Source organism: Prosopis cineraria, unplaced genomic scaffold, assembly GCF_029017545.1.
Source record: "Prosopis cineraria cultivar Desert tree isolate PC_DT_omini unplaced genomic scaffold, ASM2901754v1 PC3, whole genome shotgun sequence".
In the NCBI taxonomy this organism is placed as follows: domain Eukaryota; kingdom Viridiplantae; phylum Streptophyta; class Magnoliopsida; order Fabales; family Fabaceae; genus Prosopis; species Prosopis cineraria.
The window spans coordinates 22,927,152-22,999,240 of record NW_026555334.1 but is presented as its reverse complement, the minus strand read 5'-3'; the positions used below and the strand labels follow the sequence as shown (position 1 = coordinate 22,999,240).

The 72,089-nt window shown below is 32.2% G+C and overlaps 2 protein-coding genes across 2 annotated transcripts; both read right to left on the bottom strand.

Annotated features, from left to right (window-relative positions):
- Nucleotides 1-4,839: 4,839 nt before the first annotated feature.
- LOC129304615 (outer envelope pore protein 37, chloroplastic) lies at nt 4,840-9,031 on the bottom strand. Its single transcript, XM_054944337.1, has 6 exons — nt 8,433-9,031; nt 7,799-7,888; nt 6,921-7,091; nt 6,647-6,741; nt 5,436-5,556; nt 4,840-5,167 (listed from the first exon to the last, which is right to left on the bottom strand). Exons 1-6 carry the CDS (start codon nt 8,817-8,819, stop codon nt 5,036-5,038), a joined length of 996 nt encoding a protein of 331 aa, XP_054800312.1. The 5' UTR covers nt 8,820-9,031; the 3' UTR covers nt 4,840-5,035.
- Nucleotides 9,032-28,004: 18,973 nt separating this feature from the next.
- Nucleotides 28,005-57,938, bottom strand: LOC129305947 (phototropin-2). The gene is made up of 23 exons (XM_054946184.1): nt 57,628-57,938; nt 56,350-57,010; nt 55,917-56,099; nt 52,596-52,687; nt 52,270-52,522; nt 51,874-52,090; nt 50,888-50,958; nt 50,058-50,164; nt 49,879-49,928; nt 49,663-49,767; nt 49,003-49,062; nt 48,043-48,132; nt 47,271-47,347; nt 46,578-46,662; nt 43,108-43,188; nt 42,148-42,251; nt 36,639-36,688; nt 31,287-31,393; nt 30,375-30,491; nt 29,447-29,498; nt 28,898-29,010; nt 28,584-28,724; nt 28,005-28,397 (listed from the first exon to the last, which is right to left on the bottom strand). Exons 2-23 carry the CDS (start codon nt 56,964-56,966, stop codon nt 28,281-28,283), a joined length of 2,889 nt encoding a protein of 962 aa, XP_054802159.1. The 5' UTR covers nt 56,967-57,010; nt 57,628-57,938; the 3' UTR covers nt 28,005-28,280.
- Nucleotides 57,939-72,089: the final 14,151 nt, after the last annotated feature.

Sequence of the window (72,089 nt, the reverse complement as noted above, 5' to 3'; positions counted from 1 at the left end):
ATATTTAAACATAAAAAAATAAATTAAAATATTTTATGTTAATCATTATAATTATACATTAATTATTTTTTGTTAATATAAATTATAAAGGATGATTTAAAAAATGTGCAATAAATACTTATTACAATATATAATTTTATTTATATAAAAAATAAATAAAAAGTAATAGTTTCTCTTACAAATAGGAATGAAACAGTAAATGTTTGTTGCCCAATGTCTCAATTATAAGCAAGTTATAAATAACTTTTGTTAAATTATAAATGCACAAAATTTAAAATTTAAAAGTATTTTATAAATTTTATTAATTATCTTAATAATAAATTCTGTCTTAGAGATTTAAGTGTAATTTTTCTTTTTTTTTCAGAGAGTTTGAAAAGGTATTTTTAGTTTATTTTTCAAAAAATTGGCCAAAAAAAAGTGTTTTTTAAAAAGTTTTTTATTTCTGTTTAAAAAAGAGTATTTTTTAGTTTACCAAGTGTTTTTTGAGGAGCAAACGCATCTAAAAAAAATTAAACAAAGTACATTAAATTAAATAACTATGAATAGCACATTAATTTATGATGCTTTAAATTCCTTCAAGCTTATTATGCGGAGTATAAATGAATAGCACATTAAATAACTATGAACAATACTTGTAAAAAAAAAAATAGGTAAGCTAGTCTTTAAAACTTGAAATAGTTCGGAATTTGGCTTGGATTCAAAATTTCATAGGTATCCCTCGATAATTTGGTTGTGAGTATGGAGATCTTCATATATTTCAATTTCATCATCAAGATGCTTTTACACAATCTTTTATGGGAAATTTTAATAAACTTTTATTTGATTTAAGAGGAGGAAAGGAGAATAAAAAATAAATTAAAAATTTTATTTTTAATAAATTTAATTTGATTTTTATTTTTTACTTTGAAAAAAAAAACTGTTACATTATAATTTATTAAAGTTTTATTTTAAGAATATGAACTTATATTAATAAAAAAATTGAAGAACAAATACATTAATATTATATTTTATTAGTGAATCTAATGAAAAATACTAAAATTTTATGCATTAAAAAAATTATATATTAATTTTTGTAAGGTCATGAAACTTATTTTATTATAAGAAAGAGATAAAGAAAGATAATATATAATCTTTTAACATTAAATGCAGTTTAGAATTCTTAAAATAAATGTTTAAATTACTCTTAAACATTTTATCTCTCTTATCCTCTCCAAAAATCCTCAAGTTGAAGGAGAGGGTTAAGAAAGGAGTCCCCTCTAATTATTAAACCAAATAAAGGGCTTTCATCTTCTCTCTTTATTAGATACTAATCAAATAAGGGAACGGCAGCAAGTTCTCCCCCCCCTCCTCTCTCCCTTTTCAAAAACTTCCAACCAAACACATTAATAACATTTAACTTGATATTTTTTAAATGTTCAAATGTTATATTTCTGTGTCTTTGTATATAAACAAAAGACTCAATGACTTGTTGAACTTTTCTCTTTTTTCTTACCATTCTATGATTTACTTTTATTTGTAACACTTTTTTATTATTAATATTATTATTTAACCTTTTTACCAAAAAAAAAGAATTTGGAATTTTAATTCAAAGTTAAATGACAAATTAACTTTTAAACTATAGATTTAGAAACGTTTGAGGCTAAAATTTATTTTTGGTATAATATTTTCCTTTAACATTTTAAAATGGTATAATGTAATTCCTACAATTATTAAAAAATTAACTTTAATTATTAGTTAATAAAATCATAGGAAATGACCCAAGAAAATTGTGTTTGTCTTTTTCTACAATTTTTTGTAACCAATTTTTGTAATTTTTTGGGCTCCTGTTTCTAAATTTTGAGTTTTTTTTATAATTTTTTTATCTTTTTAAAATTTTTTATTTTTTTGGACAACTAGTGATTGAAATTAATTTTTATTAATGATAGAGGCGACATTGTATGATTTTCAAAAATTAAAGAGGAATATTGCACTTAAAATAAATTTAGAATCTTAAATATTCCTGAATTTATAATTCATGAATCAATTTATCATTTAACCCTTTAATATAATATCTTTACTTTTGATCTTATTTTCCTCTCTTCATTTTTATGCAAACATTGTTTACAATAATTATAGCCTCTTTTTGACCGAGAAAAAATATAGCCTCTTCGACCCTTCTTCACCTAATCAATTTTTTCCAGTAGTAATAATAATTTCATTTTATTTAATAACTTGTGGGATTGATCCAGCTCGACCAACATGTTCTTTGATTAAAAGTTTGTTTAAAATACAGGATAATTAGCATGTGGACGTTGCAGTCATAAGACCCTTGGTCAACGGGGGATGTATTGTGTAGTATTATAAAAAATAAAAAAGAAAACATGATCTCTTATCTCTATAATTTTATTAAGTTTTGTTTTTAGTTTTTATAGCTTTTCAGAAAAGCGTTTTCAATCCTTAAAAAAACTAAAAACACTGAAAAATTTGAAAATTATAAGGATTTGAAAAACAAAAGCCATCCATTCTTTCTAAAATTATAGGGATTAAAAATATTAAAAAAATATAAAGATTAAAAATAAAATTCAATAAAATTATAGTGGCTAATAATTATGTTTATAAACATATTTGAATGCATTATCAATATCATATACTTGCTTTGCATATAATCAGTGGCAGAGCTACATACACTCATGGGGGGCATATGCACCCTCTCAACTTGGATGAAGTTACAAATGAGAAGTAGATATTTTATTATTTTATTTTTTCTAGCCACAAAATTTTGAATCCCTTAAAATTTAGGCCCCTTTTTTGTGAATGTTTTAACTTAAGCCTAGTTATGAATTTACTAAGTTCAAAACTCTAATGTGACTTTTAGAAAAGAATATTCTTATTTATTTAATTTTTTTAAATCTCTAGTTAATTATTATATATTTTTATATATAAATAATATCATAAATTAGTGATTTATATGAAAGGAAATATTTTTAATAGCATTTGAAAATGAGTAAGGGACAATTATAAAATATATGATTATTTTAAAAAATATTAAATAATTATTTTTAAAATTAATTTGCACCCCTGATATAGAGTCATGGCTCCGCCATTGCATATAATTGAAAGTATACTGCAATCTGCAAGCAAGACACTTCTAATGCGTGTTACGTGTCTAAAACAGTTCAATTTTTTAATGCTATAAAAATGTGATTTATTTTTTCAAAGTTTGCTCGTATTTGTAACTAACACCCACAATCTCATTCACATAATTACTCAATGCATATTAAGCAATATATGGATAAAAATGAAAAGCTTTTTTCTTAAAACAATAAAATATTCTACATTTTTTTTATAAACAATATTCTACATTTTAGACTGACAATAAAATATTCTACATTTTGGACTGACAATAACTTGTAAAAAGTATCATGGACGGGAGGAAGTATGTAACATGCATATTTGGGACAATTGCTCAAAAATCCCATTTCAGCAAATTTACTTCTCTAAGGTATCGAGAATTTGCTTAAGGACTTAGGTCCTTTAGAAGAATAAATATTGATAGTTATATTACCAAAATATACTTGCTTAATCTTTTGTGAATGTATCAACAAATGTTTATCTAATTAGTAAAAATTTAATTCATAACTCATAAAGTTGTAGGGTCAAATTTTACTATCGGTGTGAAAACATTGTTAATGAGTAATTTTTAAGTGCTTTTTAAGTTTAGAGACATACCTTAATTTTGGCTAGCCTCCACAACCTAACCCATTTAAACTTTTTGGTGTAAAAACAAAAATCTTTTAGGAATGTACATTTTTTAGAATATCCAATTGTGTTTTTATGAAAAAATAAAGTTATATTCGGATATCCATGATCATTATCATAAATAAAAAAGAAATTTTTAAAATATCTAGTTACATTTTCATGAAAATTAAAGATATATTTGAATATGTATAATTGATATCATGAAAAATGTTCTCCCATAATATACAAAACACTCTCCTATGTATTTAAATTTCTTCCATATATGCAAGAATGATATTGCTAGATGCAAAATACTGTTATGATGCATATTTCATTGAGTGTAATAAATATTTCATGAAACATAATTTTCTTTTGTTATATGCAAATATCTCCTGTCATGTGCATTTTCTTTATCCTTATGAAGATCCTTCTATGATATGCAATATTTTCCTATCAAGTGCAAACCTGTACCACAAGATTACATATATCCTCGAGTGTAATTCAAATGCAAATACCTTTTGTTGGTGCACGTTTTCTTCCAAAAATAAATATTAACTTTAAGGACCTTTCCCAAATATTGACACCCAAAAACGTCAACCATTTCTTTTTCTATTTCATTAAAAGCATTTAAGTCATTTATCGTTCTCAAATATCTACACCAAAGGACCTTAATCTTTCCATGAATTCTAAGTACCTTAGAGCATTTGCTGGCGAGGAATATTTGAACAATTTTTCCTCAATATTTTGTTATAAGATTCTATAGTATATATGAATATGGACGTAGGGATGGGTCCCCTGCCTGCCAGCCCAGTCATCCTGGTTCAGTTTCAATCATTTTGGGCCGACCCCAAAACCTCATCCTAGCACGCAAAAGTAAACATTAAGAAACAAAATAGTTAAAAGTTAAAGACCAACACGCCTAACCCTTTTTTTGGGGAAAACACAAATAAAGACAAACATCACTGCATATAGTGATTTCTTTCAAAAAAAAAAAAAAATCTTGCTTCCACAAATGGATGCATGGGAATGAGTGAGCCCATGAAAATGGATATCTAAACTAACTGAAAGTAGTTGAAGCATTCAGCATTGGGTGAGGAAGATGGCTCAAGCAGCGTAGGAACATAATTCAACAAGTATAATTTTTTTCTGATGAATTAGCTGAATGGAGGAGAGTTATCAACAGATCAACGTCACTCCTGTGTAAATCCACGTCACGCTTTTGTATCTAACAACTTATGACAATAAGGAAACTGCAACGAAGGTAAGGTACTGATTTAAGAGGCCTGTACAAAAGAAGCTGGAAAATTTGCTAGTGAACTCATATGTCCCATCTCTTTTTCACCCGAAACATTAAAGCTGAGGATTTTATGTCGTCTTGAGGCACTTGGAGCATGAACTGAACTTTCATCTTCATAGGGGCTGTTTTAGCCTTGCCAGTTTCTTGCCCAACCTGAATAGAGTTAAAATGTCCATTCAGATACTCAGCTGAAAGCACACCTTTTTTTTTTTTTTTTTTGGTGCAGCTCAACTATACAGACAAGTTTTTAACATCTTTTTAGTTAATTTGAACTCAACTGGATCCAAACATTGGATCCTTAAGCTCTGGAGACGATAGTTACCATATTTGTTTTTCTATCAAATATGGTAACATCGATGATAGTCTTGGTAACTAGAACGGCAGAGAGAGAGAGAGAGAGAGAGAGAGAGAGAGAGCATACCCAAAGAGAAGCCCAGCCAAGGCGAACCTCTGAATCATAACCAGCTTTAAATTTGAAGTCTTGGCCGTAAGTGCGCTTGTAGACTGCACTCCAGTAGTTGGAATCAAAGTTGTACCAGTAACTATCCAAGAAAATATGTTACAAGTTGACGTGGAAGGTGAAACAAACTTAAAAATTTGGGAGTCAAATGCCAAGCAACCAAAAGTTCAAATTGCACTATAACCTTTTAAATTTAAGCACTTAGCATGACAAAAATTACTCTAGTTTCCTTTGTTCTAATCTTGGTACTGGTTGAGTTTTGACTGTTAAAGATGTCTTGAAACAATCATTTTCATACCTCTTCACCTACAAATCTTTTTATACCACTTACTTGAAACAATTATAACATGTTTCAAATCACACATAAGAGTATTTCAGGAAGGTCAAACATAGCAGCTTCAAAAGCTTAGAAGAAACCATGTCTATAGTTGATCAATCGTCAGTTAATTTAATCTTAAGAACTATTTTGCATGCTAATCAATAACATTGATCATGAGATACTCAAAACGTTAAGTAATCTCAGCATCCAGATTGCTAAATCCAAAATCACTTCTAGAAAGCACTTCCACAAGAAAACCAATGTCAAATTGAATTTTTGCGAATATAATTCTCAGAAAGCAACAAAAAATGAAAAACACTTTTGTTTTCAATCATCTCTCTTGCCATTCATACTGGCCAACCACACAATTACACTGTACATGGCAAAAGCAAGGCATCCTCTCACACATTGCCTTGAAGTTGTCCAACATGCTAAGGTGTTTATGTCATATCTAAGCATACCCAATAACAAAAAATTATAATCACGTATCGGACTTTTCAATATCTAAACATTTTAATTAAGAATAAATTTGAGTTGGCTTGACCAATAAAAGCTATTGCTAGACCAAGTTAGACGGACTTGGATGGCATAAAACAACATGCTGACCAGTATATGGTAAAAAAATTTATCACCAAAAATACTTTATTATATATTTGAGCTCTCCCTTCTAGACGAGAGGCAACTTGTGCTTGGACTTATCTATTTCATCAAAATGGCTAAGCTACTTGGTTTAGGGCAGCCACAAGCTTATGTACCTTCATCTTCTTATCACTTTTAGATGTGTGACTTCTTTTAAGGTTTATCACCAACAAAAACCAATAAGAATGATGAATTGCAAAGAGGGCGTTCTAACCTTAGCTTGTTTGAAGGACCAAAACGGCGTTTAAATGCAAATGACAGAGCATTCGAAGGTAGAGACAAGCTTGGAATAAATGACATTTGTTCATCCTGCATTTGTTTGAAAAATTTGAAACCGATTCAATAGAATGTCAAATAAACTGGCTCACCTTGACAAATAATGGACCAAAAGGCAGGCATCTAACACAATAGATAGCCTAGACCAGAAGGTTAAAAGGAGAAATTGGAAAGATAGTGAAGAGTGCAAGCAGTATCTTCAGAAAAGGCACCTTGTAAGAGTATCTTAAGTTCATCTCTTCATCCTTGTATTGGGCAGTGCCGGTTCCATTCAAAAGTTGTGCTTTAACAATTCCATTCACAGACAGCAATCGCTTGAATTCCTCCTGTTCTTCCTCCTGTAGTGAAATTTCACCGACAGGAAATCTAAAGGTTGCTTTTGGCTGCAGATTAAGAAAATAGGGTGAAAATTATCTCAAAATTGTCAACTTATAAACTATGGCAAGGTAGATCAGTATTGTCACCTATCCATGTTCAGAAAAATGAAGGTATTTATTAAGTTTTGTGGCAAATAGCATGTGAAAGGACATAAATACTGAATCAGACAAGTGCATCACTGCTGCCCCTAACCTTAAAAAAATTTTAACGGGAAGAACTGATAAAAGAATATATGAAGATGAAATGAACTAGAGATATTAAAACCAATATCGGGCCTTTACTTGATTGCTTGAACTTTTAGGATGAAGTGATCCTTGACATAGTATCAAGGCCTCTAGACTATGTGCACAAAAGTCCAATCCTTGTCACCTTGAACTCTCAATTATAGTTAAGTCTCAACACAGGTGTGGTGCGCATGTGCTTTTGCAGTTTGCAAACACTCCACATTTCAAGCCTAAGGGGCCTTAATGTGATGGTGCAGGTTATAGATATCAACAAAACATAAAGTTATTGGCCTTCACTTAATAGCAAGCTTCTTGAGAAGTGGCTCTTGACAAGATCGAACACATGCTAACATAAGAAATAAAGCTGAACCAGCAAAAAAGCTTCAGAGTTGGTTGGCTTTGGTTTATTACTCATAATAGTATAAATACAAAGGCCCAAATCTGAAAGTTATAACTTTATAGGGAGATATCAACATGATTATACACACCAATCCAACAGTTGGAACTGCAGTTGACAATTCGAGCGCATAGCCAGGATCTGCCAAATCTGCAACCATTGTAACCTCTCCTTGTTGAGCCTTAACAAAGGACAACAAATTGGTTAAAAAGAGAAAGCACATATGTTTACAACAGGTAATTGAAATTTCTCAATACACGATTAAAATGCTAGTTTTTTCAGTCTTCAACCATGTAGCATATCGTAAAAGGGCTACCATTGATACCTTCAAAATACAAGATGTACTCTTCGAAGTAATATAGTGAAACACACGCGAAGATCACAATGATTTACAGTGTTAAGGACGGATAACCATCCCTGCCCCCCAAAAAACAAAACTCTTCTCCCTCAATAAAAAAAAGGGCAGACAATAGAAATGCTCAGGCATATAAAATCCGGAGTCATTCGAAGTCTTCAATTCGTTAGTTCTTAAAGTAACGTTGCTAAATTTACAACAAGAATGGAAAGTACTGATAGCCTCAGCAAGTAATTTTCTTCAAAAATATTGGTAGTGATAAACACGTAGAGACATGGTATCGAAAGAAAATCTTTGAAACCCAAAATAACCAAAATGAGAGAAACTAAAATTTTCATATTTTTCAGGAGAGATTTCACGATGCTGGTACCTTGACATCATGAGCAGCTTTGAGGTGCAATTTGGGACCAATGTCAAAGGAACTCTTGACGAGAGCATTCTGGTCTTCAAGGTCATAGTGGATACTCAAGTGCTTGGAAACGAAACTCAGCTGGGGTTCGGAGACATCGCCTTTGCTGCTATTTTGAAACGAAAGCTTAAACTTGGCAAGGCTATCGAAGAATTTGCAGGAGATCTTGTGGAAGAAGACAGTGCTTTCACTGTCGAACTCAGTGGTCACTCTAAGGGTCGGTCTTTTGGGAAATGGGAAGATAAAACCGTTATTAGACGGCGCGGGTGGAGGAGCAGGATCTGCTGCCGTAGGGGAGGGTGGCAGGGCCATGTGATTAGGGCTTCGAAGAGCTAACTCCATATCCATCGTTGAAACGTTATCTGAGGTAGCTGTGGACTGTGGTAGGAGGAGGAGCGTGGGAAAATATAAACGTTTGGAAAGTTTGGGGACTCTTTTTGCATTTCACACAAATTTGCTGATTCTGCACTATAGATGCCCGAAACCTCCCGGCTCTGGATTTGAAATTGAATAATAATGAATAGTGAATACAGCAAAAAGCAAGGGTTCGCCCCAAACCTCTCGGTTCTGGATTTGAAATTGAATAATAATGAACAGTGAATACATCAAAAAGCAAGGGTTCGGTACGCGCTATAGGAGGGTTATTAATGATTGAGTAAGGATTATTTCTATTTTTAAATTATATTCCCGATTTTAAATTATAAAATATTTTTGAACGAATTTTTTTATTTTAAAATATAAAATACTTTAAATAATTAATATTTTATTAAATATATCAATTTTAATATTATTTTTTTATAATTAATTTTTATCTTTTTAATATATTAAATAATGGGTATTTTTGAAAGTTTATAGTTTTATTTTAAAAAGATAAGGTTATTAAATGTATTTAATGAGATTTATTAGTATTTAAAATTCTTTTTAAAAGTATCTTATAATTTGAGATAGAGAAACTACATGAGATATTACAAATGTTTCTAAACTTAATTATAAGTTTTAACTTTAAAAATTTTTTTTATCATTATCCTAACGTTAAAAACACTTAACATCCATTAGTTATAAATAAATTCCACTATTTTTTAATATTTTTTTATCAAATTAAGGGTCATTTTTGCCTCTCAATTCAACTAATGGTGAAAAAATGGCAGGGTGATGAGGAAAGAAATTTTTAAAGTTAAGAGATAAAATTGACTCATAATTAAATTTCAAGGCATTTGTCATTTTTTGTATACAATTTAGAGACAAAAATGACTCTTAACTTTTTTAATACTAAGACTATGTTAATATGCTTGGTCAATAAAATTTGCATATTTGAAATTAAAAATTGACATATTTGTTAGTTTTTAAATAAGCTTGATCAATTGACATGATCTGATCTCTCATGATAAGATTTTTTATCCCCCTAACAATGTCAAAGAGGGGATGGATTTGAGAGTATTATTTTGAATAAGGCGGATGCCTTCAATTGAGTTGTAATATACATTGATTTGTGTACATTTTTGTTTGACAAAGATTAAACCCTTTAAGAACGTTCATTGACTTTGTTGTACTCGAAAAATACGACGGGGACGACGCGCGAGAATGAAAGTTTTAGCCTTCAAGGTGAGAACTGGCTGAAACGGAAGTCACCACCAAAATTTTGAGAAAAATCTTGGGAAACTAAATAAAGGAAGTAAAGATGGTCTGCAAAATCAGAAAATAGGTTTGGGATTCGATTGAGTGTGAGAAAGGTGTTAGCACCCCACAACACCCGTTCGTGAAAACGGTTACTTGAAGTTTGTTGTGTAAAATTAATATAGTTTTAAAGTTATTTTAATTATTCCTTTCTTATTCATGTGTTTGATAAAAATGATAATAATTACGTGAAAAATATTTATTTATTTATAAGGGAGGACTTGAATCAGAATCATTCTTTGAGACCTATGCATCCTATGATGGGAATCAAAGTCCACGTAATTCAGACTTATAAATTGTTGGTGAAAATATTTTTTGAAGAGAAATTAGTTAAAAATAATTAACCATTTTGTAAATAAATTAATTTTCTGAAATTTGATATATGTGTTTTATATTGCAAAAAAGTAATTTAATTTTAATTATTTTTTCAATTTTGAAATTCTGAAATAAGAAAAGAAAAGAGTTTAAAATTATTGTTTTTACGGTTTATGATTGAAAATTTAACCGTTATACCTTCAGAACCTTATTGGTTCATACAGTAATGTAGTTGTTTTAAATATCTAAGGAAATTTTGCAATCTTACACGATAAAAGAATTTAATAACTTAATTTATTTATTTATTTATATTCTTATTTATATTTTTAAGTATTAATAATAATTTTTTGAGCATGTATGTGCATATACACTTTTTCAAAAAAATCTTAATTATCATACCTGTAAAGTCTCATTAACTTACACGGTAATATGATTATCTTAAATATATGTGGAGATTCCAAAATCTCATGTGATAAAAGAATTAAATTTATTTAAATATATTTTTTTAAGTATTAATAATATATTTTAAGTGTATATATACATATTTACATTTTTTAAATACTCTTAATCTCATACCTGCAAAGCCTTATTGACTTATACAGTAATACGATTATCCTAAATATCTGCAGAAATTTCAAAATCTCACACAATAAAGGATTAAATAATATACACTTAAGTACATTTTTAATTTAATCAATTTAATATAATATATATATATATTTATTTATTTATTTAAAAAACATAATCGTTATATCTGTAAAGTCTTATTAACTTATACGATAATACAATTATTTTAGAAACCTACAGAGATTTAAAAATCTCACATGACTAAAAGATATAATCAGTAAATGTGATTACAATTTAAATACATTAATTTGATTAATTAATTTTTCTAAATTGTACATTATATCATTATTTACAAAAATTATTTATTTATTATAGAAATTCAGAATCATTATATCTGTGAGGACTTATTATCTCACACGATGATATGATTAATTTAACTCTTTACAAAGATTCTTAAAATCTCACATGAGACTTAAATAAATTATTAATTTGAATTATAAAAAGAGAGTTAACTTTAATGATGGGCCTTTGAAACCCATATTAACATATAAGTTTTACTCTCACATCTGCAAAACCTTATTAATCTACACAATATAAAATTATCTTAAATATTTACAAAGATTCAAAGTCTCACACAATAAAAGGATTAAATAATATTCACTTTAAATATATTTTAATGTGTAATTATACAACATATATTCTCAAATATAGAAATCTTAATTGTTATACTTATTAATCCTTATTGACTCACACAGTAGTACAATTATCCTAAAGGTCTACAGAGTTTCAAAAATCTCATGTGATCAAAAGATCTAATTAGACAATATAATTATAATTTAAATTTATTAATTTAATTAATTAAAATAAAAAATATTTATTATTTTATTTACAAAAATTCATTTATTTATTTACCATATAAATTGAGAATCACAATATTTGTAAGGATATATTATCCTACACGATGATGTGATTAATTCAAGTCTCTACGAAAATTCTTAAAATCTCACATGAGATTTAAATATTTATTATAAAAAGAGAATTAATTTTAATAACGAGCCTTTAGAACCCATATAAATACATATAAGATTGATCTTCATACCTGTGAAATCTTATTGATTTACACGGTATGAGATCATTTTAAATTTAAATACTTATGGAGACGCTTGAAATCTCACACTACAGATAAACCATGAATATATATATATATATATATATATATCTTTTGATTTTAATACTTTAGCCTCTTATAACGAAATCATGACAATATATGGAAATAGAAAGCACCATGAGGTATATGTATGTTATTAGCCACGATTATCAATATGCATGAACAAACTACCACAAATGAACAAAGATTAATATAAAATCAAACCATGTTATCACACATTGCATTTTTTTAAAACAGTAATTATAAAAATTACAAGGCAATTTGAGAATCAACGATGCAAAACTAAATGTACATAAATTAGACACATTGGATATCTTATAATACAAACCATCAGAAGTCTATTTTGCAAACACAAACATCATAAGATGAAGAAATTAGTAGGCAAACTTAGTGATTAATTCTCAAATGTTAAGAATCTCAAATTTTGAATAGAAGTATGTTCTTGAACCATTAAGAGATGCAAGATTACACGAAATATTTTATAAATAACTAATCAAGGATTCATACAAACTTATGGCTATTATAAAATTTTAAAAAGAAAAGAGAAAAGAAGAATAATATTATTTAAGCCGTAACCTTTATCTGCAACCTTTAACATGGATTATGCTTTCGATAAGCTCTTCCTCCAAGCTGTCAGTCCTCTCTCTTTTCCTTCTACGTTCATCTCTTTTGTTTTGGTCCCCTCTTATCTCAAACAAGATCACCTTTGCACCTCACGCAAGACGTCCCACGCACCCTCTTGCACAGGTTCGGCCTTGAATGCATGCTCACAGCCCTCCTTAATCTATGTTCTACTTCAGCTTTCTATTCTCGTCCTTCACTGCCATGGCATGGTGGACTTCGTCTTCCTCCACTTGCTCTTCCCTTTCGAATCTCTCTTCTTCTTGTTTTTTTTTTGTTTTGAAATCTTCATCCTCGTTCCCAGCTCTCTTGTTCTCGGTCTTTCTTGTTCTCAGTCTCTCCCTCGCTCTCGGTCCCTGTTCAGACTTCCCTCTCTCGGTCTCTCCCTCGCTCTCGGTCTCTGTTCAGACTTCCCTCTCTCGGTCTCTCCCTCGCTCTCAGTGCTTGTTCAGACTTCCCTCTCTCGGTCTCTCCCTCGCTCTCACTGCCACGTCTGTGCCTCTGCTCTCCTCCTCTTTTCCAAAATCTCCTCCTTCGCTTAGACTCCAACCTCTTTTCTTTTGTTCGTTCTCGCCTCTAGGAGCAAAAATCAGGTCCTCTCCTTTTTCTTTCGGTCAGCCCTCTTTGTCGCTGAAGCCACCATCTTTTTCTCTTTTGTGCATGTCTGGCTGTGCTCTTTTGCTTTTGTTCTCTCCTTTCTCTTTTTTCGTCTGTGCTGTGTGCTGCACCTGTGCTCTATTTTTTCTTTTTTTTTTCTGCAATGTGCATCTCCGTGTTTTCTTCGGCATGTACCTCTGGTCTTCTGTTATGCGTTTGCTGCTCTACTCTGTCTGCTGGGTGCATGCATGCGTCTTTGGTTCTGTTTCTTTTCTTCTGCTGGCTGAAAGTGTATGTGTGTGCGTATTCTACTCTTTGCTTCTTCGTACGCGATTGTTTGCTCTCTCTCTGTGCGTTTCCATCTGCTGCGTCAGTGCTGTGTTTCTGCTATGCGTGTGTTTTGCGTCTACTGTGCTTGTGTTTCGTGTCTGCTGAAAGCAAAGAAAAGAGAAAAAAGGGTTGCAGCGTTTCACTATCCCTTTTATTTATTTTTTTATTTTAATTCTTTTGCTTCTTTTTTTTCGTTAATCTAATTTCTGAAATATAATTGAATGAGTTAACTCTCAAATATTAATTCTCAGTATTTTTAAATAGTTGAAATAATTTAAAAATTTTTTTAAAGATTTAAACAAAATTATATATTTTTTTAATTTTGTTAGATTATTATTATTTTAAAACATAATCTTAAAAAGGATTAAATTTTATTTTTATATTTTTATTTTTTTGATTATTTTTAATGAACTAAAAGAAATAAGATCCTAACCAACAAAAGATTATCTAAGTTAAAATAAAATTAAACCTATTAATTAAATATTTTTTTATTTTAAAAATATAATCCTAAAAAGGATTAAATTTCATTTTTGTATTTTTATATTTTTTTGGTTGAATTTATTATCATTTTTATTAAATTTAAAAAATACTCAAATAAAATACAGTGTTCACAGACTCTATTGAATTGCTAGTTAAAATTGGAAGAATTTATTGAATCCTTTTATCCAACTTTTGTTTGAATCATGAATGAAACCATTATAAATAGTAGCTCCACCTGAACTAATGGAGCTATCTACATCAAGCCTGACCTAACTTGCAAGCAAGACTAAATATTTTGCTTTTAAATTAAGAACATTGATGATACTTGGCATATTAATAAGGATTATGTGTCATTTTTATTCTTAAACTATACACAAAAGGTTATAAATATCTCTAAATTTTAATATGGGTCAATTTTGTCCCTTAACATTAAAGATTTTCTTTGTCATTGCCTCATCATTAGTTGACTATTAATGGGGCTCACATTATATTTTTTTAATATTTTTATTATAAAATATTTGGGTTGAGGGGCAAAAAATGACCCTTTGAATATAAGACGAGGAGCAAAAATGAATCTTAAATTGATAAAAAATATTAAAAAATAGTGAAACCCACTTATAACTAACTGTTAAATATTTTTAACATCAAAGTGATAAAGTTGAGGGACAAAATTGATCCATAATTGAGTTTAAAAATATTTATGACCTTTTATATATAGTTCAGAGATAAAAATGATCATTAACCTTATTAATAGGTTAACGTCATATTTGATGGAGTCATAGTTAGAATAGAGTTTTTTACATTTATCTTTTCAAAATTCAAATATCTCAAAACTTAAGGAAAAAATCTCTACCAACAAAATTTCAAGAACATGCTTATGGAAACCAAGCATTCTTTCTAGGAATTTTCAAAAGTCAAAAGTCATTTGCGTAATTTTTTTTTATAATCCATTTGTATAATTTTTTTCACTTAATAGTCTATTTCGTAGTGTTTTTTTTTTTAAATTCATTTGCTAAAAGATTATTAGGGTTATTTTTTAAAAGTTATTTTTGATTTTTGAACAACTTTCAGTTAATTTCTAATAGTAAAAGTTAGCATGTGTTACTTTTTAAATAACTTTCAATATAATAAATTAATTTTTTTTAAAAATATATCTAAATATAAATTTCATTACAATAACTAATTTTTGTAATTGGAGTTTTTACAAACAGGATTTCGACAAATTAAAAACCAAACACATCCTAACTTTTTGATGTAATAAAATGTCTTTACAATTTTTTTTAAATGTACAAAATTCTACTCACTCTTATCAAACATAAGAGAATTTGCTAAAATTTTATGTTATTGAATATAAGAATGAAAAATTAATGCAATTAATGATTAAATTGTTATGAAAAATTGGATATTGGCAACTACTTTAAATCGTGTATTGCTGATGTCCCCTGCAACACCTAGAGTTTGTCACAATTTTTCATTTTAAAATTCTTTAATATTGCCAAAAGAAAAAATCTTTCATATTTTTAATGTCCCATGCAATCATGGGATGTCTCTAGTTTATTAATATATATTTTGTGCTTGTACTGATATTGGGTATGCTAATCAATGCAAAGTCGGTTTACCTTTCATTTTGTGTCGGGCAATGGAATTTGCAATTAGTTAGTAACTGTATGACTGCAGAGTCTATCTCCTTTATAAAAAATATGCTTATCCCCTTGCATACGTCAACTGATTCTGTGATAAAAAATGTTCCCCAAATCCCTTATGTCCGATCTGTCATAAGCAGGGTGAAACTATGTCATTTCAACAGGATTAAGTGAACATGACAGAATATAAGATAATATCACAATAGAAACAAGAAACATAAGAGAAGGGAAAGCCACAGAGTTGCAGAAACAAGAAACTCCAGAATCACAATGACTATGTCCAGAGGGAAGAGATACGTGAGGTCGGAGAGAGGTTTCACAAAATTCATCCTCACCCCTTCTTCAAAGTCCAAGGTAGTTGCCCCATTAATGCTCTTTTCATAGTCCAACCCCACATTAAGTTGGTCTATGCCATGACAAAGACAAACTATTGAACATGGGTTGCTTCTATGTGATTGGACTAGGAAGATTTGATTTGGTTGCCCTTTTTCATTCACCATTGAACCTTTGCAGATATCATCTTTCAGAAACTAGTGCTGTTAATATTTGTTAGAAGATAGTCCTTTGGATGACTATGAGAGAGCTTACATTGCTTGCTTATGCTGGAATATATGGAAGACAAGGTTGGCATCTGTTTTTAATGCTTTTGAATTGAATCTTGTCACGTTGATAAGCACTTCTAATGCAGTTGTAGCTGAGTACTGGAAAGTAAATTACAAAGCTGAATCTTTGGCCTCTCTGCCTGCTGCTCACTGTAATAGATGAATCCCTCCTGATGAGAATCATGTAAAAATGAATTGTGATGGTTCTTTTACACCCCACACTGGTCATGCTGCCATCGGTCTTATTTGTAGAAATATGAAGGGCCAATTCATTAAGGAATGGCATGGACATGTTGATGCAAACTGAAGTTTCATGGCTGAGTTGCTAGCTCTTCAAAGGGCCATTCTCACAGCTGTTGACTTTCAAAAACAAATAGTAATAGTTGAATATGATTGCTTAGAACTTTATCTTGCTGTCATCAAGAAAGATCTTTTTCTTATTGCCATTGATCATGTCGCAGCTTGTTGGAAGATTTATTTGCTACTGTTGAGTCATGTCCTTTTATTTCTTTCTTGTTTGTTAAATGGGAAGGAGTTAGCAGCCTCTTCTCTGAATGAAGGAAGTGAAATCCTTTAGTTGGGTGCTTCACCCTCCGCTCCCTGTGTCTGCTATTATTTCCAGAGACTCATCAAGTGTTCTTATTGGCTCTCCGCAGCCTGTAATCAACAGAGACAATGAAGGTATTGGCTAAAAATTTTCTTACTTGTCACGTTTCCTTTTTGCTGTTCTTAGGTCTTTGCCTTGTGTGGCTTATGACCTTTTTTTTTTCTTCTCTTGACTCTTTTTCTCATGTACTTTTCCCAATTCATCCATGAATTTCCTCTGTTGGTAAAAACAAATGAATCTCTATTAGAGGAGATTTTTGAATATGATAATAAAATAATGGTATATTGTATTGTTAAAAATACATTTCCTCATCACTGGAGGTGTGATATTTTCATTGAAATTGTCCTCTTTTAAAAAAATCTAAGATGGAATTACCAATTTATTTGAATTTTCAAAGAAGTTAATTAGGTTGTTGACTTCACGATTAAAACTTTATTATTAATTTTCTTATAAAGTACTTGTTTGTAATTTTATGGATTCTTTTCTATAATTTTTTATGTCCTTTTATGTAATTTTTTGAATAAACTAACGGTTAAAATTAATTTATTTAATGACAAGGTGCCTAATACATCACTTTCAAATGTTGAAGGAAAATATTGTATCACATATAAATTTAAAACATTAAATACTTTTAAGTAAATAGTTAAGGAGCAAAAATATTTTTTAATCCTTATGAAAAAGATTGTGCCCAATCGATTGGATTCTGAGACCTCCAAGCCCTTTGAAGTTTCTGTTGGAGTTTGATCATGCTAGATATGATAGTTATGATTAAATGTTTTTTTTTTCTTCTAGTTTTATTTTAGTTCTGTTGTTAGCTTTTATTTATAATTTATACTCTGGACTTTTAAGGTCGTTTTATTTTCTATTTTTTTTTTCAAGTAAAAGAGAAAATTGATTTTTAAACTTATTTTTTGTGTAATATTTTTTAACTTTAAAAATTGTGTAATTTAACTCCTACCATTAGCAAAAATTAATAATTTTTTTCATTAATTAATCAAAAAATAATTAAAAAAGGCTTAAAAATTACAAAAAAAAAGGGATCAATTATCTAAATGAAAGTTACTAGATGCTCATGAAAGTTACTCTTCTTGGATATCGGTATTCGGAACTTAGCCGATGGGAAGAATAGAAGGATCCCATTTCTTTCTTTTTTAATCTGGATCTCCTTCATAGCATTTCATGTTCTATTGTTCCTTTATTAGTCCAGCCAATTAATCAGTCATTGCCATCTATAGTAAGATGAATCAACTCTCCTCAATGAGAAAACTAGGAAAGTAGGCTTATGCAAACACACAAGGTGCTAGAAAGAGGTTTCTATTAGATAATTTGTCTTTTTTTGGGTAATTTTTAAAATTATTTTCTGTTATTTTTCATTCAACTAATGATTAAATTTAATTTTTATTAATAATAAGAGTCAGATTGTACCATTTTTAAAAATTAAAAAAAATATTATATTAAAAATAAATTTAAGGTAATGGATGTTTCTAAACGTATTGGAGGTAATTCCATGTCAAAATATTGATAGTTTTTTTTTTCACTAAATAATTATTTTCACTGGTAAGATTAAAAAGCTAGCCCAACCCTCAACTCAATCTGACCATGTAATTAGATATGGTCCATATGCCCAATCCAAAAAGAATTTTTAAAAAAATATTTAAAATATGAACAAAAGTTATGTCCACTTAAGAAATATAATTAACATATTTTTTATAGACAATTAACATAATTTTTATTCCATACAGTTCAAAATAATGTATAAAAATCATGAAATAAATACAATATTGACAAATGTCATCATACATGACCGTGCAAGCGTATGCAGCAATGGATGAGAATAATAAAATAAGTGCAAAAGTTGATAAATCCCCCCAGACACACGCAAAATCTATCATTAATTTATAGAAAATAATGCAATAAAAATTAATTAAATAAACGCAATAGTTGACGAATTCTAATTGATTTATAGAAGCCATGATTCCCCTTATATTCGCCAATTGCCTGAGAACATGTCCTTTGTTTCGGCACAATTTTTCTTGATTTGTGAGCGTCATTCTTGAGGGGCCATTCTAATCTACAATGTTTAATCTACAATTTTTCTCAATTTTGGCATAAATTTGAATCTATAATGTCTACTGTCTAGCTTGAGTAATTTCAGAAACTATAAGCCTGTAAATCTAAAATAATTTCAGAAACTATAGACGCAATGGTTGACAAATTCTAATTAATTTATAGAAGCCATGATTAATGTTTGATTACAAATAATTGAAAACCATTTCATTAATTCCAGATAATTTCAGAAAAAAATATAATTTTAGGCCCATACACTTTGCTTGAGTTTTATTATAAATTCATACACCTTTTTTCAATATTTTATGTCCATGTTCTCTCAATGAGGGGTGTTATAGGAATTTAAAATATTAAAAAAAGTATAAAAATTTATAATAAAATTTAAGGAAAGTGTATAGATTTAAAGTTATACATATATTTTTTTAATTTCAAACATGAAACTTTTCATGTCAAGTCATGTTAGTTTTTGAGGTTAATGGTGCTTCCACATGTCTATGTGTTCAAATGAAAATCCAAAACTAAAATGTTATTATCTTCGTTTAAAAATATAAGGCATTTTTTAAATAGTTGGATGTTAAGAAATGTAAGACATTTTTAATTTTTTGAGATATAATTATTTTTTTTCAAAAGTGTCCTCATTAATGATGACTTTATATTTATTGTAAGGTGTTTAATAAAAATAAGTCTGAAAAGATAGGATTAGTTAAAAAGTAGGTAACTACTTTATTGAAAGATAAAATTTGATTAAAAATATTTTATATTTTTAAATAAAGGAGTATTTGTTAAGAATTTATATCATAGCTAGGGGCTAGATGTGTCAATGGAAATTAACAGTGTCATAACATAAAAAATAGACCATGTTAATCTACCACATCACAGGCATGTGGAAGTAGAGAAGCCTCTATTGCCTCTCCATTGAGGCAAAAATAAATCTAAACCGTCCAAATTTAATCTGAATGATCCAGATTTAATATTTTTATTTTTTTAATTCATATTTTTAAAATAAAAAATATAAAAAATTTAATAAATATACTTATCAATTTGACAGTTCAGATTTAATATAGATGCTTCAAATTTAATATAAAAAATTTAAATTAATTTTTAAAATATATTCTAGACAGTACAATTATATATTGAACAGAACAGTAAATTTATTAAAAAAATTTAATATTAAATTTTGATCATCTATATTAAATTTGAATTATTAGATTGGTAAGTGTATTTATTAAAATTTTTTACAATTTTATATATTTCTAATTTAAAAATATATATTTTGATAAGTATATTTTAAAAATATTAAATTTACACTAGAGTAAGAGGGGAAGCTTTTCTCGAAGTGAAGAAGCCAACTCCTAGGCATGTGGGGATTGGTATCAAGCATGTGCAAAATATTATTATATTACACTAGTAGGATAATGAGCATCGAACACCCTGTCATAAACCAATACCTAACCAGATTGGATTAGTTTGATCTTTTTTTATCTTTTTCTTTTCACGAAGTGGCTTAGCAAAGGCTGAAATTGACTGGGCTAAATAGACTTTATTATGCTAACCAGGAAAATAAACACCCCATCAAGTGATGTGTCCGATTTCGGTTGTGGATCATTTAGTTTTTTAATCTGGATGATACAGACTTATAAGTTTTATTTTTATATTTTATTTTATGTTTATTAAAATAAAAATTATAAATAATAATAAATTTATTCTATTATCACTTTAGACAATGCAAATTTAATCTGAGTAATTTATTTTAATATTAAATATTTTTATAATTTTTATAAATAGACTATTCAGATGTATTTTGAACAGTCTATATTTAAAATTTTTAAGCTGTAACTTTTTCTTAATTTTTTTAAAGTGCCAACTTGAAGATTATATTTATTTTTATTTTTTAATATTATATTTATTAGAATAAAAATTTATAAAAATTCAAAAAAAGTAATATTAAATCCAAACTGTTTAGAACACATTTGGATAGTTGCTTTATAAAAATTATACAAAAATTTTAATATCAAATTAGACCATCCAAATTGATGATAAGATAGATTTATTATATTTTTATAATTTATACAATAAATATAAGATAAAAATATAAAAATAAAACATTAAAATCTGGATTGTCTAGATGATCATCAAATGATGAGCACCAATACTTGAAGGATTGGATTATGAGTAATGTTTATAAGAGAACAATAAACTTTAAGCTAGATTGGAGTGCTTTGTTCACTATTATCTATTGGGGCCTTTGGAAATGTCAAAATACTTCTATTTTTGAAGGCAAATTGGTGAGTGTGGATGAGATCGTCTCATAAGCTCGAGCGATGATTGCAGCATCGAGTGAGGCACCGTAGAAACTACTTAAGCATCTCTAGGTAATTCGGTCATGATTGCAAATGTGATGGGATAGAGTCAATTGAAGGAGGGTGGTTGAAACTCAATGTTGATGGAGCCTATGCTTCTATTAAAAACATCATTACTTGTAGGGGATTGTTATGGAATGTGAGTGGTAACTTTGTCTCTAGGTTCACGTGTCATCTTGAAAGAGGTGATAGCTTGACTGTGGAATTGTGGCCAATTTTAGTTGCACTTAAAATGATGTGGGGTATAAGCTTCAGAAAGATAATTCTTGAGACTAACTCTATAGATACCTTGGAGCTAACTACCATGGAACCTAACATGGAGCACTTGGACTACATTCTATTACATGAGGTACACTAACTTATTAAGCATGATTGGCAGATCCGCCTTTAGCATACTCATAGGGAATGGAATCGAATAGTGGATTGCCTCGCTAAGTAAGGACTTACTATGGGACCTGATTTGCAGTTAGTTCTTGAACCCATGAATGCTCTTATTAGAATTATTGACTTTGATGGGGCTAATAAGGCTTATACGAGGATTACCTAGGTAGCTTGGCTACCCCCTTTTCATTAAAAAAAAAAAACAACAACAACAATAACAAAAGCCAAGTAACTTACATGGTTAACCCTCTAAATAATGGCCTTTTCCTAATAGCACAACTATGCAAGGATAACAAAAAAGACAACGATAACTGTAACATCCTAATTTTTTTTATTAAAATGTGTAGTTAAATAGTTTAAATTTATTTTATTTCTTTAATAGATAGATTAGTTGGTAGTTAGAGGTTAAGATAGCATTTATTACTCTATGTTGATGTACTTTTATAAATAGCACAACTAGCTTCTATAAATGATAGTAGTGAAATAATAAAGAGTATTTTTTTTCATCAAATTTATCATGGTATCATAGCCTATCTGAGGCTTAGAGTTCTTTTGAAATTGGGTTCATTTTTGGTGTTACGGTTTTAGCCATCTTTGTGTATTAGGGTTCTGAATAGTCAAACCCATTATTGTTGAAGACTATTTAGCCTACACGCACTGGACTATCGCTTGCTGTCAATCAACCAAACCTAAAAGTTCAACTGTCGTTTGCCACCACATGTGCCGCTCAACTGAAGCTGCCTAGTGCTACACTTTTAATGCGTGAAAGTGAGTTTAGACTTCGTTTGGCCTCCGATCACCTCTATTTTACTTGAAATCTCCTTCTCTCCTTATTTTAGTCATGTCTGATGAAAAAACATGTCTGACAGTATTGGGTCTTCCTCGTTTGGGATTTCTGGGGAGCTACCAAGTGTTTTAGTTACCTATCAATTGACTGGAGCTAACTTTCTGGCTTGGTCTTAGTATGTTCATACCTTTTTAAAGGGTCAAGGGAAGCTTAGTCATTTACTTGGGACTGGTTCTAAGTTAGGAGAACCAAAATTTGATACTTGGGACGAAGCTGACTTAATGGTAATGTCTTGGTTATGGTAATTTATGGCCCCTGAAGTTAGTCGCATATGTTTGTTTTTGTCCTCAGTTAAGGAGATTTGGAATATGGCGCACTAGACTTACTCGAAGGTGAAGGATGCTACCCAATTTATTAGATACGAACTAAGATTTCCAATACCAAACAGGGCAGTAAATCTGTCGCTAAATACTCTACCCTTATAAAGAGTTTGTGGCAAGAATTGGACCACTATCAATGTATTACTTTGAAAGATCCTAATGATGCAACTACATTTAAATGCTTCATTGAGAAGCAAAGAATTTTTGAGTATCTTGCTGGGCTTAAATCAAAATTTGGTCCTGTAAGAGTTTAAATTCTTAGTTAGGAAGATGTTCCCTCTCTTAATGAGACCATTGCCATTGCATTAATAGAAGAAGGCTGTCAAGGAGTAATGATAGAAACTCTATCTATGGAAAGCTCTTCCTTGGTTTTAAGGAATGTTGCTTCTTATTCTATGAAAAATGAGAAGTGAGCGAACTCTTCCAAGAAAGAACCTATTCGATGCTCTCATTGTAAGAAGCTGTGGCACACTAAGGAGAAGTATTGAAAGTTGAATGGTAAGCCTCCAAATATGAAAAAAGGGCAAGCTTATGTGATCACTAATTCTACTAGGGAGAATTCTAGTCAAACTGACCTTAAGGGGGAGATTGTGAAACTATGATCTATGCTAAAGTCACTTGATTAAGTGACTACTTCTAGTTCTGGCACATGTATTGTTCTTTAGGGCTTTCAAGTATCTCCTTTCAGCCTTCATTTGTTTTATTTTCATTTGTATTTATTGCCTCAAAATAAGATTTTCTTCACTCTTGGGTTATGGATTCTAGAGCCTCAAACCATTTCACAAATTCCTCCAAGAATTTCGTATCTTATATTCCATGTCCTAGTACTAGGAAAATCATGTGGGATGATGGGTTTGTAGCTACTGTGGCTAGTCAAGGGGACGTCAGATTGAGTGGTAGTCTTCTCCTAAAAAAGTCTTACATGTTCTTAAACTATGCATTAACCTTATATTTATGAAAAAACTTGCTACTGATTCTAATTGTTATGTCCTATTCTCTTCTCCCTCTTGTCTTTTTCAGGAGTGAGAAATGAATCAGATGATTGGACTTGTTGAAAAAAGAGATGGACTTTATTTTTTTGATGAGCCTAGTGAATGTAGTAGGATTCAAAGCTTGATAGCTTCCTTGTTTTCTCAATCAAAAAGAGTCAAGTCTAGAAAAAATCAGATTTGACTTTATCATCGTCATTTGGGTCACCCTTCTTTCAATGTTTTGAAAACTATATTTCCTTCTTGGTTTAAAGATGTACCTGTTGAGTCCTTTCATTATGATGTTTGTGAGTTTGCAAAACATAAACGATCTTCATATCTTATGAGAAATAAAAGAACTTTTGTTCCTTTTAGCTTGATTTATAGTGACATTTGGGATCCTTTTAGTGTCCCTAATGTTATTGAGTCTCGATGGTTTGTGCCCTTTATTGAAGATTACACCCGTGTAATATAGATTTATTTGCTAAAACAAAAATCTGATGTTAGTACTATTTTTCTCACTTTTTATAATATGATTAAAACTCAATTTGGAGTTGGGATACAAAGGTTTAGGTTTGACAATGTAAAAGATTTTTTTGAAATCAATCATTGTCCACATTTTTTGATACATATGGAATTCTACACGAATCACCATGTGTTAATACTCCCTAACAACATAGGGTGGCTAAGAGGAAAATACAATTTTGATGGTTCTTTAGATAAATACAAGGCTCGGCTTGTTGCCAAAGGATATACTCAGACATTTATGAAGAAACTTTTGCTTTTGTTGTGAAAATGAAGACTTTTCATATTTTATTATCTTTAGCAACTCTTTATGACTGGGAATTGCTATAGTTTGATGTGAAGAATGCATTCTTACATGGTGACTTGAAGGAAGAGATTTATATAGAGATTCCTTTTGGATTTAGTTCTCTCTTCCTTCTAGTAATGTTTGCAAGCTAAAAAAGGCTTTGTACGGCTTGAAACAATCGCCAAGGGCATTGTTTAGCAGGTTTTCAAAGGCCATGGTTGACATGGGGTTCAAATAGAGTCAAGGCGATCACACTTTGTTCATCAAATATTCTTCTTTAAGGGGTGTAATAATTTTACTTGTTTATGTTGGTGATATCATAGTAATAGGAAGTGATTTAAAAGGGATTCAGTCACTACAAAGTCAACTGATGAAAGAATTTCAAATGAAAGATTTAGGATGGTTGAAATATTTCTTCGGCATTGAAGTGGCGCTTTCTAAGAATGGCATCTTCATATCCCAACATAAATATATTCTTGACCTTCTCACTGAAACAAGAAAATTGGGGTGCAAATTGATGGATGCTCTAATTGAACAAAATCATAGACTTTGTAAGGTAGGAAAATGCCCTAGCAAACTGAAAAATAGTCATAAGCCCAGTAAACCTCCTCCTCCAGAGCCATTTGTCAATAAGGAATCCTATTAAAGACTTGTTGGAAAATTGATTTATCTAGATCACACTAGGCTATACATTACCTACACAGTGAGAGTGGTAAGTCAATTTATGCATGATCCTAAAGAACCTCATCTACAAGTGGTTTATTGCATACTTGAGTATTAGAAGGGTACTTTAGGAAAAGGCATTTTGTTCAAAAGAAGGAAAAAATTGACTCTTGAAGCATGGACGGATGTAGATCATAGAGGGGATATGGATTCTAGAAGGTTTATATCAAGATATTGTACGTTTCTTGGCTCAAATCTCATTACTTAGAGGAGTAAGAAGCATGATGTAGTATCTAAATCTAGTGCTAAAGCTAAGTTTAGAGCTATGGCACTTGGAATTTGTGAGTTGTTATGGGTGAAGATAATTTTGTTAGATTTGAGAATCAAATGAGAAGGTCTAATGAGACTTTATAGTGACAAGAAGTCAGCTATCAACATTGCTCATAATCTTGTACAACATGATAGGACCAAGCACATTGAAATTGATCGACACTTTATCAAAGAGAGGTTGGAAAGTGGTCTAATCTATACTCCCTACATACCTTTTGGTGATCAATTAGCATATATACTCACAAAGGGATTATCAAGTGAACATTTTCATACATTAGCATCCAAGTTGGAAATGAATGACATCTACTCTCCAGCTTGAGGGGGAGTGTTAAAATGTGTAGTTAAATAGTGTAAATTTATTTTATTTTTTTAATAAATAGATTAGTTGGTGGTTAGAGATTAATATATCATTTATTATTCTATGTTGATGTACTCTTATAAATAGCATAGCTAGCTTCTGTAAATGATAATAGTGAAATAATAAAGAGAACTTTTTCACTAAGTTTGTCATTTTTATTAGGAAATTAATTTGTTGGGCTATTAGGGAATTAAAATTGAGGTTTAATTGAGAAAATGAATTGTATCTGAGGATAATCAAGGTTTATTGGTGGTTTAGGTATTTAATTATGGGCTAATATAGGCTTAGAGATATGTATGGAGGTTAAATAGGGTCCAAATTAGGTATTAGGTCGAATTAGGTCCCAATAATGGGTTATAAATGAAGTGCATTGTTTTTGTATTATGTGTCGCGATGCACAATATAGAAACTAATTTTATTAGTCTGTCTTCATGACAGACACAAATTGGGAGAGATTTTGAGATTCCCAACCTTAAGGTCCAAATTGATGACTCTTAATCATTAATGCAAGCTTGTTTAATCTTCCTTTTATCTTCTAAAATCCTCTTTAAGGTAGTTTATTTAGTGTTTAATGCTAGGGTTCCATTTTTAGAGTTACTTAGCCCATAAACTTGAATTTGAAGTATTGTTTGAGATTAAACAAAGGTTGTTTAGGTAATTTTGATGTTGTTTGCAACTATGGTATGATTAAATTTGAAACCCTAGATTTATAAGTGATAATTTGAGGATGATTTTTGAAATATAGACGTTGAATCTATGAATGAAGAATATAATGAGGATTTATGAGTCCAAAAATCATGATTTATATGTATGGGAGGCGTTAAGGTTAAAGAGATTAATTAACCTAACTCTTGGATTAGCATTTGATTAGTGTTTAAGTACTATGATTAGCCACAATTAGTGTGCATTCATGATAATTAGCAATTATGTGTTGTGTAGACTATGGTGTTGACATTATAAAGGGTAGTCATTCACGAGCTAGGAAAGCTTTGCTTGCAAGGAATAAAAGTAACTGCTTTTACATTATCAAGGTTTGTGACTTGTAAATGATGATGTGAATTTTTATTGTAATTTATTGTATTATAAAAGTATGTGTTTAGAAATGGTTACATGTGTTTGGAAAAAATTGTGTTGCCAAATATGATTAAATTGTGTTCAAAAATGTGTTCGAATTAAAGTTGTGTGCTTCAAAACACAATATAAAATATTTTGAACATTTGAGTATTGGAAAAATGTTTTCGTTCATATGACTAGTGGTGCATAATTGGGAGTTGTTTGTTCTGATTATTATGGTAACCTCTTTTCTATCATAATCAGGGTTTAAATAGGTTAGATTTTATATTAAAATGTATCTAAATGGATTAAAATTCAGTGTATAAGTTAGGGATGTTTCAACGATGATGATGTCATCATTATCATCACCACCACGTTTTTCTTCGGGGTTGGCTATAACAACAACAACAACAATAAAAACAAACCTTATTTCAATAAGTATGTTCAGCTATATAAATTAAACGTCATCATTGTATTCTATCATTAACCAAGCTTTTAGAAATATTGTTAACCAAAAGATTTTGTTCAACAATTTCCATAAATATTCTTTTTAGTCTTTCTCTACTCCTTTTAATAAGGCTCAAGACTATCTGTTTCCTTCTCCACATTGAACAACCTTAACATGTTTTAAGCTTGAGCATGAGATCTATTGTTGATGCTGTCAACTTTGGTGACTAAACAAGGATTAACAATTAGAGGTTCATGGAAGAAACAGGAAATTTTGATGGAGAAATATAACCCAAGTGTGTGCCGTGTAGGCTGCAAGCAGGGTCGTCAAAGGCTCAAAGCAAATACCCTGCCCCGAAATTTAACATTGCATTTTAAAGTGATACACGCATCATAGTCATCCTATATAATTAGTCTTCATATTTGGTTATCATTTTCTACTGCCACATCAGAAGTTGGCAATTAGCTATAACGACAACATGGCTAGAGGCACTGCATTACATAAGATTACATCCAAATGTTTCTGTGACATAAAGGGAATCCATTGAACTTTATTGAAATTGAATTGTCTGAGTTGTGAGTTACCAATGTCAAGAAACTTCAGAAGATATCCAAATCCATTGAGCGAACAAGCACTCCATCATCTTCCCATTTCACTTCTTTATGCATTGGATCTTTCCCTATCAATTTAAGAGGAGCCTCTAGAGGTGGTGGATTCTGCATACAAATACACAAGTCAGACCAGTCACTGCAAAAATGTCAACCTTCCAACTTGAATTATTACTATTATTATTTTTTAATTTTGAAAAATAGCAGCCAGTTTAGGTTGTGTTCAAAAACTATAAAGATCTTTACAGTCACCATTCCAAAGAGAAATTAATAAAAGAATTAATATAATAATACCATGCAACGGATTAAAGGCCAATTAATTCCACGGAAAAAGGGATGTTGTTTGATTTCATTAGCTCCAGTAGTTGAACCTAAACGGTTGGCTGGATCTCTCTGCAATAGTGCATTAATCAACTGCCTGGCTGCAAGACTTACCTGCACATTTATGAACCTAAATTAGGTGATGTTTTGTGCTTGTGAATGTCAAATGATAAAAAATTGTGTATCAACTCAAAATATCTTTTCCTTCCCTTCCTTTTTTTTTTTTTCCAAATAGAATTTTATCAAAGGAAATGCCCATTTGAGAATGCGGAACAACTTTCATTTACCGGGATGCTACTTGGAAAGGTTAGATCTTTGTGCAAGACGTTGGCAAATGTCCTCTGCCTATTCTTTCCCCTGAATGGTGTACGACCATAGAGCATTTCGTACAATAATATACCTAAATTTAAAGCATAAAAACAAAAGTTATGGAAGTCTTTTCTTGGATAGGAGATTTTGTAGTAGAAAGAGACGTAAGGACAAAATTTTGGAGAACAAGATATCTTCAAACCAGAAAAAACAAGTCTCCAAAACAGAGCTGAAGCAAAACAAATAAAAAAAGAAAAAACCCAGGTAAGTCCAATTAGTGTAGAAGAGTTCTCAAATATCTTTGCATGTGAGAAAGAGTAATTTCCTTGAAAAGAGAACATGCCAAACCAACAAAGATTAATTAAATTCTCTCTCTCAACCCTCCCCGCCCGCCGCCCCCCCTCGCCCGCCAAAATTAAAAAAAGTAAAAAAAAAAAAAAACCTCCCTAGAACGGTCAAACAACATAACTGGCAAAGCATAGCACAGGAACAAAAGTTATTATGCAGACAAGGAATGGATAGTATACCAAGAGCCCACCAATCTATAGCACTGCTATGCCCAGATCCGGTAATAATTTCCTGAAATCAAGTACTTTGATGAGGCTTGAATGATAATGAGTATCAGAATAATAGAAAAGAATAATATAATTCAGTTGTGGTCATTGCTTGAGAAAATAACAACTAATTCTCCACGGATTGACAAAATTTTGAAGACCAATGCTTTCAAAACTACACACAACTCGCCTGTTTCATAATTTTACCATGACATAATCCTTCTCTCTTTTCTAAGCACTTCTATTTTAAATTTTTATAAAGCATAAAAATCTCCATAAAATTAAGGGAGGTTAGTGTAACTTTAGAATAAAAGAAGGAAACTCATGGACCCATAAACTCTTGGGCTAGAGAGTCTCAAGGTATACGAGAAAGAGAATTGGGTGCTTTTGACCGTCAAGAACGTTAGTTTGGTGAGCCGGAGGAGAGACAATGTGTGGGTGTAGAATTGGAAAGGAATATTACAGGGGTTTTAAGGTTTGTGTGGAAGGGTGGCAGATTGTAGTTTTGTGAGAGAGAGCTTGTCTCTCAAACACAAGGTTGGTGGCTGAGGAAGATCATCTTTATTCATCATTTCCTTTTATGCTTTGAGAGTGTAATCTGCTTGTAAGCTTTGTTAAGAGTGTGCGCTTAGTTTTATCATTTCCAGTAGCTTATTTCCATTGTGAGTATGTCTGTTTTCTGCTTTACTTTCTCTTTCTTCCCACCGAAGAGGGGAGTATTTCAACTATTAACAAAATATCATAGCTTTTATAGATAAGTCTCTAGATTTATTTGATGTCAAGTTCATATTTGGGTTCTTGGGCTCCATCAGAAATAAATTTGATTTCATGGAACTTATAAGGAAGATCTATGTAGTTAACTCGAACAACTATTACGAAGGAGTGTCAAAATTTTCCATACAGGAGCTATGTATTCTTCTGTTCCGACAAAGGAGTTTGATTGTGTATTAGGCTCTGCAACAAATGTTGGCGGTGGTTGACTCCGCGATCTTCTGTGAGGTGGAGGATGCTTCACAATCTGCATGATGAACTTCTAATTAAAGAAGACAACAATTTTAAAGCAAAAAGATCATCTAGAATACCAGTTATTTTCCTACTATGACTATGTAGCCAGAGTAAGTACCGTAAAGGCAATACAAGAGTTATCTCATGCCAGGTGGATGTTACAATGAAGCAAATATGAAAGAAGTAAATTAAATGGAGAAAGTTCTAGAGTAACAAAACGCTACTGTAAACAATGGAAATGGAAATCAATTTTCTTATCGAGGTAAACAATGTGAGTGGGTGATTACTTTTATATATTTAGCAAGGATGAAGAAGAAGCAGTCAACAAGATAGCACGGGAAAACTTCAAGAACCAAGATGATCATAAGCGCTTGTTAATACATCAAATAGGGATAGGAGAATACAATAAATTTTCTCATGCTAGGTGGATGGTGCACAAGGACAATAAATCTATAAATTTTGTAGTAGTTAAGAAAAGAGAAGTTGGATGGAACTTCCAGGAAGGAAATGTAAAGACAATTCTGAAATTTCACAGTAAGAGAGATAAAAAATCTTGAGGATGAGTCTTAAAGAATCATTAAAATCAGATACTTACTAACAAGGCCAACATACCATGAGTAATAGGTCTAGAAATTAGGACGATAGAGAATATTCAAAATAAAGAAATTAGCCATTGCCTCCTCTTTCCTTTTAGAAGAGAATCCTAAAGAGGAAAGGCCAGGGATAACATTGAATTATATAAGGGTCAAAACTTTCCATAGCTTCAATGAGAAGTAAATCTTGCTCAAATAGGAAGAAGGATACGTACCTGGGGTTTACAAGAAGTCATGAATGATAAATCAAAATCAGTTAATACAATATGGCCATCCTTCTGAAGTAAAATATTTTCAGGCTTTAGGTCTCGATAAATTATACCTACACAAAAGCCAGTAAAAGGGTAACAATATATTAGACCACTTAAGAAATATGATAACCATGATTTTTTCTCATTCTAGTGCATAATATACTCTATCAGGCCAGCTTACTGCCTAAACCTTCTTTGGTGTAACAACCAATACATTAAGAAGATAATGAAGTTTTGTGAGATGAACTGGAAGGCCTGCACATTTGTAGCATTGTAGGGTCGTATTTATATGAATAAAAATGACTAAAATAATATAATTTTTCTTGAAAGTCATTATTGCCAGCAACCTCGTCTTGGAAGTTTATCGTTATCAATTGAATCCAAATGTTTTAAAATGAAAACATTTTTAGTCCTGACTTAAGACTAAATCAATATCATTGGAATCTTTTAGGGACTAAACTAATGATAACAAACTTCTTCAAGGCAAAATTGATATCATTGAAAACTTCAGACACTAAGATAATAGATAAACTTGACAAATCTAAATATAAAGGATAATCCTTCAACAAAATGACCATTCCAAAAGGATAGTGATAAAAGGGATAATTACAAGATTCCCATACAATAGCAAACTTCCTGATCCATTACCAATCCCACTAGGAGAACTAACTTAAACATCCTAAGGAACATCCCATGCTATTAAATGCGGGATTTAGGCCTCTTATATTTCCTTAATCTCGATCAATTGGCCCCTCTTAGAGAGAGGGCATATTGGTGGCTACATGCAGTGACAATTCACTCAACATTCTCATAGGTTAGACCCTAATGCCAATCAGAACCATTCATAGCTATATTTTGATATATATAATTGTAATTATAGAAAATAAATAACATGAATCTTAGTTAGTTAGTTAGTTAAATAAAGTAGCTGTTAGATGGAGTTATAAATAGGAGAGAATGCCTATGGTAATATCTATATTCTTAACTTGAATGATGTGATCATGCATTATTTAAAGATGTTCCAAGTCTCCCTATTCTTCTCTCTTCTCTCTTTAAACTCCTTCTGTCTGTCTCTTTCTCTTTAATTCAGAATTACAAACCTCACTGTGGTATAAAAGCTTGGTTGTCCTTGGCACTCGACTCTGACTCAAGACTTGCATGGTGGTACAAATGCGTTCCAAGACTCAACGTATGATGGACAAAAAAACACGACAAAATTGAATATAGGCTCGCGATAGTTGATGCTCTCAATGATCAAATTATCAACCTCTCTGATCAAGTGCAGATGTAGATGCGAAGCAGAAGCAGAGAAGAAGGCTCGGCAAACCATGAGCATCATGATAATGGCCGTAACAGTGAGCAAGATGCAGGCGATAACCGGTGGCGTGGTGGGTTCAACGGGAACGAGTTTAGGAGGCCCACCTGGTTTACCAAAATGGAATTTCTAAAGTTCACATGTTCGGACGTTCTTGGGTGGATACTAAAGGGAAAGATTTTTCGAGTTAGACAATACCCCCGAAGAGTCAAAGATCAGGATAGTAAGCATGCATCTTGATGCCAAAGCCTTCCAGTAGCATGTGGCCATTGAAAAAAAATGTTGGAAAAGGTAGAATCGACATGGACAGAGATGTAGAAGAGTTGAAAGACCGTTTTGGACCTGCACGCGAGACAGCCATGGGAGATTTACTCCAACTTAGGCAACGTGGTTCTTTAGCAGAATATAATGATGAATTTGATACCATTTCTTGTATGCTTGTTTTCCTAAAGAGTATTTGGTTGACGCTTATATCACTGGTTGTCAGAATATTAATTATAGAGGGCCAGTCAAATTATTCAAACTAAGAACCATGAGAGGCCCGTAGTCTTGCAAGAATACAAGAAATCACCTTGATGCGTCAAGCTAATAAGAAAAACCAGATCAAGACAAGAGAGAACGTGATAGAGGAGGATTACTTAAAGTGCCTTTCGGCTAAGTATGGTTTTGATTGCTTCAATTATCCTGGCATCGAACAACGGTGAACAGTGAACCGTGATACATTACAGTAGCTTCCAGAAGATTAATGACTACATTCTTCGTTTAGTTCTTATAAGTTGTACCCGTTTGTTGCTATACTTGACCCTTGAGAGCAAAGGTCTACTGGGAGTGGGTATTGATATACAATTGTAATTGCGCAAAATAAATAACGGGAATGTTAGTTAGTTAGTTGAATAAAGTAAGTTGTTAGATGGAGTTTGAGCGAATCCCTTTCGTAATCTCTACGTTTTCACCTTGAATGATATGATCATGCACTATTCATAGATCCTCTAAGTCTCCCTACTCCTCTCTTCTCTCTCTCTTTCACTCAGAATTACAAACCTGCAACATGTTTCTATTAGCTTTGATACCAATTGATGGATACTTAAATGTGATGGAGAACCTTTCATAAAAAGTTAGATATTGAGGTGGGAGAATCAACCCACTCAAATATCAAATAGAGCATTCCATACTACTAGACTTAGGCATCCCATACCACTTTAATCTCTATTAGAGTATTGGAATTTCATGATTATGGGTTCACTATGAGCTCATTAATTTCTAATCATCCTTTGTTTATCACACAGGATTTTTAGCATCATAGTCAACTTATTTCTTTCCTTTTAGTTTTCAATTATGATAAATCTTGCTATTTTTGTTATGATTTATTTCCTTTTTTCCTTTGATTTGTGAGATTGACTTATTCTTTTCTAGATTTAACTACCTTCTCTACTACTCCTATTTCAAAATTAGATGAATCAGAACGAACTTTCTGAATTCCAAAGCCCTACACCATCATTTCAAAAACTTCAGCAACTATTATTTCCTTAATGACTTCCTCACAAACCCAAAAACTCTCAATATTTTTTCACATTAACAAAGAAAATCTTCAACTAACTTATAGCAGCTCCATCAACCTTTTGTCAAAAGGTATCCGCTATTTGGTTTACTCACCTAGCACCTTATAAAACACAACTTTCTTACCAGTACCAAAATCTTCAAGTTGCAACATTCAAAGGTCTCCACTGATACAACTGCCTAAGTCACATAAGGAGCTTTGCCTGCAACTTCCTTGATACAGAACACTTAGCCATAATACCAAATGCACAATCATCTTCATAGAAATAAATATCAACAACTTCGTAAATGTGAGTGTAAAGAGGAGGCTATGATGTATATTCTATAATGTCACATGTACCTTATCTTAAATTTAGTAAATCATAAGCTTATCTACAAAAGTAAAATACATGGTAGAACCAATGGCTGAAGACAAACACCATACAAGCAACCCCACACTCTTCCCATTACATCATTAATTTGAAAGTAAAGTTTAACTTTTATCAGAGAGAAAGGAAGCAGATGAAAGAGAATAGGCAAGAGAATTATATATTCATGATTGGTAGGGTACACAAAGGTATTAACAAAGTCATATAACACTCTAATCTTAACATAAGTATAACAGACTTAACAACCTAACTGCCTTTGACAGACTACAAGATAAACTCTTTAAAGATAAAAGTGAATAATTAATGGAGACTTGGTAGTATGAGATACTAAGTCTCACACTGAGTAGTATGAGATGTTCAATGGGGCATTTAAGTGGGTTGATTCTCTAACCTCAATGTCTAGTTTTTAGGGTAGAGTCCCTCATCCCACTTAGGTACTCATCAATTAGTTTTAGAGTCTTGTTGTTGGTAGTTCTAAGAAGGATTACCCAGGAGGATTATAACTAGTAAGAGACCGAGTTAAGTGCTAAAAAGTGCAGTCGTTGTCCTTTCTATTGGGGGGGCAATTGATGGATACTTGATAGTATGGATACTAAATCCTACATTGAGTAGTATGTGATGCTTAATTGGATATTTAATTGGTTTGATTCTCCCACCTCAATAGCTAGCTTTTAGGATAGGATTTCCCATCTCACTTAGGTACCCATCAATAATAAAGAAATATGAAGATAACTAACTTTTATTATCTTTATCATAAATTTAAAAAATAATTTAAGGGGTAACTATAAGACTTAGAGAATAGTAAACTGAAAATCTTTAGATACTAATAAACTAATAAATTAGACTTTCACATAGATCAGTATCCTAACAATATCAGACTATAGGGAGAGAGAAAGTTTTAGGTTTCTATTGCAGATATATTGGAGAAAATTGGCATGATAGAATCTACATAGAGAAAAAATTGAGAGTTGTTGAAAATATTTTAGGGAAAATCTCACTCAAGGACTCTTGGAGCCCATTATTAGTGAAAAAGGATCCTAACATTCTGAAGTCTCTCTGCACACCCAAGAAACCTAAATGAAAATAAGATTTAAGGGAGAGAGATGAAAATAGTCTTGTTGAGAGGAAAGGAAACATAGTTGAAGGGAAGAACTTGGTGCTTGGTGATTACATCTAATTACTTGTCAACATGCGAATACATGCTTGTTGCAACAAGACCAACACTCGTGAAAAACTAAAATAGGCCTATCAAATTTTTTAACATATTCATTATCAGATTGCTGCTTGTTAGTTACTTATGGTTATTTGTCAATATGCGAATGCATGCTTGTTGCAATAGGACCAACATTTGTAAAAAAATTAAACCAAGCCTATCAGATTTTTTAACTTATTCATTATTGATTCGCTGCTTGTTAATTACTTACTGTTACTTGTCAATATGTGAATGTATTCATGCTTCCTTTCCTCTTAACAAGGCTATTTTCATCTTTTTCCCTTAAATCTTATTTTCATTTAGGTCCCTTGGGTGAGCAAAGAGAATTCAGAATCTTGGGGTCCTTTTTTGCCAATAATAGGCACCAGGGGTCCTTGAATGAGATTTCCCAATTATTACAGCTACACTTGCACCAAATAAGCACAATCACCAACTGTTATATAAACTCTTTATTCTTTTCCTCATTTTCATTGTGAAAATGAAGATTGTGTTACCTTTCAGTATGTTCTTCCCTCATTCTTACTAGAATGAAGTCCAAATATGAGGCATTATTTATTTACACCTTGCCACAAGAAAATCCTTCAGGAATCTTTATTAGATCTAAAGTTCACTAACCACTACTAAAGTTATTGAAGATTCCTATGTCCCACTTTATAATTTATTAATTCTCTATAACAAAATGAGCTGCAACAGTGTCGAATGAAAATAAAGACTTTTTCTAATAATCTTTGTCTTCCCAGCAAAAAATGCTAGAGGGACATATATGAACTTTTAAGATCAAACTCACGTGCATATGCACCACATGTATTGCAAGATTGAACCCATAAGCTTAATACAGAGTGAAGGTATCTTGAAAAGTGTACCTAAGCAATGGAGGTATTCCAAACCAATTACAACCTCTGCTGCATAGAATCTGAAAATCATATAAAAGTCAACATATATCATTCACGGTGTAAAACATGTATAGCTGTTATGATTTTATAATAGTGACATTAGTTTGTATAGGCGTTAGTATGTGTGGCCATTAGCAGCCGTTGGGTATTATTCCTATCCCTATAAATACCCTACAACTCAAATTGTAAACATTAAAATTGATCAATGTAGACTTGTGTACTATTAAGCATATTCTCCTCTCTCTCTCTCTCTCTCTCTCTCTCTCTCTAATTCCTCTTAATTCCTCTCTGTCTCTCCTGCCTTCCCTGTTCTTCTCTCAATCTCTCCTAATTCTTCCCTAATCTCTACCAGTCTGAATTATTCTCATACATCAGTGGCATCAGAGCAGACGCTCCTCGGCCACCCCTTCTTCTCTCATTCATCTCGATAGTATATGGTTCCAGATAGAAACCAAATCAAACAAGAAATTGGAAGTGTGGTTCGACTTGAAGAAAACTTTGATAAAGTAGATACCTTGACCGAATTGGTTGAGAGTATCTCGAATCAACTGTAAATGCTCATGTGCAAGCGTGAACGTGGTCTGAGTAATGATGGTGATGGATGCAACGGTCACCATCGGAATCGCGAGCAAGATTTAGAGGATTAGAGTTGCCGCAACGGCCACGATCAAAACGGGCATCATTAACTAACACAATTCACCAAGATAGACTTCCTTAAGTATACGCTAGAAGAGGTTGAAGGCTTGATGCTGAAATGTGAGCACTACTTTGAGCTCGATGAAACTCCTAAAGAGTCAAAGGTCAAGATTGCAAGTATGCATCTTGACCCAAAGGCATTCCAGTGCCACGTCGCATATGAAAAGTCATAGGGAGGGGTGTGACCCACTAAGGAAGAGTGTATCGACGAACTTAAAAGATTGTTTTGGCCTTGTACACGAGACACCTATGAGTGATTTGGTGCGCGTCAAGCATCAAGGGACACTAGCTGATTACAGTGATGAATTTGACACCATTTCTTGTAAGCTTAGTTTAATCTGAGGAATACTTGGTTGACGTGTATCTCAATGGACTATTGGAAGAAATTGTAGGACTTGTCAGATTGTTTAAACCAAGGACTATGAGGGAGGCACGAAGCCTTGCTAGGATGCAAGAAATCACATTAAAAAACACAAGCTGAGAAGAAAAGCCAGCACAAGAATAGTGGGCATGTGGCACTTGTAACTTCCTCCACACAGCCATTTCATTAGACTACTTGGGCTCCGTACAAGAATGCCTTAATCAACGGGGCCTAGGGGAAAGGGAAGTCAACATCCTTATCTTCAAAAACTCCTTCTTTTAATCAAAAAAGTGTTAATACATCCCCTAAAATTCTCTCTGCAAAGGAAGAGGCAGAGCACCAGAGCAAAAAAATGTGTTTTTAGATGGAGAATGCAAGGGCTCGAATTTACTTTTGACTTTAGAATTCTTAAATTATGTACTTATGATTTAGTATTAGGACTTAAATGGCTTAAAAGTATTAAGAACGCTTTTTGGGATTATGAATCACTAACTATGTTCTTTTGGCTTGAAGGAAAACTATGCAAGCTTCAAGCTACCTCTCCTAACTCTCTACGGCCACAATTAGTGGCCAAGGGACAAGAGAAGATCGAATGCTTTTCTGTTCAGGCCTGGTCAGAAGTTCCAAAGAAATTTTTTAGTACTTTACAGGAATTTTCTGACCTTGTTGAAGCACCAAAAGGACTACCACCATTTTGAGAGGGCCATGATCACTCCATAGTGCTTCAAGAAGGTACCAATCCCATTAACTTAAAACCATAATGATATCCTTCAGCCCAAAAGGATGTTATTGAAGGACTAGTGGGGGAATTGTTGCACAATGGAGTAGTTCGAGAAAGTTCAAGTCATTTTCAGTTCCTATTATGTTAGCCAAAAAGAAATATGGCACTTGGAGGATGTGTATCGATTATAGGGAGTTAAATAAGAAAATTGTGAAGAATCAATATCCAATTCCCTTGGTAGAAGACCTATTTAATGAGTTGAGCGTAGCACATTGGTTTACAAAGCTTGATTTAAGGGCTGGCTACCATCACATCAAAATGGTATCTCAAGATGTTCCAAAAACAGCTTTTAAGACTCAGTAGTCATCATGAGTGGTTAGTTATGCCTTTTGGCTTAACTAATGCCCCAACAACATTTCAAGAGGCTATGAACAATATCTTCAGACCCTTTTTAAGGAAGTCTGTTTTATTTTATTTTATTTTATTTTTTTGATGATATTTTGGTTTATAGTGCTAACATTATTGATCATGTACATCACTTGAAGCAAGCTTTTTACATTTTAAGAGAAAACCATTACTTTGTCAAGAAAAGAAAATATCCTTTGCTACCACTAAGCTAGAGTACTTGGGGCACTTAATCAGAGATGGCAAGGTCAGAACTGATCCCAAGAAGATACAAGCAGAGTTGATTGACTTGAACCACAAAATATTAAGCAATTAAGGGCATTCTTGGTGCTGGCAAGATATTACAGGCGCTTCATCAAGAGTTATGGGGTTTTAACCAAGCCCTTAACCCTTCTCCTCAAGAAGAATGGGTTTGAATGGTCACAATCAGCCATTGCAGCATTCAACAAGCTTAAGCCGGTTTTGAGTTCTGCACCTGCACGCATACTTCCAGATTTTTCTAAAACAATTTATAGTGGAAGCAGATGCTTGTGGATTGGGTTTGGGGGCTGTTCTTATGCAAGAAGGTCAACCAAACGCTTATTTTAGCAAGGGGTTGGCTGAAAGGCATCAAAAGCTCTCATTCTATGAAAAAGAATTAATGGCATTGGTGCTAGCTGCACTTCATTGGCATCAATACTTGGAAAGGCAGAGATTTATAATTAGATAAGACCAGCAAAGTTTGAAGTATTTGCTTGGACAGAAGTGAAAGACGTCTTTTCAAATGTTTTAGATTGCTAAATTGGTAGGATTTGATTATGAAATTCAATACAAGAAGGGGCATGAAAATTCAGCAGTGGATGCTCTTTCTCGTATGCCAAGAAAGCAATTAATGATGATAGTTTTAGATACTTCTTCCCCAAAGTTGCTTGAAAAAGTTAAAAGAAGTTAGTAGAATGATGTTATAATTGCAGCTATACAGAAGAAAGTTCAAGAGAATAATGGGATTTGGGGTCATTTCTCTTGGGATGATGACATGTTGAGGAGGAAAGGGAAGTTAGTGATTGGACGTGATCCTATCTTGAAGTAGCAAATTCTTGAGTGGCTACATTCTAGTCCTCAAGGGGGACATTCAGGAATTCAGGCTACTTATCACAGGATTAAAGCACTATTTTGGTGGAAAAAGCATATCAATGATGTGACAGATTTTATCAAACAATGTGATACCTGTGCCTTTTGTAAGTATGAAGCTATTGCAACCCTTGGACTATAACAGACTCTTCCCATTCCCAGTCAAATTTGGGAAAGTATTATCATGGATTTTATTGAGGGGCTTCCCAAATCTCTTGGTAAGAATACAATTTGGGTCGTAATTGACAGAATGAGTATGTATGTTCATTTCATCCCTCTCACTCATCTTTATTCTGCATCTTCTCTAGCACAACCTTTTATGGATTATGTCTATAAACTTCATGGCGCACCTGCTGAAATTATAAGTGACAGTGACCCAATCTTTATGAGAGTTTTTGGAAGGCATTCTTGAAGATTCAAGGAGTTAAATAGCAACTTTCTACAGCCTATCACCCTCAAATGGATGGGCAATCAGAAGTCTTAAATAGGTGTCTATAAACCTTCTAAGGTGTATGTACTGGGAACGATTGAAGGACTGAAGCAAATGGGTGTCACAAACTAAATGGTGGTATAATACTACCTTTCAAATAGCAACTAAGGTGACTTCACATGAACTTTTGTATGGTCAAAAAGCCCCTATTCATTGTCTTTATTTGCCTAATAGTTCTGTTTTAGATGTTTTAGACAGGTCTTTTTCAGCAAGAGAAGCAGTGATAGCTGTTTAAAAGCATCATCTACATCGTGCAGCCAATTTGATGAAGCAGAAAGCTAATTCCCAGAAAACAGATTGTGAGTTTGTTGTTGGTCAGTGGGTTTTTCTTAAGTTGCAGCCCTATAGAAAAATATCTGGAGCTGCAAGTAGTACTCAAAAATTGGCTCCTAGATATTTTGGGCCCTACAAGTCGTAAAACATATTGGTGTAGTTGCCTACAAGTTAGAACTGCCACTAAAATCTAGAATACATCTAACCTTCCATGTTTCTCTATTAAAGCTATGGCATGATCTTAAAGTAAGCAAAGGCATCCACCACTTGACTGGCCAGAAATTCCAGCCATAGTAGAACCTGAACAAATTCTGCAGAAAAGGGTGGGTTGAAAGGAGGGATGAATTATCACTGAAATTGTAGTTAAATGGAAACAAATGCTAGATGATGAAGCATCTTATATGCCTTTGTATCAATTTCAACAAAAGTTTTCTCAATTTGTTGTAAATGATCCTTGAGGGCAAGAATCTTTTTTTTTTTTTTTGGGGGGGGTATTGTTATCATTTTATAATGGTGACATCAGTTAGTTTGTATAGATGTTAATATGTGTGGCCGTTAGTAGCTGTTAGTTATTTTTCCTATCCCTATAAATACCGGCAACTCAAATTGTGAGCATTAAGATTGGTCAATGTAGACTCGCATGCTATTCAGCATATTCTCTTCTCTATCTCTAATTCCTCTTCGTCTCTCCTACCTTCCCTATTCTTCTCTCAATCTCTCCTAATTTTTCCCCAATCTCTACCAGTCCGAATTATTCTCATACATCAATAGCCATCTATTCCTATAGCATTTATGACCATTAAGTTTCAAACGATAACTTACTGAATTCAAAAATGTGAGCCAAAACTTATGGATTGCCAACAATTTCTATAGCACATGAGAAGACAAGTCGATAAGCAGCATTTGCATGATAGAATTTATCCATATTTAACCTTTGCTGTGGGTAAAATTAGTAGTCTTTTTCTCTTTTTTGATTGAAGACTTCTATTTAGATGGTTTGGGCATGTACAAAGAAGACCAAGGGAGGCACCAGTGAGAAGAGTGGAACATATAACTTTGAGTCCGATTAAGAGAGGTAGAGGAAGGCCTAAGAGAACACTCTTGGAAGTTGTTGAACGTGATCTCTTAATTAATAATATTTCTAAAAGCTTAATAAATGATAGAGCACAATGGCGTCTTGCAATCCATGTAGCCGACCCCACCTAGTGGGATAAAGGCTTGTTGTTGTTGATTGAAGACTTCTATTTAGAAGAAGCAAAATTACAAAAAATAAGGTTTAGACAGCCTCCTAGAGAGAAGAAAGCAAAGAAAGAGAAGGAAAAAAATTGGAAAACAAATCAAACTTCAAAACCCAATTACACTGCCTGACAATTTCAAGTAATTGTAAGGCACAAGTTATGAGAAAATTTCTAAACAAAAATACCTTGCCGATTCCTCCTTGAAAATCTTCATAGGTTGCTTATCTAACAATGCAAACAATTCACCACCAGGGTAAAAGTCTGTTATCAAACATACATGTGTAGAAGTCTGTGAAGATAAAGAAAACATTAGAACATAGATAAAGTACCATAAGTTGACAAGATTGAAAAGCATTTGTGACTAAATGTATGACAAAGCTAATGACATGAATATATAAAATGTAGCAGAAGATTTTTTTTCAGAAGCACAATGCATATGGTTATCATGATACCAGCTCAAAAGAGCTCCTCCAAGTTATCTTTATATTTATAAATAGAAATCCCCTTACAAGACCAAGAGAATGAATCCATATAGAAAAAAATAACAATAACAAAGCCTATCCTTTCCCAAAGAACATTTGTTGGTTATTATGATAATCTCACATATCTGTTAACTGTTTCTATAATTTATTCTCACTGATTTCATATGATTATAATGACAAACTTGTTGCCATGATCCTAATAAAAACTCCTCTATTTCGTTCTGTAAAATTTGAAAGGGGAGGGAGGGAGAGGAGGGGGGGAGGGAGAGAGAATAGCATGTATACTTTATTCAAGTAGGTGAATACAGACCTGCATGAACAAGCGGTGACAATTTCTTAAATTTAAATTAGGAAGCAATAAGGTATATTATATTTGTGTATATACATTATATGTATATATCCCTTTTTTGCTAAATAACCAATTTATTGAGATAATAACTAGCTAAGACAATAAATATAACTAATTTAAATTAATGTATAGTAAAAGAGGATGTGTTATCCTACAGCTCCATTGTATTTCTTTCAGAACTTTAATGTTCTTGAACAAGAAAAATAGACTCTAACATAAGCAGAGGCAGCTAAGCATGAAGGATACCTGCACTCATAGCATGTAGAGATGAGTTGAAAATGGTAATAGAAGATATAGATAATTAGTAAGTATACCTGAAAAGAAGTGTATAGAGTGGGAAGAAAAGGATGGTCCAGCAATGATATAATCTCTCTCTCAATGCATGCTCGATGAACCTGAAATAGCAATTATTTCATTCCATCTAAGTATAATCAATGTGATAAATCTACTACTACTCTCAGGAACAGGATAAAATCTGTGCTAGCAAAATGCGCAAGCTCAAGTGCCCATGTAGAAAAGTGAAGTTTTTCAGTACATTATCATCCATAGTATCTCTAAGTTTAAAATTATACAGTCAAAATTTTTTTAAAAAATAAAATCCATGTTTGCTTATTATTTTAAGCTAGGGGTGAAGCAGTAAATTAAATCCTCACATGCTTAAAAATGACACCAATAAAGGATTTTCTTTTCAAGAAAGAAACCAGCAGAAGTATAGAGGTGTTATCGGGTGCAAATTAAATTGGATCTCTCATTGATAGGTGATGGACCTTAGGACATTGTAGCTATGTTAGGGTTAATATTGTTACTTGGAGAAATAAGAAACAATAATTTATAGCCTGAAGAAGCATTGAAGTCAATATATGAGCCGTGATTGATGGAATATAAGAAAGTATATGGTTAAAAAGGCTCCATCATGAACTTTAATTTTCTACTTCATTATCTATAAAGTTATTGTGTGACAACCAAGCAGCAACAATCATTGCAAAGAAGCCGATCAATCATGAACCAATCATGTTGAGATTGACATGATTTTATCAAACAATAATAGAAAAGAGAATTGATAGGACTAATTCTAACATGCTAAAAACTAGCAAAATCCAGAAAATACTCTTCAAATGGAACTAAAAATACTGTTACTAAATATCTAAATTGGATTACAAGAGAAATAATGATTCAAGATAATCTTATCTCCCCATATGCTCATACACTAAAATTACAATTACAAAGAAACAACACAAAATACACCCACAGAACATAATCACAAAACACAAGCCACTCACCAACACACACTAAATAGAAGATAAAATGATGAAGAAAGATAGTCTTTGATGGAGTTTTGGTAGTATAGGATACCAAGTCTCACATTGAGTAGTATGAGATGTTTAATGGGGTATTCAAATGGGTTAGTTATCCTATCTCAACAGCTAACTTTTGGGGTAGAGTTTCCCATTCTACTTAGGTACCCATCAATTAAAATCAAAGCCCAGCCATTGGCAGCTTTGAAGTGGGCTACCCATGGAGGGTTTTGACTGGCAAGAAGCTAAGTTAAGTGTCATGGAGTGCAGCCACCAAGATGTCAACTTTTCATAAGGGGCCAATTGATGGAGACATATATTGAGTAGTATGGGATGCTCAATGTGATATTTAAGTGACTTGATTCTCCCACCTTAATAGCTAACTTTTTGGGTAGGGCTTCCCATCCTACTTAAATACCCATCAATCTTCCTCCACTCCAATCTGGCATTCAAGAGGCTAGAGCTCTTGATAGAAAATATGGCAAATATTACTTTAGGAGTAAATAATTTATTACTTCTTATTGCCTTTCATTAGTTTATTAGTTTTGTTGTTTTTCATTTAACTTTTGTAAGTTTCCTTCTTGTGAAGGAAACCAAGCAGCAAGTGGATTCTTATTACTTTTCATTAGTTTATTAACTTTTGTAAGTTTCCTTCTTGTGAAGGAAACTAGGCAGCAAGTGGATGTTTCCTTGTTAGGAAGGAAACCTCATGCTTATAAATAGCATGACTTGTATTCAGGAAGGGGAATGAATGTTTGAAGCATTATGATTTTCTGAAAGCTCCCTCTCTCTCTTCAGTTCTGCATCTCTCTTCTGTTCTCCCTCTCATATTTCAGTCACTTCTCTCTCTTTTCACCTTCTCTGTTCTCACTTCCCCTCCGCCTCCCACTCTCTGTTTCTGTTTCTTCTCCCTTATCCTATTCTGTTCAAATCAGTGTGAGTGTGAGTGTTTGTGTTTTACATCAGCTCTCCTCACCACTCACAATTTTCAAAATACTCCACCCCCTCCCTCTACATAAAAGGAAAGGTTTAAAGACTAAAAAACTTACAAAAGGTTGAACATAATCTAGCTGTAACTAATCCCTATTCATACATCACTTTCCACCTTTAGGTAATTCTCTTATCCACTAGAAGATAATTCTTTAGTCTCTTTCTTACACCATTTCCCTTCCAATAGACTATGTTATAGGCCCTAAGAAATGATATATATATATATATATGTTCTAATTCTTGAACTCTATCAGCGTCTATGTCTTGTTTCTATTATATAGAATGAACCTAATAACTATATATACTCCTATATGATCTACATAATAAGATGATAAACAAGTATAAAATATTGAAATGCAGAATAAACATTCATGGTCTGCCATTTTCTTTAACAGGTATATCTTGTTTCCTCTTCTTGTTCTTATTGTTTTTCCTTATGTAGTCTCTAAAATTCTTAATGGGGTTATGGCAGAAATAAATGACCTTCATCTTGCCCTAGTTGAAAAATTGGATTGAAAGTGAATGGCAATCTGGGAACTTGTATTTGATTATTGAATGAATACTTCTGGATACATTGACAAACTATTTATAGGCCTAGAGTTAAATGAAATTCATTGTGGTTCACCTTATGAGTTAGTTTATTTACAGTAAACTCCATAAAAGTAAAAGGAAAAAAAAACAGAGAATTAGGAACTCCACAATCCCTCTTAAGATGCCCTTGTTTAGATTGTTGAACATCAAGATGGGTTCTTGAAATAGCTTTTGTTAGGATATCGACTTTGTGTTGATATGTAGGTGTATGAATCATCTCAAGGATCCCTGATGGAGAATTAGTAGTATGGAATACCAAGCTCAATTGGGTATTTAAGTGGGTTGGAGCTTCCATCTCAATAGCTAGCTTTTGGGGTTGGGTTCTTTATCCTACTTAGGTATCCATCAACTGGTATCAGCACTTGGTTGTTGGCGGTTCCGAACAGGGCTATCCATGGAGGGTTCTGACTGGCAAGAAGTCGAGCTAAGTGTCATAGAGTGCAACAAACGGGATGTCAGCTTTTCATGAGGAGCCAATCAATGGAGACTTAATAATATGGGATACCAAGTCCCATATCAAGTGATATGGGATGCTCAATGGGGTATTCAAGTAGGTTGGTTATTCTATCTCAACAACTAACTTTTGGGATAGGGTCCCCCATCTACTTAGGTACCCACTAGACACATACATAGTAAGGTCATGTATCATAGTTAACTTCCACTTTTCCAGCTGGGAGTACTACCAACCAAAAAATGTTAAAAAGTTGACAATATCTCATAAAGAAGAAATGTTTGAAAGTGGGAGAAAAGTTGATAGGAAAACAATTTTTTTTTAAAGGTTTGAACCTCTAGAAAGGCATATATCATTCATATTGTTCAATCACAATTCATTTATCTTCACTACTTACAATGATGTATGCAAGAACCCTTTAAAGAATAAACCTAGTGGTTTTCTTACATATCCAGACCTTATTACGATTTAGCAAGACTGATTTTTCCATTGCCTTCATTGCATATAGTTCACCTGCACCTTGAAGCTCCACAAGGTGAACACTGTAGCAGTAAAACAAAACAACAATTTGATAAGAAAGCAAGGCATCTCATTTACCAGGAGACTGATAAGATATAGTAAAGCACCATAACCTTGAACTCGAACTCATCAATCGTGTTGAAGTAAGAAGAGTGGCTAGGTTAAAACAAATAACCAATAGGTTGGGTGAATACTAGTACTGTGCCTCTTGTACTCTACCTAAGTTTCACTATAAATATACACATATATGGAACCTGTCAAATTTGTTCTCTCTCTCCTCTTTCATTGCCTATACAGTCAATATTGTAACCAAATTGATGCAAAATCCTGAAGATATTAATTTCATTGTTGTGCAGTAAATGCATTATATAGGGCATGTTTGGTACAAAGGAATTTCTATTGTAGAATGGAAAAGAAAAGGGAACACAACAGCAATATGTTAAAGATATATATATAATTTAAATAAATGTAATCAATGCAAAGTAAAATCAAAATGTGACAACCAGCAATGTACAAAAGGCATAAAGGAATTAGGTAAAAAATTAAGTTAATGTAAAGTCCAGTGCATGCCACTAATTCCAACTGTACCTATCAAGTAGGGTGAGTAAAAAAATTAAAAGGAAAAAAGTACCTGCCAGTATCTCCACAACCCAATGGCCTTATTGGCATAAAATGATGCAGTCCAATTTTTTCACCACTTGCAGTTAACTAAAAATCCAAAGAATAGGATAAACAAAATATTATTAAGATATAAAATAAATTTGCTATAGAACGTTTATAAATAACTCAAGCATTCATAAGTAGACATGCTAAATTATGAAGTGACTATCACGTTATGGATGCACAGTTGGAACCATAACCACTAAAACAACAATGATCAATTCAATCAAACAAATATTACAAATGAACACAAATAAAATGATTTAAATCCATTATAAAACTACATCCAAAATAATTTGATGCCTTGTAGGATCTGAATTATTATTATAGATTTCAGAGTAAATTGAACAGCTAGACTAAAATAAATGAGTCAATATCTACGGGGCTTAGCCTCATATAGCTAACTGTAGAATTTGAGAGAGAATTTAAAATGTCACTGTAGCTGTTAATCTCCACCACGCTCCCAACGAGAGTATTTTGTACTCTCCAGTTTTCCTCCCCTTTTGCTTCATTGTTGGAATAATTTATGGAGTTTCCAAATTCATGGTAGAAAAAGACACCATTTCCATAGAGCTATTACAAAATAAATCAAATACATTTTTCACTGGATCTACACCATGTATGAGCCCTATGGAGCCACTCTCTTCTGTAAGGTCTAGCAATCTCATGGGAATAGAAAAAAAATGGAAATAATGTGAATATGTGATACTGCAGGAAGAAGTTCACAAGTGTCAAATCAATACCTTCTGTATTGCCATCCAAGAAGAACTTTCCTTTTTATGAGGTCTTGGTAAGACAGGCTGAGAATGAATTGCCCACAAATCTTCCGGTCTCTACAAGATAAGAGCTACATACTCATTGATGTGCGACAAAAGCATAAGAAAACCAAATAGCCTAAATCCTACATCAACCATCCTCTCTAAGAGCTAGTTCGGCCTAGCTTTTGAGGTGGGAGAAATTGTTTTTTTTTTTTGGGTTAAAAGTACTTAATTAAAAAAAAATACCTGTTTGGCCAATTCTTATGTAAAGAAATAAAATTAAAAAAAAAACTACTTTTGAGTAAAACAAACAGCAGTTTTTCCATTGAGGAATAAAACAGAAACTCAAATTTCTTCTCCAAAGCAGAAGCTGACAACTTTTTTATTGAAGAAAAAAATATCCTCACGAAAAATCATTAGTTACCGCCAATATTTTCACCTAACATCTACCCTCTTTATATACCAAACATCTGCTCTCACTCAAAGGCAAATATGCACATTATAGTAATTTGACACAAGTATTTTATATAAAAAAATTCCAAACATAACACATCAATAAAAGCACTTTTCCTATGATTTTGCTAAATACAGAGCCGATTCTCTCCAGTAGTCCTTGTAAAACTCTATTTGAAAAAACTTGTTTTAAAATAAGAAAAATCCACATCAACCCCAAAGTAGTTGAAAAGCAATATTGCCTGCTAGACCATATTTTTTCACATAGAACCATTATAGCAATACAAAAGTGGTGTATATGGAGGTTTTTACTATCTCTTATGATAATGGAAAATTACATTATGTTGAATAAGTTCTCGATATTCAGAACAGCATCATTTGTATACTGATTGATATCTTTTGGTAGCAGAAAGTTAAATGAAACATCAGTTATTTGACAAAAATTCAAAAAATGTTATAAATCTAAACAACAGCCAAATAGGGATACCTTACCAAGTTGGCATCAGGAAGCTCCCGGACAGCCTCATCAACATTTTCTGCAGTTGCTTTGACCTGATAACAGAGACAGATGCAGAGTAAGTTTACTGAAAATATAGGACAATGCTAGTTGTGTTTTTGTTTAGAGGTAGATAAAAAAAAAAGGGTGTAAAAAAATAGATTTCAATATAGCACATCTACGATGCCAAGCATATAGCACATATATGCCCAAATTATGTGCAAGCAATGCCACATCATTTTTTCTTTCGTCCATGTCATGTCACTTGTTTGCCCTTCGTAGTTAATTTTTTGTCCAAACTAATAATAATTGTATTACTGAATGTCCATTTTACAGAATTTTTTTTTTTGGGAAAGTGCCTTGGAAATCTCAATATATTGACAAATAGAACTGGAAAATAATTGACATCCATTTGAAAGTTTTATCTGTAAAGAATATATTCCTGGACAGCAAGCTATTAGGAAGTTAAATAACAAAAACAAGAGAAGCTATCACATTATCTCAGATCAGTTCATGTACACAAGATCTACAAGCACATAAAATATAAAAAATGATTAGATGAAAAAATAACAAATAATAATAATGAAAAAGAAAACAAGAAAATGACAGAGTTCTCTGAGAAACAATAATAAGATGTGAAAGAAAAAATTACTCACCAATTTAGAACTTTGTTGCTCTGTTTTCTCAGATAGGCGGTTTCTTAAAGGTTCTACATGATCACTTCCATCCAATTGGACGCCTATAAAGTATTGAAGCTCACCCTAAAGTAAAATTTGATTGAAAGGGGAAAAAAGGGAAAGACAAAATATCAGATAAAATATTGAATTTTTCATGTGCAACTTTATTGTTCCCTTGAAGAATATTATAGCTACCTTTTGATCACGCATAGGCTGCAAGTGGAACAAATTCCAGAACTTCTTTCCTACAAATTATAAGAGAAAAAAATTTTAGGCTTGCTATTTTTTGTTTCTCTAAGTAGACTATCTTATTCTTCTCTCTCAAATATTTCATTGTCTCTAATAAATTTGAAAAAAATGGAACACATGTATACCACTCTTGGTATAGTTGATCAGCTGAACAGTGATTTCCCTCTGTTCTCTGATAGCATCTCTGATCTTTGCGACAGTTGCTTGATCTGTTTCTGGTCCTTGAAGAAACCTGCATAATGAATGAAGTGTTTATAATGTCAATGATCTGGAAAAAAAAAAGAAGTTCATGAATACAAGAAAAACCTAGCAAGACCAAAGGAGACATTTACCTGGTCCAACAGAATATAATATGCTAATTTTAACTATTAGCCACTCATGTACACCATGTTATCAGAGGCAAAGATTGATTAGCATAAAATGTTATGTCAATCTTATACAATTAGTCTTCATTTGTCTTAGTAAACATAGAGTATCATAAAGATTGTAGGCTCTTAATTTTGAAGGATATTGGATGATGGAATAGTACTGGAAGAGAAATACCAAACACCTTAAAGGCGCTTGATAAAATTTTAACATTTCAAAGAATTTCTTTCTTATCTCCTTTCCACTTCAAAAAAATCCATATCATCAAAATATAATAATAGAAGTGACTACCTAAGAGATATAAGGGACTACACAAAACATTATATGACTTTACATGGTTCCCGCAACTCAATATATAACACAAGGCAACAAGCAAAGCATTAAATCTAGCCAGCAGAGTGACATAAATAGAAGAGTACACCACCAACAACAACAACAACAAGAAGCCTTATGCCACTAGGTAGGGTGCATAAATAGAAGAGTAAAAGGGGAAAAATAACTTAATATACATGAAGTGAGTAAAGGTGAATATCACTACAAGACATGAATGCAAAGTGAAAGTATAAACAAACTATTGTATGATTCATACCGACAGTTTCTTCCCAAAATTTCTTCTCGCGTATATTCTGTAAGTTCAAGAAAGCTATCGGATGCAAATATCTGCACAAGGCACCAACTATAGTCATCAAAAGGTAAAATCAAACCATTACAAAAATTTCCTTACTCACTAGATAGATGGCTGTTTGTGTATTCATAATAAATGTGTATATATAATGTCAATCTTGATAATTTAGATTATTACTATCAATTACTGGAGCCAAATTTGTTGTGCTGCTATATAATCCCACAACTAAGAAAAATGTCTAAAGAAGCTGTTATGACAGATATTTTACAATGTGGTTAGTGGTCCTATATGCCAAGAAATAAACACAGAATCAGAGTTTTATATCCCAGACATTTGCTTGAAAACAATTAAATAAACTTTTAATGAGTAAAATGCAGTCACATCCTTAAAACTAGACCTTCTTTACCAAGACTTCTAATTTGTTAAGTAAAAAGTAATAAAAAGAAAATCATGCATAAAATCTTCATAACCATCTATTTTGCATTATATTATTGTTCTACAAAATATTATAAACAGCATCATCAAATTTTGATTATAATTCCAACATTAACATAAAAAGCTAAAGATAAGTTAATTTCATCATAAGAAATTCAGTAATCAACTCAAGTCATCCTCATTTCATTGAATTTTATCGTCAGAAGTGTCTAATTTCCAACTATGATAATTTTCAATACACATTTCAAAAAAGGAGACAGAAAATATCTGTCATTAATCACTGTATGAGGAATTAAAATACGTTGTATTAAATTTTCAATATGGCCTTGTGGCAACTCCCAGAATGTGATTCATTGACCACTACAAAATAAAGAGATGAAGAAAAGGATTCCTAATCCCATATATGATTCTGCCAACTGCTTTTATAGATAGAATTAGAGATTAGATAATCCAGCCATATTAATAATAGTAGCACCTAATGCTTCCGAGCAAATAGGAAACGAAACTTATCATACGATTGGGTTATCTGGAAGTCTAGGATCAGAAATCACAAAATTCTTTTCAATACGCTCCAATGTGGTTGCTAGATCAATTCCCTGCCGTATATCCCTTTCCCTTTGAAGACGCTCCCAACTGTCAGAACATTCCATGTCCTTAGTCATCAAAACCTCTGGCTCAACAATGGGCTTTTCATCATGCTTCCCTGTAGAGCTTTGAGATCTCCCTTTGAAACTGCAGTAAAATGTAAGACATGTCAAAAACATATTCTAATCCATATCTCCCAAGGAAAAAAAAAACAAAAGAACCAAGCAAACATTCTTCCCCAATTCCATAAGAAGTACAGTCAATGAGTCAACTGAAAATATGAGGAATAAAAGCACAATTTGATATAACAAAAAAGAAATATGTACCTTATGAAAGAAATGCGCCCTGACTTCCTTTTGCTTTTATCACCTTGGAAGTCTAGTGAAGTAGTTTGTCTCTTTGTTGAACTAGTACTCTCGATTTCAACAGACTTTGGCAAAACAAAATCAGAACTGATTTTTTCTAGCTCTTCAACCTTACTGGCATTATCATGGCTCACAGACCGAATGATGGATTTTGGGTCCTTGACAGTATGGACAACCTCTGTGATGGAACCCAAAGCTTTCTCCTTCTGACGGGCTGAAAATTAAAATTTAATTATTATGGTAAACATATAATCAGAAATGGCACAAGAATGGCTAACCATGATTACCATCATAACGAATTAATGACTTAGGCAATCCATTTGGCCGTAATGCCTTTTCATTTATGCCTTCAGTGTATTTGCTCACCTCAACCTGCATTCTGCAGTAGTAGCTGTATCAAGCACATGTCTATGTGTTCAAATACATTACTGGTGTAATAAAATAATGTGTACCAGTATAAAACACTTTAAGCTGTATTAAACACATTTAATCTATTTCATCATCTTTTCCTCAAAATCATCAGATGGATGTATTAAGTACATTGCAAGTGTAATAAGCAAAATGTCCACCTGCATTTAGTACTTCAATCTGTACTAAACATATTTCATCTATTTAGTCATCTTTTACACAAAATTATCAGATGGATAAGGAAAATAAGATACCCTAAAATATACTTTAACAAGGAAGCCTCAAACTAAAATGGAGCAAGGGTCCTGCTAAAGCTGATTGATCTGTCCGCATAACAGCACTCCCTTAAATACCCCCATGTAGAACACTAAATAGAGCCTTACAAACAATTTTATTCCCAAAGCATATATACTGGCAAAAATATGCCACTGATCTAACCACACAAACAGGAGGATCCCATAAATCAAACATAGCCACAATATTTTGTCCTTCTTTAAGCCTTTGAAACGACTAAGGAGAAACTTCTCCAAAGTTTTAAGACAAATTCAGTTTCACCAAAGGTGCTAGATAGGCTGTACCAAAGGTAGTCATTGTTGGATGATGGAGAAATAAACAAGAGAGAGCTACAAAATCAGATCTAAACATTACACACTAGTCTGCAAACCTGCAATTGGTCAACCTATGGAGTATTGCTTACCAGACAAAGCTCGAGGTTCCAAATAGGCTTATAAAGAAGAACACTCTTCCATATTAAGAATATGGCTATGATTTGAGACAATAAAAATACCAGGAGACTTAGGATTTCAAGCTCTCATGCCATTTACACTAGATAAAAGGAAATGAAGCTCATCACTTTCACTTTCATTCAGGTTAAAAAGGGGGTGGGGAGGAGGAGGAGGAGGAACTAGAAAGGAAATTCGAAGAGTGATTGAAATCCTCAAGAGTGGAGAAATTCCAAGGCGGATTCAAGACCCTAGGTTGGTGGGGGCAAAAGGACAAACTATTAGAATTGGAACTCAGGGAGGTCAAAATATTAAAACTAGTGGGTCAAAAAAGGTAAATTTTACATGCCTTTCATGTAATTTTTGCAAAAGTGAGTGGGGGCAAGTGCCAACTCTTACCACAACATAGGTTCGCCATTGGGTCATTAGATCACACCTCACATCCAATCACTCTACTTGGGCCAAATTTGTAGCCTAAGCAAACTCAGTACTATTTGTCCATCACAAGTTTACCGTTGGGAAAAAGAAAAACTAATCTCCCAGCCAGAGTGAACCCAATCATCTACTTTGATCCTAAAAGTATTTCATCCTTTCCTGAAACACTTTCACATCATGATGATATTCTTATTGCCTTATAAAAGAGCACAAGAAAGTGCATTGAGCATCCTTCGTGTAAATTTTGAGAGATGACAGGTAGAGAAGATAGTGCGTGCATTTTATCCATGTCGGCAGATACATATACATAAGGGTGGTAAAAACTTCCTAACTTTAAATCAGGAAGAAATAGGCAAGAAGACAAGATATTTAAATTTGAATGTATATCTATACCTACTCTTATGAAATAACTAATTTAAATAGCTAACCAAGCAATTATCAAATTGAAAATAAGCTGTCTATTTATATTGAAATAAACTTCTTACAGAAGGCACTGGTGTTAGAAAACAACTAGGGTTTTGGAGCATATAAATCATGTGCACCAATCTCGTTATGTATGTACTTAATTTGAGAACCCTAAAGGGACTAAGTGAATACATCCACTAGTTGGTCATTTGAAATGATAAACTTTGTACCTAGATGCCCATACTGAATATTCTCCCTTGTTGACAATGGATATGCTTGGTCCTCTAATGAGACACTAGATTAAAAGCGATATAGATTGCCACTTGGTTATCAACACTATTTGATTGGTACTTTCAAACTCTAATTCCAGCATGTGTTGCTTCATAAACATAAGCTCACATGCTGCTAAAGCCATATAAGATACTCAGCTTTTGCACTAAACCTTGCCACTACACTTTGTTTCTTACTCTTTCACACAAGAATTTGTCACCTAACCATAGAACATTTCTCACTAATCCTCATGCCATCCCTATTCCTAAAAAGTTATCCAATACATCAGAAGTAAAAATTGGATACATGCAATGAAGGCTGACATTGACGTATTTGAGGGGAAAATTTTGAGACTTGGTAAAGCTACTAATAGGGAAGAAATCTGTTGATCATAGATAGGTATATTCATATAACCCTTTAAAGAGATATAACGCTTGGAATGTCAATAAAAGGTATACTCAAGACTTACTGCATTGATTCTGAGGAAACTTTTGTCCCAATTGCAAAAATGAATATCACAAGACTTGAGTCTTATTATTTGAGATGTACCAATTGATAAAGGTGTTATCTGAGTCTTGTGGTGAAGATGATTTATTTGTCCCATACAAGAGCTAATCTAGCCTATGTAGTGGATCTTGTTAAGTTAGTTTAAGCAATCCTAAGGCTGTTTTACAGAATCTTATGATTCTAATTTTTGTCACAGAGTAACTGCCCTTGAATCTATAACTATCAATGTATTTAGGGAGAATGATAGATAGGTTCCAAAAGGATCAATTAATTTAAATTAAATCCCAAGTGCCAAACTCTAAGAATATGCAAATTCGTCTCTCAATTTTGCAACTTGATTGTAATAAATTTGCAACTTGTTTTCTAAATTTTAACATGGTTGAAGAATAAAAAAATTTCTTTTCCCATTAAAATTTGGAACACAAGTTGCAAATTCATCACAATGAAATTGCAAAATCGAGAGCCAAACTTGCAAATTCCTAAAGTCTAACACTTGGGATTTAATTTAAATTAATTGATCCTCTTAGAATCTCTCTATCATTCTCTCATGCATTTAGCCTCCTTCAACAAAATAAAAACTAGAATTAGACATTTTCTTACTATGAAAGTATTCTCGATGTCATATCATATATTTCAAACCATTTAGACCCCATTATATAATCCCTCCTTGGTTCATTAATCTAGGCTAAACACACTAGCACTTGGACGCTTGGATTATGTGTGATTTTACAAATAAGAAAAACAAGCAGATCGAGCAGATAAATTTATTAAAAATTAAAAACTAAAAAAATCAGCATACGTAATTTCTATGATAATCAATATGTAAGGTAAGAAGAACTAAATATGAAAAGGTAAACTGACCCAATGAATTTGATGACATTGCCCTGGCTATCTCTTATAGGAGTGACAGTGAGAAGATTCCAGAATGGGGTTCCATCTTTCTTGTAGTTTAAAAGCCTGCCACAATAGCTTTTCCCATTCTTAACTGCATCTCGAATTTTGGCTACTTCTTTCTGGTCTGTTTCGGGACCCTGAAGAAACCGGCTGCAACAAGAAATCAACTGCTTTTATTCAAAACAACCAAATTTTTAGCTTTACACGTGTTATAATGACAAGGCTCTTCCTCCCACAAAATCTCCACAACTCAACTTAATGCGAGTAGAATAATTCACCAAAACAGATTAAGGTTGCATTAGTTTAGTTAATACTTCACAGCTTTTGGGAACGATTGCTAGTCAAGGATCTAGGCTGACATTGTGATCTTTCCATCTTATATAAGGAGTAACGTGCTCACCAATTCCTTCCAATGACCTCCTTTGAAGAATAACCTGTCATACCGAAAAATCCACTGCTGGCATACATTATGGGGCAGTCTGGTTTAGTTGCATCTGAGACAACAAATGTCTGTTGTAGTGACGCCAAGGCTTCCTTCAACTCTTGTGATACCCTTGGAAATGCCCCCGATGATGACTCTGACCCATAATTTGATTCCTCAGATGTCCTTGTTGATACTGCTGCAGTAAATCTATCTGACAAATTTTTGCCTCTTTCACCATCGAAGGAGGAACTGGTTGTCACTCCTTCTATTGCTTTAAAACTACCTGAGTTCATCACAAGGCCCCATTCAGCAGTTCTCTCAGCTATGCTTGCTTCAGTTAAAATTTGATGATCCAAAGGCTTTTGCTCGTTCAGACGCTCCCTTGCATCACTGTCTTTCTTTTCATTCTTAGCCCCAAAATCATCCATATTCGCTGAGTTGCTAGAATTGGCAAAATTTGATTTGCTAGGAAATGCCATCCACTTGTCCACAGATTCCCTGCTATCTTCTGAATAAAAGGAAACGAATGCTAATCCACCAGCATTATGATCATCATTAGCAGATGATCTCTGCTTCTCCTTGTGCTTCTCCATTTATACTATTCCTCCAACAATGAGTACAGACTTGAGAGTACAACCTGCCAAATTCAAAACTGAACATGTTCAGCCTCTAAAAACTGCTCTTTGGGAGGCTAACAAGATTTTCCACCATTACAGATACACCCACCATGGAATTTTCCAAGGAGACTTGTATTTATGAACATAAAATATTAGACGAAATAAATCTATATCAGCAGAAAAGTGCAAATTAAAAGACTTAGTATAAAATAACAATCAAAATCCTAAAAAGTGCAAAAATCCTGCAGGAAGTGTCATAACACTTGCATAAATAATTGAAGCAGTAAATCACATAATTGAGAATCAGCAGCAAAAAAATAACGTTTATGTATGTGTTCAATAATTCCTAAAGGAATAATCAAAATGCCCAAAAAAATTTGAAATCTTGTACATAGTGCGATACCTTTCTCACAAAGTGAAGTTGACTATTTGAAGGGGTTTGGATAGAGATAATGTATAACTGCCAAGTTAAAATTAGAGGCGCGTGGGGAAAAGATGAAGAGAGAAACTCCAATAGTTCTCTAATGGGTAAATAAAATTTAGTCCTTTCATGAGATGTATTCCTACCTCTACTTTTGGCCAGAAAAAAAAAAATGGCAGAGCCCAAAAGAAGATAATATTGGCTTCAGCTATGTACCTAATCTTGACAGTTTTGGTACGCTTTAACTTCACTGCTTGCTCTTAGAAGAAAAATCTTGAACCCCTGAAGATCGCGTTCGTCAATGTCTCGAACTGCAATGTGCCTGTATATTTCTCTCTCTCCTGCTTCGAGCTTCCTCGAGTGCTTGAGCGTTAAAATAGAGAATCAATGAGGAGACGTTTCATTTGAAAGGCCAGAAAAGTGATTAAATAGATATTTGCTTGTACGCACGAATTAAGCGGTTGATTTCCCCGTTTATCCACCAAAATGCTTTTTTGTATTTGGAGGGGGGGAAAAACAGCAGAAGCAACACAAACAACATAGAAAAAAGAATATATGTGCAGACATGAATATTTATGCGGCCAGAAAGTATTTGGCGTGGCATTGGTTAAAGATAAATTTCGCTATCACAATTAATTAATTTGGTCTCCTTTGAAAAATGACAAGAAAGAAATGTCATGACCATAAGCAAAATAATACATCCATGGTGTGGTTGTACAAGCTTCCACGTCGTGCACAGTGTGGAGGAGGTAGAAGAATAATTGAGATGAGGGAGAGACTGAAATTGCGAGCCCAGTTTCCTTCACAAAGGCCAGCGTTAAAAAAAGTCATTGCAATATTATTGAGACAGTCGAGAAGGATGAAAGTGCTGAGCGATAGAGAAGGTCCAATAATCGTCATCACGAGTTCAATGGTGGACTGAGATGAAGTCTAACTGAAACTACCGGTCAGTTTCGCCGTGGTAAACGACAAAGAGACCAGAAAGCGTTCAAAGGCGAGAAGCACGTTTGAACTTCCATGGATATGTAGAGAGATTCCGAGGACGAAGAACCAGACCAAGGAGGAATTCGGATTCGGGAAGACGAGGCGGGAAAACTAACGTACAAGCCCAACCGCCGCATTCTTGTTGATTTCATGGTGACGGTGGCACGAGTGACTTCCGACGTCTAAGCTTCTTTTTCACTCCTGGATAAATTTAAAAGAAAAAACAAGGAAAATTGACAAATAAAAACCTTGAAATAATATTAATATCAAATTAAAATTTTTTAACACAAACCTTTTCAAATTTCAGTTCTCTTTTTATCATATTTTAGTATTAAATTTTTTTAATTTAATATTAATATGTTTATAAAGTTTTTATTTATCATTCTCCTTTGAAAAACGTAACTTGGTTATATAGTTTTATCACGTTTTTGTTATTGATGCCCTTCTAAGTTTTTGCATCTACAACGTTCTACTTTTAAATATGTTCAAAAGAATGATAATGTGACACTAATAAAATTGTTAAATTATAAAATGTGCAACTATGAATGTTAATAAGGATGCTAAGTTAAAATACAATAAGTTTGTAATTTGAATTAACAATAGGTTAAAGAAGAGGGACGATTGCTTTCTGACAAAAACTCTAAACTTTTGGTGAAAGTGCTTGTTAGCGTTGAAAAGTAAATTTCAGTTATTGGGGATCAAGTATTTTATCTTATGCGTCAAATATTCTAATTTAACATTGTTGATATAATATCTTCCCGCTAAATATATTTAAAAATAAAAAAATTAATATTACAGAAGAAACAAAATTATAGGAATTTAGAACATTAAAAAAATGCAAAAACCAATAATAAAACTATAACAACTAATAGTCATGTGTTTTCCAAAAATTTAATATTAATATCATTAATTAAATAAAAGGAAAAGAATGTTCAACTCGGTAGTTGGCAGTTGGTACGGTTGGGAAGTAATTTTTCTTGAAATATATAATATGGATTAAATTTCTAATCAGATTTATATATCACGCCATCAATGACAACAACATAAATCTCCCATGTCTTTATAATTAAGTTAAAGAGAAGTGATATTTTCACCCAAAAAAAATCTTGATATATTATATGTCATATGCTTTGCTTATGTCTCAAATTAAGACTCAAAAGTTTGACTTTAAGATGAAAAACCATTTTAAGTCTCAATTAAAGTTTTCACAACTAACTAAAATACTAGGACCCAGTTTCAAGTCTTGGACAAAGCCAAGCCAGTGGCTTATAAAGTAGCTTCACTGTCAAATATTGTTGACATACACGCCAGATTTCTATTTTCGCAATTAATAACGAAGTATCAATAAAATATGTCTCATATACAGCTGTGTAGTTGAGAGAATACTCAGAATAGTGCATTACTTCCTCCATCTCTGTCTCTATATGTAAAAAATCTTTTTAAATTTTTTTATTTTTAAATATAAGAAGTTGTTAGTATATTTTTTTTAATGAATTGATATTATACTCTTATTAAATTAAAAAAAAGATAAGTACTCTTATTAATTTATTTTGAAAAAAGAAATTTATTTTTTACGCAAAATAATTATGGGTAAAACTAAAATGTTGATGTGCTTTTAATTAGATAACTAATTTTTATTAATTTATGTGATTTAGTTAAAAATATCTTATATATAAGAATAGGGGGAGTGGATGATAAGTAGTTGTGGAACGAGCTCATTCAATTAATGAAAGTTATTTGAAAAGAGCTCACATTTGATGATGTTTCATGAGAAATAAAGAAGTTAATGCGAAAGAATTATATTCCAATATATGGTTTAAATTTCAAGCACAAAATTATTAAAAGACGGAGAGAATATAATATCATGTATCCTTAATATATAATTAAAGACTTGATTTTTTCATTAAGGGTTAAATTGAATTGAGGGTATTTTTGAAATTTTAATCCTCAAGTACCCAACAAAAAAAGGGAAACTAAAAAATAGGGTGTTGGAATAGTGCCTTCACTGTGGCCAAATATTTAGGGCTTGCTTAGTTTTGTTCTACTTTTTTGCTTTTTAAAAACTATTTTATGAACTGATTTTTAAACATCTTTTGAAACAAAATAAAATAAAATAAAAATTCATTTGATTATGTTAATTTAATAATGATTTTAGAGTTAAAGAATAGTTAGCATTAGTAGTCATCCGTGATTAAGAATGATGTCTATGGACTATGATAGTGATTGACCACAAATAAAAATAATTTAAAGGGAGCATGCTTTAAAATTGAAAAGCAAAAAACAAAAATAGCTCTAAGTGCCTATTTGGTGATGGGGGGTATTTTATTTATATTTATATATTATTTCTACTATCATACCGACTATTTAATGTATGAATTTAAGACAAAATTAAATAAAATACCTCACCTAAATATTTTGGTATAATTTTAAGGAAAAGAGATAAAATAGTATAAAAAAAACTTGAAACACGAAGCCCCTGTCAAGGACGAAGAAATTAAGGGAAAAAGCCTTATCCCCTAACGAACAAGCATGCGAAGCATTCACCCCCTTGCCAACATGACTCGCAATAGGGATTCTGAGCCATTTAACACTAGACAGCATGTGGACACGCCAAAATAAGCAAGATTGCGCAGGGACAAAAGATGTAGAACCAACATTAATATTTTAAAATATTTTAAATAAGATATCATCACATCTGATGAGATAAGGCACAATTTGGATGAATTCTAAGCCTATGGGGTTGAATTTATTGTAAATAGACCTTCCAAAAACCTTTCAAAAAATTCAATCTCACATTTAAAGGTTAGGAGACATACCATGCAATCCAAAGGAGTCTTTCGAGTTGGGAGCTTTCTCTCCTCACTTCTTTTTTAAATTCTTTTTATGTCTTTTATTATGGATTGTAAATTTGACTCTATGGATTCTTGCTGATCTCCGATAAGAAATAGCCTAGATGGGTTGAATTGTGTTATTTATTTAGTTTTGATTTTTTTTTGGTTGGACAATAATTTTTTTTAGAATATATGTTTTTTTTATATTTATCTCTATAATTTTAATCACTTTTTATATATATGGCCAATATATAATTTGTTTATAGATAGTTTGATGAACTGAAAAGGGAAGAACTTATCTAGACCTTAAAAAATAAGCAGAAATAACTAAATTAAGAACAATTTAGTAGTTTGTAATGGCTTAGATTATAGCTTTATGGTTTATTAGTAGAATTTAGTGGAAGCTGAATATAACTCTAATTAAATATATCCTAATCTACTAACAGGTAATCAAGACACCTTAAAAATGATTATCACTATAAAAGAAGAAAGATAATTAACTAAATTAGAATAATCTATCTTAATAGGTGAATTTTGATTCCTGATGTTTATTTGACTAGTTGATTCATTGTCTCATCACGTTTATCGTTTTCTCATCTAATTATATTATTTAATTATTTAATTTAAATCTCTTTTCAAAATTATTATTTGTTTACTTAAATAATAAAGATCATTGTTGTCCTCTGAGTTCGACTCTTAGAATACTCAAAAAATTATTACTATATCAATTTTGTGCACTTAGAAAAGCTGATCATTTGGTTTTTATTTCCACTTTTTGTTTTTAAAAAAATTGTTTTGTAATATAATTTTCAAAAAAATAATTTCAAAACAAAACAAGATGAAAATTTGTCAAGTTATGTTAATTTAAAAATAATTTTAAAATTTAAAATAGTGATGGTTATAGACAATTAATGGTAGTGGTTTAGAATGAAAAATGGTCAAGCTAACTATATTTTCTAGTAATTAAATGTAGTGTTTTTTAAAAATAAAAAAATAAAATGAAAATATTCTCAAGATATTTTCATTTTTTTGTTTTTAAAATAAAAAATGAGAACATTTTTATAAACAATTAAATTAAAAACATTTATTCAAACGACCTTTTTAAACATTAAACCAAAAAGCTAATAAATGCATTACGTTTGTTATTGTGAGAATTGATTCATTCACTCCAAAGAAGAACAGCAAACAAATGTTTGGGTCCTTTCTAAAAGGGCAAATCACATCAGCCACCAGATCTTCCATTGCTCACAATCACCAAAGCTTCAGTGGACCAATTAAATTATTGGAGGTGGCCGAAGGGATTTAAACCCATGGCCTTAGCACACAAAAATACAAGGAACATCAAGCCACAAAAGCACTTTACATATAATATGTAAAAAAAAGTGTGTGTGTGTGAGAGAGAAATAATTTTAGCTTTTAAATCAGTTTCTTATTACAACATAAAGTTGACTTATTAAATCATTAACTCAACTTATCTCTTTTTTAACTTTACTTATTAATTTGTCGATCAATTGCAAATTAAGAGGTTTGGAAATGGACAATTAAATGTCAATAAAATGACATGTTTACATAGGTAAAGTTATATAGTCTCCAAAGTGCTTGCTTGTTATCATAGAAAATGAATCAATATAACAAATTTTAAAGTAGAATAAGTTATTAATTAAATTTTAAATCACATAAAATAATAAATTCTGAATACATTTTGTTGAATCCTAGTTTTGATTATTGCAACATGATGAGAAAATTGTGTTTTACATGCTATCTAATCATAACTAGGATAATTGGCTAAACATTAAATTAAAACTGACTTAAGAGGCAGGTTATGTAAACCGTGTAGCAAAAATCCTTTTTTAATACCTCATCCAATCCTTTTGAAGAAATTCTGTTTTGGTTAAGTATTTGACTCAACTATAAGTCTCTTGAATAATTTAGTATCCTTGTGTTAGATTTTCAACCAGACCTAATGTTAAAAATCTCTTTCTAGAACTTTGTTTTTGCCTAAGTAACTTTAGCACCAGCACTGTGCCTTTAGCACTGGTGCTACTTATCTTGTTCCTTCATTTTTTCTCTTTCATTCTTAACATTTGCTCACTTAACACCGGTACTAGAAGTCTCTAACACCGGTGTTACCCTTGTTGTTTTCCAAAAAGACTTTATCTTATTCCACTCTCTTCTTGTTTAGCACCGGTACTTTTTGTATAACACCAATATTGCTTTCACTTTGTGTAATGGTCTTTTTCTCTTAGATGAGTGAAAACTTGTGCTAACTAAATAGCATCAGTGCTGGGCTTCTTGTTACTCTTTTGACACTTATGCTAAAGATATAGCACTTGTACTTCTTCTCAACTTGTCTCTCAAGGACTCTGTGTTAAATGTTTTAATACCCATGCTACCTTGCTTCTTGTGAAAATCACTTATTTCCTAAAAAATGATAAAGATCTTCATCTTTTATGAAGAAGCTTAACTCTAAAACTATCAAAGTAACACTTATGCTATTTATCTATGTACTATGTTTTTCTTCTGCACAGTACCGATGCTATCCTCTATAGCACTGATACTACTTTGTTTCTTCATGCTCCGTTTTATGTGTTAGAATCTTAATCTCTTCGAAACTCAATTCTTAACTATTTTTTTCATTCACAATCAATTGTGTTCTCTCTATAACCTTTCTGGAATCTACGTAAAATTGCTTGGATAAAACTTGTGTCTATTTCTTGATTCTTAACACCCATTCTATATTGCTACACTAGTATATAAACTTCACCAACTTCTATCAAAGCATTCAATATTTATAGTCATTACATTGTGTAAAGAGAAGCCTCCGTCATAAAACACCGTTATATTGCTTCACCCACCAGAAAAAACTTAGATGAGCTCAGTTATCCAGGAAAACTCAAAGAAAAGAAGAAGATGAAACATAACTAATTTCCAATAGGAAGATTTATGAGTCTAATTGATTTTTTATAACTCTCAACTATAAATAAACTCATTTATGAAGCTTGAAGAAAATAATCAAAAGAGCACTAACATAAACGAAACTCTATCATTATTTGCACAATCATTTTTATCAACTTTCTAAGAAATATTTATTGTTTGTAAGCTTCATTAATTACATATTTACACTTAGAGAGAGTTTATAATAGTAATTGTTCATTCTTGAATTAACTTTGTTTATCCCTATTTTACTTATTCAAAACAGAGGAATTTAAGCTTGGAGAGCTTAAAGGGTTTGGGCATTACCTTTGTAAGGGGAGAGATTCAGATTTATTGAAAAGTCTGTTAATGTAATGAGGCAACGAAGAGCTAGATTTAATTTTAGTGATATAGTTGAAAATCTCAGGAGGTTCATGGAGACTGAAAATAAACTCAAGTGATAAGAGTTGGACTGGAATAAATCATATGTGTAAAGCTCATCTCTCCTATCTCCCATGTTTAGTGATTTTGTTTCCACACTTCTCTTGTTATTTCTGTAAATTTTCTTTAATTTTTAGTTAGCTCAATTCACCCTCTCTTGAGATCATTTACACATTTAAATAAATTATTTTAAATTTCATATTTCAATTTTATTTTCATCTTTCAAATCAATTACCATTGTCAATTTGTGATGTCCAAATGAATAATTGATGAATTGTACTTTTTTTGTTATTAATTTTGTTATTGCCAACTATTTACATCTTTGTATTTTATTCTAGCTAATCTTTATTGCCCTCCTAATATTTGCGGGTGTGGTCATTGTAGTGGGCATGTGGCGTGCTTTTGTAAATTTCAAATTTTTGCATTCTATAGTTATTAATCAATGCTGTTGTGGAGGAAAAATTTGAATATGGGTCCCACACGAATTTGCATGTAACAATGTGTTTTTTAGTTCCCATATATAATGGTTTCATGTTTTCCCTCCTTCAATTTTTTTTCTTATTCTCCATCATTTGTGTTTTATCGTCCATGTTGCAATGAAGTCGTGGTTTCTATGGTGTTGATGTTGGTGGTGCATCTGATGATCATGATTCTACTAGGTATTGTTTCCCTGGTTTCTCTTGCATTTACTTATTGCAAGAATTCTTTGGTTGCTTGTTGTTTGGCTTGTATGTTCGCTTTCGAGTTCTACTGTATTTACATGTGTGTTGTCATCATTAGCTCTTCCAGACGGGGGAGCCATTGTGGTTTCTTGGATTAGAGTTCTTGCATTTTAGTTGTTGAAGGTGTTGATGGGACCTTCATTGTTCACCATTGTGATGTATGTTGGGTCCGTTGATTAACTTAATGTTCTTTGTCTATTACATATGTATGGTTCAGGTTAGTGTGATGTTGTTGGGCATCGATAAGGGATGATCATCTATTGTTGCCATTTTTGGGTAATAGGTTCTTGCTTAAGAGTCATTTTTATGCACCAATGAATTGAAACATACCTATGATTTGTTGGGGGTTGATCATTGTTTTGTTGCATTTGTTTGTGTTGTGGAGTTCTGGTAACCAAAGGGTGGTCTGTGATATCCAATTTCTATATTTTTCTTTATCCATTCATGTAGATTATGCTAGTTGCTAATATGGGTGAGAATAGTAGTTGGGTGACAAGAGCATTCGAGCTGTTTACGACATCGAGGATCCGATGCTGGGTCTACATGGTGACATTAATTAAGAGACATCACTAATCTTGAACGATCCCTCAAATAGTTTGTGTTTACCCTTCATTTTTCTTGATTGGTTTGGTGGCTTTCTTACTAGGTTGATCGGTTTTTGTTTTTTGGTGTTGGCATTTAGCTGACTTCGGTCTTCACTCAATTTGCTGTCTTCAACTCTTCATCTTTGACTTTGACTTCAACTCTTCATCTTTGACTTCGTTACCCCCATTATGTTGATTGTTTGCTGATTCATGGTTGTTTGAATTCAAATTTGTTTTGGTTCTAATTTGTTCGTCAATGGCTAAATGCCTTTTAAGTTTTAATTCATGCCTTGTTCTGATTTTTCGCGAAGATTCTGCTAAGAATTTTAACATTTGAGCACTAATCTTAGAATACCATAAAATAGAAACCAAAGTCATGGGAGAGTAAAGGAAGGACAATATGAATTTGTTACTAGGACTGTGATTTTTGTCTTTATTCCACAGTATGCCTCCTTTATTTTCTTTAGAAATTCTCATTCTTCTCAACTCTCTCTCATCAGGTTCTTCATTAGAAGATTCATGCCAAGGCCCTGGTGGATTCTCCATGGCAAAAAATAGGAATTTCTTATTTCTTATAAATCTCCTCTATTTGTATAAATCTTCTTTGCATAAATCTCCTCTGCTCTCTTTTTTTTTAATTCTGTTTTGCTTGTAATTGTTCAGCATAAATCTCTTATGCTTCATTACTTGTTTTGTTTATACCATTTGGATAGGAAATTGGACAATTATTTGAAGTTTGAACATAGTCTTGATTTATGTTTGCTTCATTACTTGTAATTGTTATGTTTTGTGTGTTTTTGTTATGTTGCATGTTTCTTAGGCCAAAAAGATATGGTTATATAATATGTTTATTATTTTATTGTAATTAGTTGTCGCAATTTTAGATTTATTGTTTTTTGTTACTTTCAAGAAAAATATATTTCAAGAGTCGTATTAGACATTTTAGTCCAAGAATGTCCAAGGCCAATCCTACTTGCTCGACCCCTCCAACTATGGGTATTTTTCAAGCATGGACCAACATTGAGTTTAACTTTATATTTGAAGGGGTTTTTGGGGTTGGGCAATGACTAGCTACCCTATTTTCCTATAGGATGGTCTTGCACTTGTTAATGACTATGTTAGTCTGCTGCTTTGTGTGGATGAGTTATTTGCTTGGATTTGTGGCTTAGGCCATTTATTTGCTCCTTCAAATAGTTAATAATTTTTGGTTTATGTGTCTGGCTTATTTATCATATGCCATGTTCATTTATTTCTCCCCTTCCTACGCATTATCTGTAACTGATTTGTACTTTAAGATATTAAAAAATATGGTTGGTTTTCACTGTTCCTACAAGTCATCTCCAGTTATTTTCCACTTTTGTTTGCCAACAATTATTTTCTACTTTAATATAATAGAATGTGAATTGCATGTTAATTAATAATTTTCAAAAATAATTATCATTAATAATTATTAGCTTTAAATCCATCTCTACTCCTACGAAACACACGCGATTCATTGCTAGCCCAAGGCATTATCCTTGTGGAACCAATAAGTAGGTATCAAAATTGTGGGTATATATTCATGAAATATTGTTGTAGTGTACTGTTTGAATTCTTCATTTTTTTTTAGAACAACTATTCTTAAAGTTATTCTTGCTAACTTGTTTTGCACTAGGTGAAAGGAAATTTTTCACTTTGAAGCATATTGGGAGTACATAAAGGTCAAGGTGAGCATTATTATATTTATAATTATTGCTCAACTTGATGTATTGTCTAACTGATATTGATATGTGAGCTAATAAGGTTCGTTGTAGATTTATGCATTGTCTTATTTCAGCTCTAATCCCTTTGAACTTCTATGTAGTTTGATGTATGTGTTTTAATGCAAAGCTTTGGGAGATCATTGGCTGAGAGAATATTCCAACTTTGAGGGTACTAGAAGTGTTGGGTCATCCTCATATACTTTTTTTGTGTTTTGAATAAAAACTGAATATCAATATACAACAACTAAACAAAGGACATAATGACTGACCTAAAAAAAAAAACAAAACAAAACAAGAAGAAGTAAAGAAAGCCCTAGGCTCTTTTAGCATGATCCTCTATCCTAAAGATTTGAAAATGGATGATGATTAAAGAAGCAAAAATTATTCTCCAAAGTATGTGATCCTCAAATACGTAGAAGAGATGTTGATGGTGATAAACAAGTCTATGGTAAAAAATTTTTTTTATTTTTTTTTATTTTTGCACATGTTTATGATGGTTTCTGTTGAAATTACAACAGTCTTATCTTTTCTCATGATTGTCAAGTTTTATAGACTCATCATTTCAATCAAAAGAATTCAGACTAAAAGAAAACTCAAAAATTATCACAAGATTAATTGTGTGATATTTTTTAAAAATTTGATCTCACTGTGTTCTATTGATTCTTTGGATTTGTTGTGCTCATAATTCAGGGCATTAGAGCATTCAAACATGACTTATCTCATTACTTGTATACTTGAATTTATTTATTTTTTTCATTTTGAAAGTAACTGAAACTTGGCTCATGATTATTGTAATAATCAAAATTCAAGAATTTAAAAAAGTTTATTTTATGATGTGAATAGAGAAGATCAGGCTTGGATTAATTTTCTTTATATTTACTAGTTTTGATCCTTTTTTTTTTATTCTATCCATTATTTTGAATGTCTATTTGTGTTTTTTTTTTTGGTGGTTACGATGAATTTGCTTTTACGATATTACAATGACTTTATAAGTCTTGCCTCAGTTTTTTTCTCGAAGATATTGACTTTAATTTCTCCTGTGGTTTTGCTTTCTATAAGTCATCTTTTTGAACAGAGAACACAAAAGCTATCAACTATTTCAGCATGGGAGAAAAGTCAAGAAGCAACAATAATGAAGCATGGCTGAAAATCAGTCATTTCGTTTTGATAGTATTAGTCGTTCTTTTTTTTTTTAATATCAGAATTAATTGGTAATTCTTGAAGTGCTTTGTGTGTATTATTAAAATGTTTGTCCATTGATTTAAATCCAGGTTTCTATGACTTCTGCTTTGAACTAAATGCTTATTCTTCTATTGCTGTTCAATAATAGCCAACCTTTTATTTTAAAAAAAATAAAAATTGAAATGGAAAAATAACAAGCAAAAATATCTCAAAAAACATAAGAAACGTAGTGTGTGTTTAGATTAAAAAATTTATAATTGAGGTTAAAATTTAATTAGAGTTAGCAAATTGAGATTAGAAAAAAAAAATCAATGAATGTAATGTAATTTATGTTTGGATACTTCTTTTAAAAAAATCAGTTAGATAAATTAAAATTTGTTTGGATGATTTAAGGTAAATATCAATTGAAATTTTTAATGACCAAAATAAACATAATTTATATATATAATAATAATAATAATAATTTGATTTCAAAACTCAAATTTTACACCCACTATTTTTATATTTTCCTTTCAAGTTTTTCAATTACTTCCTTCTTTTCAATCCTAGTCCGCCCATTCATTTATTCCGTTTTTTTCCATTAATCTCTTTCTGTATTTAATTATTTATACCTACTATTGCCTCTCTTTCTTCCCACCCACACCCGTAACCCCTTTTGATCTTTCTTTTCCCAATACATTATATATAAGCGCTCTCACTTTGGGATTTGCCTTCAGTTTGCGTATGGCGATTCAAGCGTAGTAATATCCTAGGTTGCACAGATATAGGTACGAGTATCGGATATGATATGGTATGATACGGGGATACGACAAATTTTTAAAATTTTAGGATACAGGTACGATGATATATAATTTTTTTTATATAAATGTAAGTAACATGTCAACTATCAAAATGCATAGCAATCCAAAAAAATACAAAATGTTATCAAATACATTACATTTCATCATCCTCATTTTCCATTACATTACTAGGCTCTCCTATAATTTCTTACTCTAAAATGAGTTCATCAAATGACAAGCTTGCCATCTCAAGGCTACTGACAGCATCAAATGGCTCTATAGTGTCTCCACCAATATTCCACATTCTACTTTGCCCAATGCAATACTTTTCACTCTTCCTTGACAAGAGACGAAGATTAGTATGCACAAAAACTAAGTCTTCAGCTCTTTTAGGAGTGATTTTGTTTCCCTTCAATGAGTGGATAAAGGAGTAAGTGCTCCAATTTCTTTCACAACAAGAGGAAGAGCACGGTTGGCCTAGAAGTTTCAATGCAAGCCTTTCAAGAATAGGGGTGAAAGAACCATAATTTAACCACTACTCTTTAGGTTCTAAATACCACCTATCTTGCAAGCAATCAAATGATGAATAGAAGTCTAAACTTCTAACAAATTTTGGAAACTCTTGGAAGACCGCCTTTCTCTCCTCATGATCAGTAAAGTACCTATGAAGGCACTTTACTCTCTCAGATGATATTTCATTATCTAAATGAGGCGGAATTCTATTAGGAGCACCTTCAAGCCATTGGGGTGTATAATACCTATAACATTTGCAAACAAAAAGTATTAAGAACAAAACTAAATAATTCATGAATGATGAATATTGCAATAGTAATATTACTAACCTAAGATTCAATGAATGTGCAAGACAATGAAGGAGAGTGCAACTTTTTGTCCATCGATCAATAATGATCCTATAAACAACATCAAAGAAAGCTGAATACTCAAAAAGCTCCTTATTCTCATGCTCATAGATGGATTCCTTCACTCATTCTATCATTGAATCCCACATTTCATAAATTAAATGAAGTATAGGCTTATTTGTGTCAGCCATCCAAAGCATGTCATAAATCGGTCCAGTGAAAGAAAGTATATAATCCACCTTACCCCACCAAGAGTCATTAAGGATTAAATTTTTCACTGTGACCGCCTTTCCAACATCATCTTCCTTATAAGCATTCCATGCTTCACTTATCACCATTGTACGAAGTGAAGTTTTAATGAGCTTGAGTCTTTTGAGCATAACAATGGTGGATGCAAAGTGAGTGTCAGCTATGGCAAGTAATTTTAATGGCACAAATTCATTAAAAATTGCCAATCACATAGAATGACACATGATAAATGTTCTAATAAAAACAGCATCATCCTTAACCTTCTCTATCCAATGACATTCATCATACACAATCTCATTTGCCTCTGTGTTCTTTGCTGCACATATATTCTTTAATGCAAGATTAAGTGTATGCACAACACATGGCATCTAGAAAATAGTGGGATACTCAGCCTCTATAAGCCTACCTGCTGATTTGCAAACAGATGCATTGTCAGTGATTATTTGAACCACATTTTGAGGCTTGACCTCTTCAATCACTTGACGCATCAAGTCAGCCATATAATGTTTGTCTTTATATTCTTTGGATCCGTCAACTGCCCTAAAAAACATGGGATCCCTATCAGACACAGCCATAAAATTAATCAGAGGCCTCCTTTAAGCATCTATCTAACCATCTGTGACTATGCTCACTCCTTTCAATCTCCAAGTTCCTTTAATTAGTTCAAGTAACTTCTCTGTGTGAGCTCTTTCTCTTTGCAACAATGGACCCCTTAATGCATTATAACTAGGAGGTTTGTATCCAGGAATGATGTTGTTGGCAGCATATTGATATGAACTAATGAAATATGGATTGCGTGCCAAATGAAAAGATAGACCACCTGTATAAAACATTCTTGCAATTTCAGCATATAGATTTTCTCTTGCCCCTTGTTGGAAGGCCTTTTCTAATGGGCTTATTGCCCTTCTCTTGCTTTGGTTACATTCACTTGTCATAGGATGTAAGGGAGATGAACCTTGAGCCAGGAGTGGTAATGGCACTTGCTTTGACTTGGTCTTATCATCAGCATCTTCTTGTAATTTTCTCATCTCAGCTAGGCAATACTCATCAACTTTTGAGCATATAGCAATTTCCTTGCCAGAAGTTTTTAACAAGTGCCACTTAACTTTAGAGTAAGAGCCATTGAATTCTTTATTACAATAATTGCACCTCCAATATCTATTTCCACCCCCGGTATGTTTCTATTTTTATTCACTAAAGTGACACAGCACCATAAGGGAGTTCCATCTTTTTGTAGCTCATTGATAGAAGAAAAACGGGCTGCTGAATTAATACTTCCCCCAGAACTACTTGCTGTAGCCATATCTAATTAAAAAAATTGAGATAAACTAAAATTAAATATGACTAAAAGCATTGAAATACAGATTAAGATTTGAGCAAAATAACATGTA

What these genes read in the sequence shown, in the direction of transcription:
- LOC129304615 (XM_054944337.1), bottom strand. Translation starts at nt 8,819, where the DNA reads ATGGATATGGAGTTAGCTCTTCGAAGCCCTAATCACATGGCCCTGCCA. An exon ending in CAGTTCCAACTGTTGGATTG is followed by an intron (nt 7,092 to 7,798) that starts GTGTGTATAATC and finishes CTTAATCTGCAG; the next exon opens with CCAAAAGCAACCTTTAGATT. An exon ending in ACTTAAGATACTCTTACAAG is followed by an intron (nt 6,742 to 6,920) that starts GTGCCTTTTCTG and finishes AAACAAATGCAG; the next exon opens with GATGAACAAATGTCATTTAT.
- LOC129305947 (XM_054946184.1), bottom strand. Translation starts at nt 56,966, where the DNA reads ATGGAGAAGCACAAGGAGAAGCAGAGATCATCTGCTAATGATGATCAT. An exon ending in AGCCTATGCGTGATCAAAAG is followed by an intron (nt 49,768 to 49,878) that starts GTAGCTATAATA and finishes ATTTTACTTTAG; the next exon opens with GGTGAGCTTCAATACTTTAT. An exon ending in TCTTGCTAAATCGTAATAAG is followed by an intron (nt 43,189 to 46,577) that starts GTCTGGATATGT and finishes TTGCTATTTCAG; the next exon opens with GTTCATCGAGCATGCATTGA.